This window comes from Phascolarctos cinereus, unplaced genomic scaffold (genome assembly GCF_003287225.1).
Source record: "Phascolarctos cinereus isolate Bilbo 61053 unplaced genomic scaffold, phaCin_HiC Scaffold_8;HRSCAF=390, whole genome shotgun sequence".
Taxonomy (NCBI): domain Eukaryota; kingdom Metazoa; phylum Chordata; class Mammalia; order Diprotodontia; family Phascolarctidae; genus Phascolarctos; species Phascolarctos cinereus.
The window spans coordinates 2,738,774-2,809,555 of NW_027556291.1; the positions used below are offsets into that span (position 1 = coordinate 2,738,774).

At 46.0% G+C, this 70,782-nt stretch overlaps 2 protein-coding genes across 2 annotated transcripts in view; one reads left to right on the plus strand and one right to left on the minus strand.

Annotated features, from left to right (window-relative positions):
- Nucleotides 1–34,389: 34,389 nt before the first annotated feature.
- Nucleotides 34,390–41,616, minus strand: SNX12 (sorting nexin 12). Its single transcript, XM_020976495.2, has 5 exons — nt 41,396–41,616; nt 37,062–37,157; nt 36,494–36,618; nt 35,972–36,062; nt 34,390–35,875 (listed from the first exon to the last, which is right to left on the minus strand). The coding sequence occupies exons 1-5, from the start codon at nt 41,558–41,560 to the stop codon at nt 35,741–35,743; spliced, it is 612 nt and encodes a 203-aa protein (XP_020832154.1). The 5' UTR covers nt 41,561–41,616; the 3' UTR covers nt 34,390–35,740.
- A 20,890-nt stretch (nt 41,617–62,506) lies between these two features.
- FOXO4 (forkhead box O4) overlaps nt 62,507–70,782 on the plus strand; it is a 9,047-nt gene continuing 771 nt past the window's right edge. Inside the window, exons 1-3 of the mRNA XM_020976471.2 lie at nt 62,507–63,442; nt 68,661–69,804; nt 69,997–70,782. The exon at nt 69,997–70,782 is cut by the window's right edge and continues 771 nt beyond it. Coding sequence (XP_020832130.1) covers nt 62,942–63,442; nt 68,661–69,794 — 1,635 coding nt within the window. The 5' untranslated portion in view covers nt 62,507–62,941 and the 3' untranslated portion in view covers nt 69,795–69,804; nt 69,997–70,782. The remainder of the gene's footprint in view (nt 63,443–68,660; nt 69,805–69,996) is intronic.

Sequence of the window (70,782 nt, forward strand, 5' to 3'; positions counted from 1 at the left end):
TTGCTATAGGGTACTCCCAGTGAGGAAATTTCCTTAGCCAGTGCAACTTACAGTCTTAGAGAGATTAAGTAACTGACCCAGGGTCGTGTGGACAGTATATGTCAGAGACAGGACTTTAAACTCGGTTTTCCTGACCCCAAGGCCACTGAGAGAACTCCACTAGAGCATGCTACCCCTATCATTTCTTACAGAACAATCCTAGTGCTCTATGTTCACATACCATAATTTATTTCACTATTTCCTAATCAAAATGGCACCTTTTTTGCTTCCAATTCCTTGTTATCACACGAGTGCGGGTACACACACACACACACACACACACACACACACACACACACACACAAACACAAGTGTGCTGCCACAATATTTTTGTCTATATGGGACCTTTCTTTGTGCCTTGAGAGACCTCCTCACTACTAGATATGTGCTTCATTGTGGTATGTCTTCATCAAAGCGTACAGTTTTGTGATTTTTCTAATATGATTCCAAATTCTTTTCCTGAATGCTTGTACTAATTTACAGCTCTACCAATTATTAGCACACCTGTCTTGCTACAGCCCCTCCAACATTTACCATTTTGGTGTTTTTGTCATATTTGTCAACCTGGTGGATGTGAGATGAAACCTCAGAGTTGTTTTAGTTTGCATTTCTCTTACTTATTATTCATGATTTGGAGCTGTTTTTCCTATGCTCATTGATAATTTACATTTCTTCTTTTGAGAACTGCTTCTTTATTAAAGCCTTTGACCATTAATGGATTGGGGCAGTCTCTTACCCCCTGTACACTGATGTCTCTTCTTTTTTTAAAAAAAAAAATTTATTAATTTATTTTGATTTATCAACAATCACTTCCATATGCTTTTGAGTTGAAAATTTTTCTCCCTTTTCCTCCCCAAGACAAGCACACAATTTGATATAGGCTTTACATTTACATACCCATTAAACATATTTTCACACTAGTGAAGTTGTAAGTAAAAATTAAAACCAACAGGAGGAACCATCAGAAAGAGGAAACAAAACTCAACAGAAGGTAAAAATAAGTGATAGCGATTCGACTTCCATAGTTCTTTCTTTGGATGTGGACAGCATTTTCCATCCCAAGGCCTCTGGAGATGTCTTAGATCCTCGTAATGCTGAGAAGGGTTCAGTTTAACAATATTAGTCATTGCATAACGTGGCTGTTATTGTGTACAAAGTCCTCTTGGTTCTGCTCACTTCACTCAGCATCAGACCATATAAGTCTTTCCAGGTTTTTTGAAGTCAGCCTGTTCATCATTTCTTATAGCACAATAGTATTCCATTACATTCATATACCACAACTTGTTCAGCCATTCCCCAATGGATGGGCATCCTCTCAATTTCCAATTCTTTGCCACCACAAAAAGAGCTGCTATGAATATTTTTGTACATGTGGGTCCTTTTCCCATTTGTTTGATCTCTTTGGGATATAGCCCTAGGAGTGCTATTGCTGGATCAAAGGGTATGCACATTTTTGTAGCCCTTTGGGCATAGTTCCAAATTGTTCTCCAAAATGGTTGGATCATTTCACAACTCCACCAACAATGTATTAGTGTTCCAATTTTCCCACATCTTCTCCAACATTTATCATTTTCCTGTTTTGTCATGTTGGCCAATCTGATAGGTGTGATGTGGTACCTCAGAGTTGTTTTGATTTGCATTTCTCTAATCAATGATTTAGAGCATTTTTTCATATGACTATAGATGGCTTTAATTTCTTCATCTGAGAACTGTCTGTTCATATCCTTTGACCATTTATCAATTGGGGAATGGCTTGTGTTCTTATAAATTTGTCTTAATTCTCTATATATTTTAGAAATGAGGCCTTTATCAGAGAGACTGGTTGTAAAAATTCTTTCCCAATTTTCTACCTTCCTTCTAATCTTAGTTGCATTGGCTTTGTTTGTGCAAAAACTTTTCAATTTAATGTAATCAAAATTATCCATTTTGCTTTTCATAATGTTCTCTATCTCCTGTTTGGTCATGAATTCTTCTGTTCTCCATAGATCTGATAGGTAAACTATTCCTTGTTCTCCCAGTTTACTTATGGTATCAGCCTTTATATCTAAGTCATGAACCCATTTTGACTTTATTTTGGTATATGGTGTGAGATTTGGGTCTATGCCTAGTTTCTGCCATACTCTTTTCCAGTTTTCCCAGCAGTTTTTTTCAAAGAGTGGGTTCTTATCCCAGAAGCTGGGGTCTTTGGGTTTATCAAATAATAGATTACTATAGTCATTGACTACTGTGTCTTGCATATTTAACCTATTCCACTGATCCACCTCCCTATTTCTTAGCCAGTACCAAGCAGTTTTGATGATTGCTGCTTTATAATACAATTTAAGATCTGGAATTGCTAGGCCACCTTCCCCTGCATTTCTTTTCATTAGTTCCTTTGATATTCTGGACCTTTTGTTTTTCCAAATGAATCTTGTTATTATTTTTTCTAACTCTATAAAATAATTTTTGGTAGTTTGATTGGTATGGCACTGAATAAGTAAATTAGCTTAGGTAGGATTGTCATTTTTATTATATTAGCTCGGCCTACCCATGAGCAACTGATGTTTTTCCAATTATTTAGATCTGATTTTATTTGTGTGAAAAGTGTTTTGTAATTGTGTTCATAGAGTTCCTGGGTTTGTTTCGGGAGGTAGACTCCTAAATATTTTATAATGTCTACAGTAAGTTTAAATGGGATTTCTCTTTCTATCTCTTGCTGTTGGGCTTTGTTGGTAATATATAGAAATGCTGATGATTTATGTGGGTTTATTTTATAGCCTGCAACTTTGCTAAAGTTGTTTATTATTTCAAGTAGTTTTTTACTTGATTCTCTAGGATTCTCTAAGTATATCATCATGTCATCTGCAAAGAGTGATAGCTTTGTTTCTTCTTTGCCTATTCTAATGCCTTCAATTTCTTTTTCTTCTCTTATTGCTAAAGCTAAGTTTCCAGTACAATATTGAATAACAGTGGTGATAATGGACATCCTTGTTTCACCCCGATCTTATTGGAAATGCTTCTAGCCTGTCCCCATTACATATAATGCTTGCTGAAGGTTTTAGATAATGCTATTTATTATTTTAAGGAAGACTCCATTTATACCTATGCTTTCTAGTGTTTTTAATAGGAATGGGTGTTGTATTTTATCAAAAGCTTTTTCTGCATCTATTGAGATGATCATGTGGTTTCTGTTGGTTTTGTGTTGATATGCTCAATGATGCTGATAGTTTTCCTAATATTGAACCAACCCTGCATTCCTGGTATAAATCCTACCTGGTCATAGTGTATTATTCTTGTGATAAGTTGCTGCAATCTATTGCTAGTATTTTGTTTAAAATTTTTGCATCTATATTCATTAGAGAAATTGGTCTATAATTTTCTTTCTCTATTTTGACTCTTCCTGATTTAGGTATCAACACCATATTTGTATCATAAAAAGAATTTGGTAAGACTCCTTCTTCACCTATTTTCCCAAATAGTCTATATAGTATTGGAATTAATTGTTCTTTAAATGTTTGATAGAATTCACATGTAAATCCATCTGGCCCTGGAGATTTTTTCCTAGGGAGTTCATCAATGGCTTGTTCAATTTCTTTTTCTGAGATGGGGTTATTTAAGTATTTTACTTCCTCTTCGTTAATCTGGGCAATTTATATTTTTGTAAATATGTATCCATTTCACTAAGATTGTCAAATTTGTTGGCATATAGTTGGGCAAAATAATTCCTAATTATTGTTTTAATTTCCTCTTCCTTGGTGGTAGCTTCGCCCTTTTCATTCTTGATACTAGTAATTTGGTTTTCTTCTTTCTTTTTTTAATTAAATTAACCAAAGGTTTATCTATTTTATTGGTTTTTTCATAAAACCAGCTCTTAGTTTTATTTATTAGTTCAATAGTTTTCTTAATTTCAATTTTATTAATTTTTCCTTTGGTTTTCAATATTTCTAATTTGGTGTTTAGTTGAGGATTTTTAATTTGTTCTTTTTCTAGTTTTTTTAGTTGTATGCCCAATTCATTAATCTCCTCTTTTTCTATTTTATTTATGTAAGCATTTAGAGATATAAAACTTCCCCTAAGAACTGCTTTCGCTGCATCCCATAGGTTTTGGTATGTTGTCTCATTATTGTCATTCTCTTGAATGAAATTATTGATTGTTTCTATGATTTGTTGTTTGACCCAATCATTTTTTAGGATTAGATTATTTAGTTTCCAATTATTTTTTAGTCTATCTTTCCATGGCCCTTTATTACATATAATTTTTATTGTCATGATCTGAAAAGGATGCATTTAATATTTCTGCCTTTCTGCATTGGATTGTGAGGTTTTTATGCCCTAGTACATGGTCAATTTTTGTGTATGTGCCATGTACTGCAGAAAAAAGTATATTCCTTTCTATCCCCATTCAGTTTTCTCCAGAGGTCTATCATACCTAACTTTTCTAATGTTCTATTCACCTCCTTAACTTCTTTCTTGTTTATTTTGTGGTTAGACTTATCTAGTGCGAGAGGGGGAGGTTCAGGTCCCCCACTAGTATAGTTTTGCTGTCTATTTCTTCCTGTAACTCCCTGAACTTCTCCTGTAAGAATTTGGATGCTATACCATTTGGTGCATATATGTTTAGTAATGATATTACTTCATTGTCTATGGTGCCTTTTAGCAGGATGTAGTTTCCTTCCTTATCTCTTTTGATTAGATCTATTTTTGCTTTTGCTTTGTCTGAGATCAGGATTGCTACCCCTGCTTTTTTTACTTCAGCTGAAGCATAATATATTCTGCTCCAGCCTTTTACCTTTACCCTGTATGTGTCACTCTTTTTCAAATGTGTTTCCTGTAAACAACATATTGTAGGATTATGGTTTTTAATCCATTCTGCAATCCATTTCTGTTTTATGGGAGAGTTCATCCCATTCACATTCACAGTTATGATTACTATCTGTGTCTTTTTCTCCATCCTTTTCCCCCATTTATGCTTTTCTTTCTCCTTTTTCCTTTCCCCCTTCACTAGTGTTTTGCTTTTGACCACCCTCCTTCAGTCCCTCCCCCTTTTATTATCCCTTTCCCTTTTCTTCCCCTTTACTTACTGCTTCTTCCCTCCCTTCTTCCCCCTCCCTTTTCTTTCCCACCTCCCTTTTCTTTCCCCTTTTCCCTCCTACTGCCTATAGGGCAAGTTAGATTTCTATACCTAACTGATTATATTATGCCCTTCTTGAGCCAAATCTGATGAGAGTAAGGTTCAAACAATGCTCCCCCCCTTTCTTTCCCTCTGCTGTAATAGGATTTTGTGTCTTTTCCTGTAATGTAATTTACCCTTGTCTGCCTCCTCCTTTCTCAGTACATTTTCTAAGATCAGATTGATCCACTTATTTGGATCCATTTAACCCACTTGATAAGATTTTTTTTTATCATTACATCAAAGTCAACTAATATCCACCCTCTTTATGTATATTCTTTTAACAAGGTGTAATAATAATACAGTTCTCCAGGGTTGCAAGTCTCACATTCCCTTGTAGGGGTTTAAAAGCCCCCCCTTATTAACAACATATTGTATCTTCTGTCCCATTTACCTTTTTAAGTCCTTCTTGAGTCCTGTACTTGAAGATCAAATTTTTTGTTGAGCTCTGGTCTTTTTATCAGGAAAGTTTGGAAGTCTCCTATTTTTGAATATCCACCTCCTCCCTTGAAAAATGATGCTCATTTTTGCTGGGTAATTGATCCTTGGCTGCATTCCAAGCTCCTTTGCCTTAGGAATATCATGTTCCATGCCCTGCTCTTTTAATGTAGAAGCTGCAAGGTCCTGTGTAATCCTGACTGTGGTTCCATGATATTTAAATTGTTTCTTTCTGGCTGCTTGCAGCACCTTCTCTTTCATCTGGTAATTTTGGAATTTTGCTATTATATTCCTTGGTGTTGTCAATTTGGGATCTCTTTCAGGTGGTGACTGGTGGATTCTTTCTATGGTTATTTTCCCTTCTGGTTCTAGGACTTCCAGGCAGTTTTCCTTTATGATTTCCTGAAAGATACTGTCCAGGCTCTTTTTTCATCATGATTTTCAGGTAGTCCAATAATTTTTAAATTGTCTCTCCTGAGTCGATTTTCCAGGTGGTTGTTTTACTGATGAGGTATTTTACATTTTCATCTATTTTTTCATTTTTTTGTTTCTGTTTGACTGATTCTTGCTCTCTCATAGAGACATTAGTTTCCATTTGTCCAATTCTAGTTTTTAACAGATTGTTTTCTTCTGTTAGTTTTTGTACTTCCTTCTTCAATTGGCCAATTGTGTTTTTTAGGGACTTGTTTTCTTCAGTGTATTTTTTTTCCAATTGGCCAATTGTATTTTTGAAGGACTCTTCTACCTCTCTCATTTGACTATTAAAATCCTTCTTGAGCTCTTCTAAGAAGGCTTTTTGGGCTTCAGACCAGTTCATATTCCCTTTTGTTGTTGCAGATGTGGGTTTGTTGACAATGTTGTCCTCTTCAGAATTTCTGTCTTGATCTTCACTCTTCTCATAATATGAATCTATGGTACGTTTCTTTTTACTCATGGTGTTTCTTTATTCCCTGGCCTTTAAAGAGATTGAGCTCTCCTGCTGGGGAACAGAGGGTACTGACCCAAGCTTCTTGTGTTGGGAGCCTAGGTCTTGGTCACTGGCTTTGTGTGCTGGGGCCTCTTATGCTGGCAATTGGAGGCTGTAGGTTTCTGGCAACTTACCTCGTGTTGGGCTGGAATCAGCAAGGCTGGAACTTTCAGGCAATTCTAGGTTGCCTGCTTTTCCTTTCCTTTAGCTTTCTTCAGCTCCTTTTAGATGGGTGCTGCAGGGTGTTTATCTGCCTGGGGCCCCTGCAGTGTTGTCTCCCTCTTTCTGCTAATGCACTGGGAGATTCCTTTGGGTAGAGTGCCGAGGCACCTGGTGCGTTTTCTGAGCTGGTTTCCACCGGTTCCCCCCCTCACTGAGGCACTCGGAGGTCCAGGTGTTGGTGTTTGCCTGCTGTACCACCTGGGCTTCAGGATTTCTTCACAATTGGAGGCTTCAGGGCTCCTTCAGCTCACCTGGCATTGGGTTGGAATCAGCAAGGCCGGGTCTTTAGGAAGCCTTTAGGTTGTTTTCTTCACCTCCTTTCAGATGAATCAGGGTACTTATCTGCCTGGGGCCCTTGTAGTTCTGCCTCCCTTATTTTTGCTGAGGCACTGGAGACCCATTTGCTGGGCTGCTGCACTGCTGCTCCTGTCTTTCTTCTAGTTCAGTGTTCCAGGGTTTTTTTTTCTGGGTGATATTTTCTGGGTTTTCAGAGGTTGATAGGGGAGAGTGAGAGCGACTACCTTTTCACTCCGCCATCTTGGCTCCCAGAAGTGGAAGTCTGATGTCTCTTCTAAAACACTTTTCATTGTGCCATTTTCTGTACTCAAATCTCCTCAATGGCTTTCTATCGCCTACAGAACAAAATCCAAATTCTCCTCTCTGATCTGACTCCAGCTTCCCTCCCTCCAACTTTGTCTCCTAATATTTCTTTACTGAAACCCTCTATTCTGGTCAAACTGGTCAACTTACTTAATATGTTCTGGAACTGACTTTTCCATGTCACTCATTAAGCAACTTTCATAACTGGCACTTAGTCAAAGAGGCAGAGTGTGGCATGGGGGGCAAAGGCCCTGGATTTGGGATCAGAAAACCTGGGCTTCAATCCTGGTTCTGGCCCTTCTCCAATTTGGACCTGAGTTTCCTCCTAAGTCAAAATGCCTGAAAGCTTGAAAGAAGAATTAATGATTGAGCACAGGCCCAAACCAACATGATGATATTTAACAGGCTTTTTATTTCACATTATTATTTTTAATATGAAATCCTGTATCTAGAGTGAAAAGAAGCCAATTGTACAAATCTCAGCCTAGGAGAGACTTGAGCTGGACTTGGGCTGGGGAGAGGGTGCCAATGGTGGAATCTAGCAGCTTCAAAAGCAAAGAATATGAATGTCAATTTTTAAAATCACTCAAAGGAAGTAGAATTTTAAAGTCGTTTTAAACCAAAAATTGTCCTAGAGAATAGATAATGAAATATCTCTTCTTCTAGAGAGGGGGTGTGTGGGTGTGGGTGTGGTGGTGGGGGGGTGTACCTGCAACTCTCATGCCAGAAAAAATTGTTAGACAAGGTCACTCTATCCGGTGGTTTTGCTTCCCAACTGTTTCTCTTTGTTACAGGCAAAGGTTCACTTGGGAGTAGGAGGGGAAGAAAGGGAAGTATCTCCAGGAATGATTATGACAGAAATCCAAAGGGCACCAATTGGAAGGAAGGGCCAAGCCAGTAACAGCCAAGCAATCTCATTGGTCCCCATGTTTTCTCACGATTCTCTCCCCTGGCTCCATCCCCTCTAGGAGTCCTTCCACAGTGTGTTCACAATAATCCTGCTCTGATACCTCATCATTCCATTCAACAAAGAGTGATGAAGCATCTACCACACAAGGCCAAGGCAGCCTGGTGTAGTAGAAGAGTCCAGAAGACCTGGGTTCAAATCCCTCTGGCCTCACTTACCACCTTTTGGTGCCTCAGGTTACCTTAGCTCCTAAGCCATATGTGGGTTGTAGAAGGTAGGATTTCCCACACCCAATATTTCCTAAATCCCAAATATCAGAGAAATTCTGGGGATGCAAAGGGAAGAGGGTAGGACTGGAGAAATGCATGTCAGCCACCAAGACCTTTACCTTCTGGGCTGTGGGTAGGGTGCAGGCTGAAAGGATCCAACCCACAAATAAGTAAGTACCAGATCATCTACAGGAGAGAGTGCTAACAACTAGAGAGATCGGGAAAGGCTTGAAGTAGGAAAGAACACCTGGGCTTACGAATTCTATGAGAAATAAGTGAGGAGGCACAGGGAAAGGCCAAGGTGGGGGATGGACTACTGCTGCTGCTGCTGCTGCTGCTGCTGCTGGTTCAGCTTGACTGCAATGGAGAATGCAGGAAGGGCAGCAGCTAGGTGGGAAAACATTTAGTAGGCATTTTCTGTGTGCCAGGTACTGGGCACACTACGTAATAGAAGTAATAGGAAAGAAGGCTGGAAAGGCAGGTGGAAGCCAGATCACAGAATAATGGAATCGGAGAATTGGAGGGGACCTCAGTTTCCATCTACTCCAACACCTACCCAGAAGGAATCTTCCCCTCAAATATACATGACAAATGACCATCCAGACCTCCAGCAATGGGGAGCCCACCACTTCCAGAGGCAGCCAACCTGCTCCACTCTTGGCCAGCTCTTCTTGCTGAAGTTAAGCCGAAATCTGCCTCCATGCCAGCCAGAACGAGGTCAGTCCCTCTTCCACTGTGACAACCCTTCCTGTACTTGAAGGCGGCTCTCATGTCCCCCCTCCAGGTTTTCTCTTTTCCAGGTTAAGCCCCTTCCCCCATTTCCTTCAAAGGATCTTTCTGTGACCTAGACACAAGGCCTTCAGCAGTCTGGCTGCCCTCCTCTGGACCTTCTCCAACTTCTCACGGCCTTTCTTAAATAACAGTGCCCACAACTGAACAGATCCTCCACATGAAGCAGAAAAGGACAATCCCCGCCTTATTCCTGGGTGTGAAGCTTCTCTTAATGCAGCCCCACATGACAGGAGGATCGGGGTATTGCCCCTGCACAGGATGGCTTAGAGGGAAGAGAGACCAGAAGCAGGAGGACCAGTTAGGAGCTTCCTGCAATAGTAGCCAGCATTGCAGCGAGCCTAGGTTCTGGGACACTGTGCTAGAGGGGAGGCCACTCACCTGGAAAGGCTTTTCTGATAGGCCAATGGAGAAGCAGGAACATATTTTGAGAAACTTTTATTCCCAGAGAGGTGGCCACTGGGTAAGAATTAGATTTCGCCACAACAACTAGAAAATTATCTATTAAGTCATGGAAGAAGTAGCCAGCCCAGGTTCTCAGTATTATGCATTTTCAAGATGGAAGGGGCCTTAAAGACTATCAAGTCCAACCCTTATTTTACAGATGAGGAAACTGAGGCACAGAGAGGAGTGGTGACTTGACCACACACAGTGTCTGAAACAGGATTTGAATCCATATCTTTTTGATGCCGTTTTAAGAACTGAATCCTCTTGAATGAGGGAATCTTATTCTCATAGGATTTGGCTTAAGGAGAGAATAATGTACACATTCAATTGGGTATGGAAATCTGTCTTACCCTACAGGAAAACAGGGGTAGAAGGGGACAAGAGAGCAGGAGGGTGATAGAGAGGAGGGCAGATTGGGAAAGAGGGTAATCAGAAGCAAATACTTCTGAGGAGGGACAGGGTCAAAAGAAAGAATAGAATAAATGGGGGGGCAGGATAGGATTAAGGGAAACAGAGTTAGTTTTTCACAACATGTCTACTATGGAAGTGTTTTGCATAACTGCACATGTACAACCTATATGAGTTGCTTGCCTTTTCAATGAGGGTGGGGGGGGAGGGAGGAAGGGAGAAAATTTGGAACTCAAAGTTTTAAAAACACATGTTTAAAAAAAAAGTTTTCACATGCAACTGGGAAATAAGAAATACAGGAAATGGGGTACAGAAGTCTATCCTGCTCTACAGGAAAATAGAAGGGGAAGGGGATAAGAGAAGGGAGGGGGGAGAGATAGAAGAGAAGGCAGACCAGGGGAAGGGGTATTCAGAATGCATGCCATCTTGGGGTGGGGGAGAGGTGAGAAATTTGGAACTCAAAAACTTGTGGAAGTGAATATTGAAAACTAAAAATAAATAAATTTATATTAAAAAAAAAAGAACTGAATCCTCTCTATTTTCTACTCTGCCACCCCAGTGAGCACATGTGGGCAAGAGCTGGGCAGGGCAACAATGAGTCTATCTTATATTACATGCCAACCTTCATTGTGTTATTTTGCACTATATTAATAACTTACATTTGCTTTCGAGTTTACAAAATGCTTTCTTCGCAGAAATCCTGGTAGGTAATACAAATGTAATTGTTCCCATTTTACAGAAAAGGAAACTGAGGCTCAGAGAAGTGAAGGGACTTGCCCAGGGCCACATGACTGGTCAGTGTCACAGGCAGAATGTGACCCCCAAGGCCAGCATGGCTTCCACTACTCCACATTGTGCTGCCAAATAGTGTGGATGTTTCTGTTCTCTTTATGGACTCTTGCTGTTGGTTCTTAATAATTAAGCAAAGTCTTATTGGCCACTTACTTACTGATGCTATCTCATCTTCCCCAGTGGCCAGTTTCTGCCTGGTTGACCAGCCATCATTCTCACTACACCCTACCAAATCTAGTCAAGTCAGGAAGTGTTGAGTAAGCACCTTCAGTGTGCTAAGTGCTGGGGATGCCAAGAAAGGAATTCCTAGTCTGATGCGGGAGCCAACAAACAAGTTAGCAACAGGGAACATGGAAGGCAATCTCAGAGGGAAAGCCATTAAGACTAAGCAGGACTGGAAAACTGGCAGAAAGTGGGGTTCTAGCTGAGACTTGAAGGAAGCCAGGTGAGCCAAGAGATGGAGACAAGCGGGGAGGGCATTCTGGTCCTGGGGAACAGCCAGGGAAAATGCCTAGAGTCAAGAGCGGGAACAGCAAGGCCAGTGTCACTGGACTGCAGAGTATATGGTGTGTGTGGGGGGGGAACATGCACTTTATTTTTTTTAAGTGTTCTTAAGAAATAAAACAAGCATTTCCATAACAAAGTGGGATAGAAAAACAGAGACTTGCCGCTGAAATTGCAGACCCATTATATACATACTACTTGCTAAAATATACAACTAAGTTATCGTGTAACTGTCTTTTTTTCCCCTTTACCCCTTGCCCCAGACTTTGAGATGGCTACCATTAGACACAAATCTGTATGTGTGTATGTGATATACATTTATATACACATACATATACATATACATGCATACATATGCACACACGTACACACATATATACATATCAATTCTTTTTCTGGATTCAAATAGCATCTTCCTTCATAGGATCTTTGCAGTTAATTTGGGTATTTATAATAGAATGACTTGGTTGCTGTTACTCTATACAATGTTCTCTTGGTTCTGCTCATTTCACTTCATTATTTTTGGAGGTCTCTCCATGCTTTTCTGAAATCATTGAGCTCATCATTTGTTATAGCAGAGTAATATTCCGTCGTGAACATAGACTACAACTTGCTCAGCCATTCCCCAATGGATGGGCATCCCCTCAATTTCCAGTTCTTTGCCACCACAAAGAGAGCTGCCATAAATACATTAGAACATGTAAGTTCTTTTCCATTTTCCCTAATTATCTTGGGAAACAGACCTAATAGTGGTATGCTTGGGTCAAAGGGTATAGGAAGTTTAATAACCCTTTGGGCACAATTCCAAATCTCTCTCTAAAATGGTTAGATCAGCTCACAGATCCACCAACAATGAATTAAGGTCCCAAGTTTTCCACATCCCTTCCAACATTTGCCACTTTTCCCTTCTATTATTTTAGCCAACCTGATAGGTGTGAGATGATATCTCAAAGTTGTTTTAATTTGCATTTCTCTAATCAATAATGATTTAGAGCATTTTTTCATATGACTGTAAATTGTTTTGATTTCATCATTGGAAAGCCGTCTGTTCATATCCTTTGACTATCAATTGGGGAATGACTCACATTCTAAATTTGCCAAAGTTCTTTATATATTTGAGATATGAGAACTTTATTTTCTCACCAAATAAAAAAATTTTTTTCTCTCATTTTCTGCTTTCCTTCTGATCTTGTCTACATTTCCTTTATTTGTACAAAAACTTTATCACTTAATGTAATCAAAATTATTCAATTTACATCTCACAAATACTATCTCTTGTTTGTTCATAAATTGTTCACCTATCCATAAGTCTGATAGGTAATATGTTCCATGTTCTTCAAATTTTCTTGTAATATCTCCCTTTATATTTAGGTCATGTATCCATTTTGACTTTATCTTGGTAAATGGTGTAAGGTATTGGTCTACGCCCAATTTCTGCCAGATTGCTTTCCAGTTTTCCCAACAATTTTTACCAAATAATGAATTCTTATCCCAAAAACTTTAGTTTTTACATTTGTCAAACACTGGGTTACTATATTCGTTTTCTACTGTAGATTGTATGTCTACTCTGTTCCACTGATCTACCTTTCTATTTCTTAGCCAGTACCAAATAGTTTTGATAATTACTGCCTTATAATATAGTTTAACATCTGGTACTGCTAAACGTCCTTCCTTTACATTTTTTTTCCATTAGTTCCTTTGATATTCTTGACCTTCTGTTCTTTCAAATGAATTTTGTTATTATTTTCCCTAGCTTTGTAAAATAATTTTTTGGTAATTTAATTGGGATGGCATTAAATACGTAGATTAATTTTGGTAAAATTGTCATTTTTATTATATTGACCCTGCCTACCCATGAATAATTAATATTTCTCCATTTATTTAAATCTGATTTTATTTGTGAACAAAGTTTTTTATGGTTTTGTTCATATAGATCCTGGGTTTGTTTTTGTAGGTGTATTATCATGTATTTCATACTGTCTAGAGTTATTTTAAATGGTGTCTCTAGCTATCTCTTTCTGCAGGATCCTGTTGGTGATAGATAGGAATGCTGATGCTTCATGTGGGTTTACTTTATATCCTACTACTTTGCTGAAATTATTAATTATTTCAATTACCTTTTTAGTTGAGTCTTTAGGATTTTCCAAGTATATCATCATATCTGCAAAAATTAAAAAAAAGATAGTTTTATTATCTCATTCCCTCATTCCTTCTTCTGATTCCTTCCATTTCTTTTTCTTCTCTTCTTGCTATTGCTAGGATTTCCAATACAATATTGAATAATATTGGTGACAACGGGCATCCTTGTTTCACACTTGATCTTATTGGGAAGGCTTCTAGCTTATCCCCATTACAAATAATACTTGCTAATGGTTTTAGGTAAATGCTTCTTATCAATTTAAGGAAAAGTCCATTTATGCCTATACTTTCAAGTGTTTTTTTTAAAAGAAATGAGTGTTTTACTTTATCAAATGCTTTTTCTGCATCTATTGATATTATCATATGACTTTTGTTACTTTTATTATTGATATAATAAATTATGTTAATAGTTTTCATTATGTTAAACCATCCATGCATTTCTGGTATGAATCCTGCTTAGTAATAATGTATGATCTTTGTAATATATTGTTATAATCTTTTAGCTAATATTTTATTTAGTATTCTTGCATCCATATTCATTAATGAAATTGTTCTATAATTTTCTTTCTCTGTTTTTACTTTTCCTGGTTTAGGTATTAGTATCATATTTGTTTCATAAGAAGAGTTTGGTAGGACCCCCTCGTTGCCTATTATTCCAAATAATTTATTTAATATTGGAATTAGTTGGTTTTTAAATGCTTGATAAAATTCACTTGTAAATCCTTCTGGTCCTGGTGCTTTTTTCTTTTTCTTTTAATTTTTAGGCAATTGGGGTTAAGTGACTTGCCTAGAGTCACACAGCTAGTAAGTGTTAAGTGTTTGATCTGAGGCTGAATTTGAACTCAGGTACTCCTGACTTCAGGGCAGGTGCTCTATCCACTGCACCACCCAGCTGCCCCCTGGTGCTTTTTTCTTAGGAAACTCATTTATGGCCTTTCAATTTCTTTTTCTGAAATAGGTCTATTTTAGATATTCTATTTCCTTTTCTGCTAATCTAGGCAGTTTGTATTTTTATAAATATTCTTCCATTTCACTTAAGTTGGGCAAAATAACTCCTTACAATTGCTTTGATTTCATCTTCTTTAGTGGTATGATTCACCTTCTTCATTTTTTGATACTAGTAATTTGGTTTTCTTCTCTCTTTTTTAAAAAATAATATTAACAAATGATTTATCTATTTCATTGATTTGTTCATTCTTTTTATTTTATTATTTCTTGGTATCTTATAACATCATTCACTTCCCTTTGCCCAGTTCTAGTTTTCAAGGAGTTGTTTTCTTCCTTGAGATTCTGGATCTCTTTTTCCAGTTGGTTGACTTTCTTGGTTTTCTTGGACTGTTCTTATTTTTTTTTCTAATTTTCGCTCAATCTCTCTCATTTGACTTTTGAAGTCCTTTTTAAATTCTTCCAAGAATTCCTTTTTGGGAATGTGACCATTTGATATTAATCTTTGGGGGTAGGAGGGGTTTTTTTTTGCTTCAGTATCCTCCTCTGAAAACCAACCTAGGTCTTCTCTATAACCACAGTAGCTGCCTAATGTTGGGTTCTTTCTACTTTGCTTATTCATTTTTATTTTTTTTAAGCAGCTTATCATTATAATCACCTCTAGTCCCATGGTGTGGTGGATGGTGTCTGTGGACTCAGGTCCTTCTTACTGTTATTTTCCAAGCTTTGTCCAGGGCACAACCTCAGCACTCTCCTCTAAGCGACAACTGGGGCCCCTAGCCACACTATGCTGAAAATGCTCTTGCTCCTTGAGGACCCTCCAATGGCTATAACCTTCAGTCCTCCCCTCTGGCCTAGAACTGAAATCAAGAACTCAGCTTTCCTGTAAGTGTCTACAGCCAGCAGTGTCCCTGCTATTTTACAGTTGAGGAAACTGAGGCAGGTAGAGGTTCAGTGACTTGCCCAGGGTCACCCATATCTGAGGCTAGATTTGAGCTCAGGTGTTCCTGACTCCAGGCCCAGTGCTCTGGGCACTGTAACACCACTTCCAGGTACCTCATGGGAACATAGATTCACAAAGTCTCCAATGGATCTGCGGCCTTAGAGATTTGGGAAGTTCTCTTCAATGGCACAGACTGACCCATCCATGTGCACTCATCCTATTAAGCTCTTTTCCATGCTTCTAAAAGTTCATCAGAGAAGGTCACCAAAATATGCTGAGGTTTCCTTGGCAGAGATACTGGAGTGGTTTGCCATTGCCTTCTCCAGCTTATTTTACAGAAGATGAAACTGAGACAAACAGGGTGAAGTGACTTGTCCAGGGTCACACAGCTAGGAAGCGTCTGGGACTAGATTTGAACATAGGAAGATGAGTCTTCCTGACTTTAGGCCCGGCACTCTACCCACTGCAGCGTCACCTATCTGCTCTCCCTTCTCCTAACTCCCCTCTCCCCCCCACCCATACATTCAGTTACCAAGTGTTGTCAATGCCACCTCTTCATTTTTCTTATATCTGTCCCTTCTTTCCACTCAAGTGGATGCCACCCTTATTCAGAATTTCATGTGGATTCTTGGAATAACCTTGAGTTTTCTGACTCCAGCTTCTCCTCTCTTCAATTCGTCCCCCACAGAGCTGCCAAAATGATCCTGCTTAAAGCACAAGTCTGGCCAAGTGACTCCCCTGCTCCAGAAAGTTCAGTGACTCCCTAATGCCTCTAGGACCACTTCTCTTTTGCACATGTAAAGCTACTGACTCTTCCCGGAACCCTCTGTCTTTCACTAAACTGATCTCATTCAAGCTCTCCAAACCCAATATTCTAGCTCCTGTCTTCAGGCCATCCCTCAGGCCAGGAATGTTTTCCCTCCTTCCCCTCAGCCTCTTAGAACCCCAAGGCCATTTTCAGTCTCAGCTCAAACGTCACCACCTTCCTAGGTTTTTCCCAGATTCTGGCTCTCCTACAGCCTTTGTGTTGATTTTGCATGTATTTACTTGGCTGTGACCACCTAATATCTCACCCCCTACATGGGCACACTCCACTAGAATGTAAGCTCTCTGAGGGCAGGAACTGACTCCTTCTGTATTTGTATTCCCCACCCCCTAGCACAGTGCTAGACCCCTTAGTAGGTGCTTAATATATGCCTCTTAAGTTTGCCTAGAATGGTTAGTGTGGGAAGGCAGATATGAAATTGGCCTGGAGAGGTAGGTGGCAGACAAACCATTGTCACTGTCATCGTTCGGTCACTTCCTACTCTTGGTGACCCCTGGACCCCAGCATGCCAGGCCCTTCGGTCCTCCACTGGCTCCTGAAGTCTGTCCACACTCATGCTCATTGCTTCCATGACACTCTCTGTCCATCTCTGCCATCCCCTTCTCCTTTTGACTTTATTCTTTCCCAACATCGGGATCTTTCCCAGTGAGTCCTGTCTTCTTATTATGTGGCCAAAGGAGTTAAGCTTCAGCTTCAGCTTCAGTATTTGCCCTTAGCCTGAATTGATTTCTTGAAGCACTGACTGATTTGGCCTCCTTGCTGTCCCAGGGACTCTCAGAAGTCTCCAGCCCCACATTCCACAATTCAAAAGCGTCGATTCCGTGGCACTCGGCTTTCCTTAGAGTCCAGCTCTCCCAGCCTACATTGCCACTGGGAAGGCCACAGCTTTGACTCTACAGACCTTTGTCAGCAAGGTGATGTCTCTGCTTTTTGGTCTGCTGTACAGATTCGTCATAGCGAATAGGAGTAAGTGTCTTTTAATTCATGGCTGCAGTCACCATCTGCCATGATCTTTGAGCCCAAGAATATGAAATCAGGGAGGGGGGAGGGAGGGGGAGCAGCTAGGTGGTGCAGTGGATAGAGCACTAGTCCTGGATTCAGGAGGACCTGAGTTTAAATCCAGCCTCAGACACATAATACTTACTAGCTGTGTGACCCAGGGCAAGTCACTTAACCCCATTGCCTAAGCAAAAAAAACAAAAAAAACCCATGAAATCGTACACTGCCAAGCTGAGGAGTTTGTACAAAATTTTAAAGTAATAAGAAGCCATTTTGGTGGAGATTTGGGGGGAGGGAATGCTCCCCACCACTGCCCATTGGTCTCTCTTGCTGGTCTCTAGTTCTTTTCTCTCTGTCTTTGAACTCCATTTGAAAGGCCAAGGGGCCAATCAATCTACATGTGGTTAACTTGGTGTCAAAGGGCCAAGCAAGTTCACATGAGATCACAGAAAGTACTTGGTGAGAAGGATTATTCATACCTCCTTAAGAAGGCCCAAGAAAGTGGATAGAGCTCTAGCCTTGGAGTCAGGAGGACCTGAGTTCAAATTCCTCAGACACTTGACATTTACTAGCTATGTGACCCTGGGCAAGTCACTTAACCCTGACTGACTCACCAAAAACAACAAAAAACAAAAAAGCCCAAGAAAGATTGCAGAAGACCCCCTCACCAAACACTCTCTAGAGCATTTCCCCTTCACGTGGCTCTCAGCTTTGACCCTGAGTGGCTGGAAGGATGATGGCATGCAAGACAAAAAGAGAGAAGTTTGGGAGTGAGACATTTGGAGAAAGGGACAAGTTTAGGAGGAAAGCTAATTTTGTTGGACCTGCTGAGACCGGACAGAGCCACCCAGAAGGGAGATGGCCAACATGGAGAATGAGCCTAGATTTGGAAATTATCTGTGGAGAAAGAGATGATAACTGAACCTCTGGGAACTGACGAGTCCACAGAAAGAGACAGAGAGAAACAGAGACAGAGAGTACGCTGGCAGGGCTTCTTCACCTGGGGTACACGAACTTAAAAAATATATATATTCGGATAACCTTGATAATTTTTGTATTTCAATAGAACTGAATTCCTTTGCAATCTTCCCGATTTTATTTTATGCTTCATTTAAACACCTGATTCTGAGAAGGAGTCCACAGGTTTCTTTACAAGACTGCAGAGAAAGAAAAGAAACGCCAGGCCAGAGCCTGGGAGGTGGGCTAGGAAGAAGGGCAGTTCCAGGTTGGATCCCCCACTGGGAGGACAGACATTCACTGCTTCCTGGGGCACTGGGAGAAACTCTTGAGCACTAATGGCCCATCCACCCCTTAGGGGGTTGGCAAGAGCCTCTCACAGCTGCCAAACCACTCTCTACAACCAGCTGGGGCTTGGGGGTGGATCAAAGTTCCCTCCCACACACTGCCCCAGGACAATTCTTACCCCCTTCAACTACAAAGTCCCTAAGAATTAAGAGAGAATTTAGAGGGAAAGAGAAGACTGGAGGAGGTGGGGGGGGAGAGCGAGGTAACAGAATGTCCTATTTGTCCTGGACACCTTGGCTCCTAGTAAGGGCTATTTCTCCTTTTCTGGCCCCCAGCTCTGCTCCTCTCATCTGACGGCTGCAGAGTTCCTCTTGGGACCATTAAATTTCTACTCATCAGATCATAGATCTAGAGATAGAAAGTACCTCAGAGGTCATATAGCCCAAATCCTTCATTTTACAAATAAGGAAACTGAGGCCCAGAGAGGGAGGTCACTCATGTGGTAAGTGTCAGCTGTAGCATTTGAATTCAGGGCATCAGACTTCAGAAACACAGCTCTCTGCACTGCACCAAGCTGTCTCCCTCCTGGCAGAGATGATCTGGACCTTCCTGTGGGGGAATGTGAGGGCAGAGCCCAAGTCAGACACAGAAAGGTCCCAGAGGAAACTTGTCTATGGTATGATCTCCACTGTTTGTGAGTGACTGGTATATACAAAGCAGTGCAACAAGCCCTGGGGCAGATGCAAAATCATCATCCTCATCCATGCTGCCATCTCTAGAGGAAAGCTCTGCACAGCAGTGTCAAACTGAGAAAACCACATAGTGACATTAACTGTGTCTGAATTTGTATTTCTTTGGTTCAGTCTTTCCCAGATCCCTTCCTCCACTCTCTCTCTCGTTCTTCACCTCTGTCTCCCACGAAGGGCTGGCCCTTCTCCTGGCCAAGGTCAACCCTTCTGTCATCCCCACCCTCTCATTTATCTTCAATCTCCTCTTCTCTACTGGCTCCTTCCCTACTGCCTACAAACATGTCCACTTCTCCTCCATCCAGATCTCTCCTCCCTTCTGTGGCTAACCTCCTTGAGAAGGCAGTCTTCACTGCCTAGAGGCAGCTAAGTGGCGCTGCAGTGGATAGAGCGCTGAACCTGGAGTCAGGAAGCCTTATCTTCAGAAGTTCAAATCCAGCCTCAGACACTTAGTAACTGTGTGCCCCTGGACAAGTCACTTCATGCTGTTTGCCTCAGTTCCTCATCTGTAAAATGAGCCGGAGAAGAAAACAGCAAACCACTCCTGTATCTCTGCCAAGGAAACCCCACTGAACAACAACAGGTACTGATGATCCAAAGACAGTCCCTGCCCTCCAGGAGTTTGGAAACAGAGAGACTGCCCAGAGCCCAGAGGCGGAAGAGCCAGGAAGTCCAGGAGCACATGCTGGGCAGGAAGGGGCAAGAAGACTGGAAAGGGAGGAAAAGGGGCAGGGCAGGGCATGACGGGCTTTGAATGCCAAATGGAGGAGAATGTTGTACTCAATCCTAGAGGCAGTAGGGAGTTTATTGAGTTAGGGGGTAGGGGTAGACACAAAGATCACTTTGGTGGCTGAATGGAAGATATACTGGAGTGAGGATAGAAGCAGGCAAACTTCCCAGCACGCTATTGCAATATCCAGGAGTGAGGAGATAAGGACCTGTACCAAGGGAGGGCCAGTGTCAGAGGAGAAAAAAAGGGGGCATATTTGACAGATATTTCTAAAGTAAAATTGACAGGCCTTGGCAATGTATTGGATATGGGACGGGGGGATGAGAGATAAAAAGGAATCCAGGATGACTCCTAGGTTGGGAGCCTGAAAGACGAAGAGGATGGTGGTGCCAAGCACAGTAATAGGGAAGGTAGGAGGTGGAGAAGGTTGGGGGAAAGACAATGAGCTCCATTTTGGACACATTAAGTTTCAGGTGTCTACTGGACGTCGGGTTCAAGGTGTCTGAGAGGCAGAGATTGGAGGTCAGCAGAGAGGCTGGGACAGGAAAGGGAGATCTGAGAATCCTCAGCATAAAGACAGATGGTCATTCCAGGCTGTCCTTCACCCAACTCTCAAACTGATCTTCCTAAAGCACAGGCCTGACCACATAACTCACTCCCCTCCTCAATAAAGGGAAGTGGCTCCCTATCACCTCCAGGATCAAAACCAAAATGCTCTGCTTGGTATTCAAAGCAGCTCATTAGGTGGCCCCTTCCTACCGACCCAGTCTGCTTACACTGCACTCCCTCCCATGCGCACTCTGATTCGGTGCCATTGGCCTCCTTGGTTCTCCAACCAGCCCCTCTTGGCTCTGGGCATTTGCACTGGCTGTCTCCCATGCTTGGAATGCTCCCCCTCCTCCTCACTTCCTGGCTTTCCCAGCTTCCCTGGCTTCCTTCAGATCCCAGATAAAATCTCTCCTTCAGAAAGAAGCCTTTCCCATCCCCCTAAAGTCGTGCACAGTAACTCTAAGTGTCCTTTAGTTCTGCTAATCTGGAGGATTTGTTGATTCTCTCCAATTTACCCTCCTATGGCTTGTTTGCACCTGCTTGTTTGCAAGCTGTCTCCCCCATGCACTGTGAACTCCTTAAGGCCAGGGACAGGCTTTTGCCTTTCTTTGTATCCCTAAGGCACGACACACAGTAAGAGCTTAGGAAATGCTCATCGACCCCATTGATTATCTCAGTGGCTCCTCACAACCCTGATAGGTTGGGTGCTAGTATAACAACTTGGAGAGGCTGGCTGCCATTTTACAAAAGAAGAAACTGAGGCTCATTTATACCAGCTCTTTTTGCGGTGGCAAAGAATTGGAAATTGAGAGGATGCCCATCCATTGGGGAATGGCTGAGCAACTTGTGGCATATGTATGTAACGGAATACTATTGTGCTATAAGAAATGATGAACAGGCTGACTTCAGAAAAACCTGGAAGGACTTACATGAACTGATGCTGAGTGAAGTGAGCAGAACCAGAATATTGTACACAGTAACAGCCACATTGTACAATGACTAATATTGATAGACTTAGACCTCAGCAATACAAGGATCTAAGACATCTCTAAAGGCCTCGTGATGGAAAATGCTATCCACATCCAAAGAAAGAACTATAGAGTTTGAATGCAGATCAAAGTATACTATTTGCTAGTTTTTTTCTTCTGTTGTGTTCTCTTTCCTCTTTCTGGTGGTTCCTCCTATTGATTCCAATTCTTCCTTAAAACATGACTAATATGAAAATATGTTTAATAGGAATGTATATGTATAGCCTATATCAGATTGCTCGCCATCTTGGGGAGGGAGGTAGGGAGGGAGAGGGAGAAAAATTTAAAACTCAAAAGCTTAAGAAAGTGATTGTTGATAATTCTAAATAAATTAATTTTAAAAATTAAAAAAAAAACTGAGGCTCAGAAAGGTGCCCCTTAATCTTAGTGCTTCCCTGTCAGAGACCAGGTCAATTTATCCTGTCTCTATCTGGTTAGTAGTTAGTTGTTGGCATTCGACTGTGAGTTCCCTGAGGGCAAGGCTCTTCTTGTGCCTTTCTTTCTATCCTCAGTACTCTACAATGAGCCAGGTAAAGACATAGGATTTGACTTCTAGAGTCCCTAAAGCCTCAAACCCTGAGTCTTCCCCTTCCTCTCAGACCAAAAACTCTTTCAGGACAGGGGCCATGTGGTGTTCATCTTTGTAGCCCTGGTATTTTGCCCATAGCAAATAATCCACAAATATTTGTTGGATGAATGGATGGTGATAAATGTCAGGGAGGGAGTAGGAAGAAAGTGCTAACTGAAGTTCAGATATTAACTTGGAAAAGAAGCACGTCCTGAGGATTGTGTCTGAGAGGTCATTTACTTCCATTTCCTCATTTGGAGGGGGAGGAAACTAAGGTTACTGGGAAGTGATTTATTCCAACCTGGTGGGAGGGAGAGGAGGGAGGAATCAGGAAAGACTTCACAGATCCAGCCTTTAAATTTCAATCTCTCTGAGGAGAGAGAAATAAGATAATCAATTTTTTTTTCCTGAATAATACTAACAAAACTTGGTAGGAAGAGATAGGAAAAAAATTCCATTCAGAATAATTTGCAAAATGTGTAAAGATATTTGGGAATCAACCTACCAAACCACATTCAGGTTCTATAAGACAAAATACTCTTTACAGAAATAAATGAATATTTAAATAATTGGAGAGAAATGCATTGTTCATGGTTGAGATGTACCAATAAAATAAAAATGACAATTTAACTAAGTTAACTTACAGATTTAATGCTAAACTACCAAGCTGTTGCTTTATAAAAATTATATAAAATAATAATTCATCTGGAGGAAGAAAAGATTGAGAACCTCAAGGGAACTGGGGGGGAAGGGGTAAGGAGGAAGAAAGGGAGCCAAGCAACACCAGATCTCAAGCCAGATTCTAAAGCAGTAATCAGCAAAATAATTTGGTGCTGGTTAAAAAGGAGAAAAGCTGATCATTGGAAGAAATTACGTTAAGAAGCCCCCAAAGTAGTCCAATTCGATAGTCTAGTGTTCAAGAAACCTGAGGACAACGACTGCTGGGGTAAGGACTTCCTACTAAACAAAAACTGCTGAGAAAACGGGCATAAATTAGGGGTAGAGTTCATCACTATTATTTCAGTTTAGTTTAGTTTTTTGTTTGTTTTTGGTTTTTGGTTTCTTCTTTGTTTCATTTTGTTTTTGTCATGGAACCCTTTGGGAATCTGGCAAAACCTACAGACTTTTCCTCAGAATCATGTCTTTAAATTGTTTAAATTGTTAAATCTGTGATCTCTGACACTGTCCATCCTTCTCTTCCACTGGATAATTTCAGGCCACTCCTCTCTCCTGGTTCTCCTATCTAGCAGACCACTCCTCAGTCTCTTTTACTGGAGTTTCATCCCGTTAACCATGGGCATCCCCCTCAATGCTCTGTCCTGACCCTCATCACTTCTCCCTCTATACTATTGCACTTGAGGATCTCCTCAGCTCCCATAGATTCACCTATATCTTTATCCAGATAATTCTCAGACTTATTTGTCCACCTCTAAACTCTCTCCTGACCTTCTCTACTCTCCCTATTACTGTCCAAGGCACCACCATCCTCCCAGTCCCTCAGGTTTAAAACCTAGGTGTGGTCCTCCATTCCTCACTCTCTCTCAAGGCCTGCTGCATTCTATCTTTGTAGAATCTCTTGGATATGCCCCCTTCTCTCCTATGACATTGCCACCCCCCTGCTGCAGGGCCTCATCACCTTACACCTGGGCTATTGCAATAGCTGCTGGGGGGGGGGGGGCTGCCTGCCTCAAGTCTCTCCTACTCCAGGCCATACTCTACTTAGTTGCCAAGTTGATAATAATAACAATAGCTTTGAGTGCTTTATAAATATCTCATTTGATCTTCACAACCACACTGGGACAGAGATGCTATTATGACACTCACTTTACAAGTGAGGAAACTGAGGCAGATAGCGGTGACATGACTTGCCCAGGGTCATGCAGCTAGGAAATAACTGAGGTTGGTTTTGGACTCAGGTCTTCCTGACTCCAGGGCAAATGCTCTATCCACTGTGCCACTTAGCAGCCTCAAAATTGATTTTCCTAAATCTCGGTTCTGACTATGTCATACTGTCTCCTCCCCCATTCAATCAACTCCAGTACCTCGCTATCACCTCCAGGATCAAACAGAAAATCCTCTAGCATATTTAAGAAAACAAAAAATAAAAAAAGCAACCCTTTATAATCTGGTCCCTTCATACCTCTACAGGCATTCTGTGATCCATTGACATCAGCCTCCTTGCTGTTCCAATCATTCCATCTCCCTAATCCAGGTATTTTCACTGAGTCTCCCTCTCCCCACTCCTCCATGCTCTCCCTCCTCATTTTTCCCTCCCCCCTTCTACAGGAAGCCTTTCTGCATTACCCTCAACACTGATGCCTACCCTCTGGTGATGATCCCCTATTTACCCTGTTCTCTAGCTGGTTTGTACCTTGTAATTTGTATGTCTTCTCCCCCATTAGACTGGGAGCTCCTCCAGGGCAGGGACTGGCTTGCGCCTCTTTGTATCCCTAGCGCTTGGCACAGGGCCTGGCACAAAGGCAGCATTTAATAAATGCTAGTGGAATATTTTTTAAAAACAAGTTCATAAGCCCTATGTTAAGAGCTCTTTAAACCACATCTTACCTCATATATCACAATACGGTCATATCATAAACAAATTAGTGAAGAAACAGAGACCTCTTTCGCAACCATGGCAAAGGGGAGAATTCTCAGTTAAACAAGAGACAGAAATAGACATCAAAGAGAAAATGGACAATTTCAAGTACAGTGAAATAAAAGTTTCAGTAGCAAAATCAAGGCAATCAGAAGAGGAACGGTTAACTGGGGGGGGGGGGGAAGTTGTAGCAAATATCTCTGAGAGAGGTCTGATGTCCAAGCTAGCCAGACAACTGCTACAAGCATCCGTGAGCCAGAAGTATTCTCCCCAGGATCTGGGATCCGTAGGCGGACAGAAGAAGTGCAAAGGCAGCTCCAAATGAAGAAACAGAACTTACCAAGTACATGGAAGGGTGCCCCAAATCCCTCAGAGTAAGAGAAATGTAGCTGAAAACATTCGGGTAAAGACGGCAAAAGATGAAAATGGCAAGTGTTGAAGGGGGAGTGGGAGGACAGGCACACTTGCACTCCACTGGCGTTTTTAAATTTCCTTTAAAAAAAAAAAGGAGCTTAATCATCAACAAACATGAAGATTTCAAAACACAAAGAAGGGAAAAGAGGATGGTATGTGAGCTGTGAGTTTATGTTCATCGTATGTTAAATGTGTAACACAATAGTAACAAAATTCCTCCTTTAATGCATCATCATGGCAAGGAGATAACCCTGGGTTCTTAGAGGTTATGCCAACAAATCACAAGAATTCTGCCAGGCCCTACCGTTTATTGGCAACTGGCCAAGTCTATTCTCTGAGGCCCAAGCTAGCTAAGTATGGAGATGTTCCTCTCCAGTAACCTGGCCACATGGTGATGAATTCTGCGACCCTGGCAACACATGGAACCAGGAAAATGCCCTGTTGGTGGAGTCATTTTGGAAAGAAATGTGGAACTATACTCAAAAAGTCACAAACTCTCAGACCCAGTGATACTACTACCAGACATAGACCCCAAAAAATCAAAGGCAAAGGGAAAGGACTCACATGTGCAAAAAGAGCAGCACTTTTTGGGGTCTAAAAGGCCTGGAAACCAAGTAGGTGTACCCATCAATTGGAGCATGGCCAAACAATCTGTGGTATATGAATGTAACGGAATAGCATTGTGCTCTGAGAAACAACGGACATGACTGATTCAGAGAAGCCTGGGAAGAGCTGGATGAACTGATGAAGATTGAAGTGAGCAGAACCAGGAGAAGTAGTTACACAATGACCACAATAAAGTAAAGGGTAATAATTCTAAAAGAATTCATAACTCTGATCAGTGAATGCCACGATCAATCAGGCCTTCAGAAGCCTAAGGTTGAAGTCTCAGGCAGAGTGGTGATGTTCTAGACTGGAGATGCCCCATGAGACCACTTGCATTTGCAGCCATGGCTACTGTGTTGATCTGTTTGGTTTGTGTGCTTACTTGTTCTAAAGAAGGTCACCTGCTTGGGTCAGGGGGGGGCGAGTTAGTGGAGAAGAAGAGAAAGGAGAACAAAAGGGGCAAAGCATCAGTAAAACAGGGGGAAAAGCACACAAAAGCAAAGCTGTTCTGGAGTAGACAGAGCAACACTGTCCTTACCTTGTTCAATTTAATATAAACTTAGGAATGGCAAATTTTCACATAGAATCCTCTTTTTTAAGTTCACGATAAAAAAAAAACATTTTTAAAAGTAGAAATCCATGGTATTGTCCTTTGCCCTCCCTGTCACTTCTCCTCAGCCTATCTCCAGTCATTCTGTTCCTGTTGACCCTGAGCTCTTCTTCCTCCCTCTTCTCCCCATGGAAGGCCTTCTAATCAGTCTTCCTTCTTCCACCCTTGGCACATGAGCCATTTCCTAGATAAGCTACAAATGACTGAGAGGTGGGTGCTGTGAAGGAGGGGAATTGATGGCCTAGTTCTACTAGTAAGTGCTTACTATGGGCCAGGCACCATGCCAAGTGCTGAGGAGCACAGAGAAAGGCAAAACTTGTCCCCATCCTCAAAGAGTGCACATTCTGATGGGGGGAGGGGGTGCCAGGGAACATAACATATAAATAAATCACTGTTGTTGTTCAGTCGGTTTCCAGTTTGTCCAACTCTTTGTGATCCCGTCTGGGGTTTTCTTGGCAAAGACACCAGAGTGATGACTGACTTAGCTCTTCCCATCAGTACAATGATCTAAGACAATTCCAAAAGACTCACGAGGAAAACGCTATCTACAGCCAGAGAAAGAACTACGGAGTCTGAGTGCAGATGGAAGCAGACTATTTTCACTTTTTTTTTGTTTTTCATTTTTTCGTGGCTTTTCCCTTTTGTTCTGTTTCTTCTTTCACAACATGACTAATGTGGAAATGTTTAACATGATTGCACATGTATAACTTATATTAGAATGCTTGCCATCTTGGGAAGGGGGGTTGGGAGGGAGAAAAATTTGGAACTTAAAATCTTATAAAAAATGAATGTTGAAAATTATCATTACATGTAATTGGAAAAATAAAATAATAGTGAAAAAAATTAAAAATTAAAAAATTAAAATAAAAAAACCAAAGATGCTGGAATGGTTTGTCATTTTCTTCTCCAGCTCATTTTACAGATAAGGAAACTTCGGGAAACAGGGTTAAGTGACTTGCCCAGGGTCACACAGCTAGTAAATGTCTGAGGCCAGATTTGAACTCATGAGGATGTCTTCCTGATTCCAAATCCATCTCTCTATCCACTGCATCATCACCTAACTGCCCCATATAAAGAACTAGGTATATACAAGATGTAGACAGAGTGGATAAAGATAATCCCAGAGGAAAAGCCTCCTGTAGAAAGTAGGACTTGAGCTGGGGTAAAGGTCTAGAGATGGACATGGAAGAGGCTCCTAAAGTGGAATTCCAGTGCATGTGGGGGAGGGGAAGGTTATAAAGGGCTCCAAATGTCAAACAGGAATTCCTCTTTGATCCTGGAAGTGGTTGAGAGCCACGGGAGCTCAGCGAACAGGAGAGGCAATGATGAATAGGTATGGGGAGTGACTCAATCAAGAGGCTACTGCGACAGTTTGGTGGAGAAGTTCAATCCTGAACCTGGGTGGTGGCTTGCAGAAATATGAGAGAGATATTGCAGTAATCACACAGATAGGATTTGGACATGTAAGGTGGCTGAAGAGCTGTGGGTGACACAGAGGTTGTGAAGAAAAGAAATAAGCCCTGATGAAGCACTTACTGTGTGCCAGGTACTGTGTGGCTTCGTATTTAATCTTCACAGCAGCCTTGCGAAGGAGGTGCTATTATGATCCCTATTTGGCAAGTAAGGAAACTGAGGCAGAGAAGTGAATGACTTGCCCAGGATCATATTGCCTGAGGCCAGATTTGAAACTGGGTCTTACTGATTCCAACAGATAAAACATTCCTTTGCACTGCTATGGATTTCTTCTAGAAATGTCTGTTACCACAAAGGTGTAGAGGAAGCAGGAGGGAGCTAACCTTGTTGTGGTTGTTCAGCCATTTCTGACTTCGTGACCCTGTGGACCGTCCATGGGGCTTTCTTGGCAAAGATGCTGGGGTAATTTGCCATTTCTTTCTGGCCCAAGGTCACACAGCTAGGAAGCTTCTAAAGCCGGATTTGAAATCAGGTCTTCCTGACTCCAAGCCCAGGACTCTATTCACTGAGCCACCTAGCTGCCTCAGTGAGCTAACTAGAAGCTGCTAGAAGCCCTCAGACACTTGATAGTTGTGTGACCCTGGGCAGGTCACTTAATTCCTCTCAGCCTCAGTTTCCACAACAGTAAAAATGGGGATAATAATAGCCCCTATCTCTCAGTGTTGTTAAGAGGATCAAGTGAAATAGCATGTGTGAGCCTACCCCATCACCAGAAGTCCTTCTGTTTGGGCTCTGCCCAACACTGGCCAAGGCCTTGCTTTGGAGTGAGCATCAGGGCACTGTTCCTTTGAAATCATCTCCACCAAGTCAAGCCGGGGCTCCTCCGAAGGCCTTTCCCCATCTACCTGCATGCTAGTGCCTTCTGGCCGGCTCTGCTTTGCTGGTGGCCAGTCGTCTCCCCCAGGACACTGAGAGCTCCGTGAGGGCAGGCACTGGTTTTGCCTTACTCTATTTTTCTAATGCTTAGGGATACGGTGCTTGGCACATAATAGACGCATAATCAATGCTCACTGACTTGCTAACTTGTCTAAGAAGAACCTTTCAAGCCTCCTTTGGTTCCACTGGGGCCCATTTGGTAGGTTGGTTTTCTGTTCTTTTTTTTTTTATTATTCATTTTGAACTTAAAAACAAAAAGACAAAAAAACCCCATTTCCATGTACACAGCATGACATAAAAACTAGATTCAATATAAAACCATGAATTTTTATTTCACACTGCTTAATTAAAAAAAAACATGTAATAAATACTACACATCATTTTCCAAGATACGTTGCTGTTCTGTCTCCAACTTTTCTTTTGTTCTCTGTTGCGTACTTTTTATTTTTTTTCTCCCTCCCCACCCTGCCCTAGAGAAGAGATACACACATACACACACACATATATGTAAAATCATACTATGTATACTTTCATCAGTTCTTTCTCTGGAGGTGGACAGCATCTTCCTTCACAGGTCCTTTGTAGTTGATTTGAGATTTATAATACTCAAAATGACTTAGTTGTTCTTAGAACAATATTGTTCTCTTGGTTCTGCTCATTTCACTCTTCATTATTTCATGTAACTCTTTCCAGGTTTTTCTAAAATCAACCTGCTCATCATTTTTTACAGCATAGTAGTATTCCCTCACAATCATATGCTAGTTGTTTAACCATTCCTCAATAATGGGCATCCCCTCAATTTCTAGTTCTTTGCCACCACAAAGAGAGCTGCTATAAAGGTTTTAGAACATACAGGTTCTTTTCTTTTTTCCCTGATCACCTTGGAAAACAGGCCTAATAGTGGTATTGCTGGGTCAGAGGGTATACATGGTTTTATAACTCTTTGGGCATAATTCCAGATTGCTCTCCAAAATGGTCAGATCAGTTCACAGTTCCACCAACAGTGTACAGTGTCCCAATTTTTCCACATCACCTTCAGCATTTGTCATTTTCTCCTTCTATCATCTTAGCCAATCTGACAGGTATAAGATATCTCAAAGTTGTTTTAATTTGCACTTCTATAATCAATAGTGATTTAGAGCATTTTTAATATGACTATATATAGTTTTGATTTCTTCATTGAAAAACTGCCTGTTTATATCCTTTTACCATTTATCAATTGGGGAATGGCTCACATTCTTATAAATTTGACAAAGTTCTTTAGATATTCAAAATAGTTGTTTGTTTGTTTGTTTTTAATACAAACCACAAGGGGCAATGGGCACGGGTCTCTCTTCACAGCTGCTCCCAAGGAGGCATTCCCCTGTCTGCGCGCACACGTGCGCACACACACACGCCTTCCTGACCCTCACCTAATTGGAGAATGGGCAGCCCATGGAGGTTCCAAGCCAGCCCCCTCTGCCTCCGGCCACCCTGGCTCACACCCCCACTTACCTGAGTATAGATGACCACAAGGGCCCTTCCAGGCCTACTTTTCCGTCAGGAGGCTCATAAACCAGGCTCCAGATCAGAGTCTGAGGGACAACCTGAGGGTGGCACAATCAGCCCCTGTCCAATCCCTTGGGTTTCCCTCCAGGCCAATCCAGCCCTCCTGCCTTCCAGGGCATGGTTGTCTCTGGGTGGAAGGAAAGGTGTGGCAGAAGGTATCTTACCCTTCTTAGGTTCCCTGACCCCTGGCCTCCTCTTGCTCCATTTTACAACTCAAATCTCAGACAGGAAAGGGGCAACAGGGAGACCCAAGACCTAAGTGGCCTAGGTCCCAGCTCAGTGCTTTCCCAAGCTTCCCACAGCCTCTTTCATTCCCTTCCCAGCCTCCACTGTTCTTTCTCTCTCACAGTTTCTCCCTCCAGCACTGAGTTCTGGTCACTACCAGCACATTCCTTCTGTGGCCCCAGAGGATGAATCAAAGTTGCAGGTCCAAGTGTGGGCCAGAAAGCAGAGCCCCAGTGCCCTGATCTTTAGAGCCAAGCTTGGCTATCCGTCTGTCCACTTCTGCTCTAAGGGCTCAGCATGAGTAACAGCCTTGGGAAAGGCTTTGGCCATGGAGATTTCCTTCCAGCTTTACCCCTGGCTTGGATGGATACCAGGCTGGCTCCCAAGTCACTGGCCCTAGATTGATGCTGGGGAAAGCTGAGATGAAGGGATGCAAGCAGGGTACTTCAAATGTTTCTTGGGTAGTACCAGAGTCCAGTGGGAGAGATGCTCAAGGGGAGTGTGAGGCCTTACACAGTTGGGTAAGGAGACCAGAGACATACCCAAAACTGATTAGGTTTCAAAGTGACCCTGACCATTTGGGAGATGGGGAAGACAAGTGCAACCAGTAAAGGAGCATCCGTTTGGAGGGGAGAAACCAAATCAACCAGCTACACAGTCAGCTCTTGGTTACCTTTCACTTTTCTGGTGCCCTTCTCACCCTCAAGACCTCTCTGAGCTCTCCACAATGTAGATGTCAATAACATGATCTTCTTTGAAGCATTACAAAATCCCAGAACATTAGACACCTCCCAACCCCCCCACTACAAAACCAAATAATTCTTTTTACAGTAGCCATTAGCACCTTTCCATTAGCAAGGAGCATTAAGAACTGACTGCATTTATAGGTACTAATTAACTCCCTTTACGATGTTTTCCAGAAAAATGAAAAATGATTTGTGAATCAAATCATTCTGCAATATATAATGTATGGGTTTTATGTAAAATACAAACTTCACTTTTAATTCGATACATTCTCTGATTGCTCATCAATTTACAGGTCACCAGAAGTTTCTCTACTGCTGCCTTCCCCACCCCACAAGTACTTAGTGATCAAATATGCCTTTAGAAACAGGAGAAACTCCTAAGAAAGGAAGTCTGCGCAGGCCCTTTTGGAAAAAGCAGACTCCTTTTCCAATGCGGACAAACAGTCCTTACTGTCTCTCTTTTGGAAGGAGGGAGGAGCACGTGCACAATACAAAGGGAAGCATGACTGGCTTTCTTCAGGTAAAGCATTAAAAATGAAAGAGGCATGGAATGTAGGAGCAAGATGTCTCACTAGTTGGTGAAATGGACAGTGTTGGTCTTGGTAATCGGGAAGATGTGAATTCAAATCCTGCCTCAGACCTTTATTAGCAGTGTGACTCTTGGTAAGTCACTACCCCTCTGCTTCAGTTTCCTCAAATCTAAAATGGCATCATAACAGCACCAACCTCCCTGGGCTGTAAAGATCATGTAAAACAGAACATGAAAGGTGCTTTGTAAACCTTACTAGTGATAAATAAATGCTCCCTTTAATCCTGTACTGGAACCACAAACTTTGGTGATGGGGGCAGGGAGGGGGAAGGGTGTATGAACATTGTAAGTGAGTGTGGCTACTGTGAGACTGAAATACGATAGCAAGCTCATCGATTTGCTATGCCCAATTATTAAAGAGGGATTTAGGTTTGGGCTCAGCCACGATAATCTCTAAGGCTTGAAGGCCCCCTCCAGCCTAAGTCAATGACCTAGGAGACAATCCCAGAAGAATGGTAATAGAATTGAAAGGGTTAACATTTCATTAACATGAAAGGGCCCCCCATTTGGAAAGACTAGAAGTAGGAAGAAAGAAAACTATCAAGAAAAGAAAGTTCAGGGTGCCAGGGTCTTCAGTCACTTGACCAAATGTCAGTTAGCTCTGGGGTTCCACTGGTCCCCATTCAATCATGCATAATCCAATGAACACCTGTCAACACCTTTGCTGTTAATCAGCTTCTCCTTACTCCCTTCCCCCCAGGCCCTGGGTGAGATCACCTAGTCCTAGACCTAGGAAGGGCAAGGCTAGCCATCTTCTCTGGGTCTCTGGCATACAATAGACACTTCATAAATGCCTATTTTCTTCCAATGATAACTGTTTTGGTTGCTGGGACTGAACCTCTTCTTCACTCTGGGTTGACAGACAGCTGGCATTTATAGGACAAAGGACCAAGTACTAGACATTAATTCAATCCTAACAACCTTCTGAACTATTGTGAGGAAGGTAACATGTTCTCCACTCACTCGCTGTACCAAGGCCTGTTTTTTCACCTGTAAAATGAGGAAATTAGGATGACACTGACTCTTCTCTAGGGACTTGACCAAAAGTGTTGTGTTTGAATGTGGATGCTACAGTCAAAGCCTAGTCCTTTATCTATCAGGTCCTCTTCCCTCGATGATGCTACTAATTGACATCTACATAGCATTGGAAGGTATCTCACTGAAGTGACAAAGCAACCCTTCATGGGTCTTACAGCTGAGAAAAGAAACTGCACCTCAGAAAGGGGCAGTGACTAGTCCACGGTGGCGGGCACTTGTGACAAAGGCAGGATCTGAACACAGCTCTCTCTGCTCCCTCCTTTATATTGCTGTGCCTTTCAGTCTCCTTCCAAACCTCAACCTTTTCACCTCAAAGTCCTTTCAAATGTCTGATTCCTGCTCTAGGAAAACAGATTCAATTTGGAGTCAGGAAGAGCCAGGTTCAGAGTCTCCCTCAGACACTTACTAACTGGGGGACCCTTGGCAGTCACTTCACTTCAGTTTTCTCAGCTGTAAAATGGACTCAGTGAGATCTAAGGTCCTGTCCAGCTCAGCAGTCAGGATCCTATGAAACTTCCACATTTCAATCTTATTGGCTTCTAGGACCTAAGTTCCCACTCCTAAGAAGATGATTCTCCACTCAACTTAGAGGCTGTCTAGGTGGAATGGAACTCAGGGAGTGCCTAGTGCATCATATACACAAAGAATGTCCCGTAAGTGGTTGCCCAGCCTCCACTCAGACCCCCTAGCCCTAACCCTAACCCTCATGCTAGCCTGAGACAGCCCACTCCACATTTGGGCAGCTCTAACTGGTAGAAGTTTTTCCTCACATTGGGACTGCAACTCCTACCCCACTACCTCCAGATAAGACCTCTGGCACCAAGCATAAATCTAATCCCTGTTCCACGTGACAGGCCTTCATATATCCCCATACCAAGTCTTCTTTTCATCCCTAATCCCTTCCAAGGATGTGCATGCATTAACAAGTTAGTTACAGGCCTCTGTCACCATGCCAACGCCCCAGGCCACACTGGCAAGGAGAGAACAGCAGTTGTGTCTTCTTCCAAGCCTTGCCCACCCCACAGCGAATGTCCCATCCTCGCCGTCAGTCTGGAATGGGGCCTCACCTTGCTCACTAGCTGTTCCTTGTCACGTTGGGCCTTCCTTCCATACTATCATCTCTCTTTCAAGATGCCAAGCTCCCTTCATCCATAACCCTCCCCCCAACAAAAAATAACTCCCTCAATTTCAGTTTAAAAGCCTATTAAGCAAAGAGCATAGGACTGTCTAAATGAGCACAAGTCTCCTTACCTGCCCCCCCCACCAAAAAAAAGCCCAGTTTGCTAAGGACTGTCCACACCAAGGCAGGAGACACTACTGAGCTAGCAGCAGGCATGAAAAGAGCATGGGAATGTGTTTATGGCACGTACAAATCCTTCCTGTAGGAGCCCCAAAACAAAACAGGAGGGGGAAACAGGCTTGCTTCACAGTGGTTTAATATGAACAGCAGTTGGATATGACATTGCCTGACAGAAGACTGAACGGTTTTGCTGAATGGAACCCCCAAGTTAGGATATATACACAGCAGAAAAGGGGCATCAGACTCTCAGCACTTGTGCGTGCTGAAGGAATAGCTTAAAAATACAGCTCAAAAACTGAAGCAGGTATTTCAACAACAACACCATTAGCAAGGCAGGCAAGGGAGCAGGGCCTCTCTTTGGGAGCCGCCTCAACAGCTAGAGCTGACCTCTGTCCTGGGGGCACCTTCGACTCGGCGTGAGCTTCCAATCCTCCCTCCCCCAACATCCTGCTATGATGAAGGGCTCGGGGAAGGCCTTCCTCTGCATGCTTGCTACTCTCTCACCCTGGCCAGACAACAGGCCGCCTCCCAGCCCAAAGCCCAGGAGAGCTTCTAGCCCTAAGAATCTGCTTTGTACTAAAAGCGAGGGTGACTCCCAGCCAGCTGCTGTCCCCAGCCCAGCTTCTAGAGAAGCCACCGACAGTCCCCGAAGAGACAGGTACAGAAAGCTTGACGACCCTGTGACCAAAGTGGGGGAGGGGATGACCCCACTCACCCAGCTCAAAGTGCTTGCCAGAAGTCAGACTACATTATTGGTTCATGTAGTCCTGCCCTTTGGGAACAAAACATGTCGTGAGACTCCGAGGAGGAAGGAGAATGGGATGGAGTGCTTTCTGGCCCCTGGGAGCTTCCGAGACAAGAAACCATTCTCACTCTGTACCATCAGCCAACAGTGAGGTTCCCCCAAGGCAGCCCACCTGGCAGTTAAGATTTCAGGAAGAGCTGCTGACCCACACTGGTCAATCAAGGATGGACAGTGAAAAGCCAGCCACACACAGGAAGCAGCTAGGGGCCTGGAGAGTGGGAGAAAGCCAATGGGAGCCCCTCTACCTCCCCAGAAGTCCCTTGTGACTCTGAGGCACCTAAGTACGATGGGCCCAGGAAATCCACAAACTGGGACGCTTAGCTTCTGGGTTGATGACTACCCCAGACAGCAACATAAGAGGGAGGAAGCGAATCATGGAAATATAGAGAGAACTAGGGGAGGAACAGAGAAAACTGGGAGAGCCCATGGGAATCTACCATCCCAGAACAGGGCAAAAGGAAGGTTCCATGCAGGTAGAAGGGGCAGGGTTGCTCCCTGCTCAGAGTTCCAGGTTCAACTTTGGAGTGGGGAACCTCCCTTAGATTCACAGCACCGCTGACCTGTTTGGCCAAGTGCCACTGAAGCACCAGACCCCCAGGCTAGCCTTGTTGCCTGAGAGGAAGCCCAAGCAAGTGCCTTTTAGTCCAATTCCTGACCCCCTCCCCCTAAAAGCCCAGGACCTCTGCCCACAGCTTCCCCCCTCTCCTTAGAAAGGAGGATCTTAGAAGAGTGCCCACAGTGTGGCCGAATGCCAGGGAGAACGATGGCAGACAGATAGTCAGGCCGGGGGACGACAGCCACTGCAGATCAAGAGAGAGAGGCTTAGTGTAAAAATCAGTGTCATTTTGCCAGGAAGGCGGAAGGCAGGCAGCCAGAGGGCTTTCCTATTGGCGCACCTTCCCAGGGACGTAGTTCCTGTCAATTGTCTCCTCCTGCAGGAACATGTGTAGGCAGCGCTCATTCTGAGCCAACGGGTGCCCGGCGATTCTGTAAGGGAACCAAGATGGCCGATGTCAGTATTGAAGGCCAGAGAGAAGCAGAAACAGCACCAAAGGCAAAGAGCAGGGCCTAGGCAGCTGGGCACAGCACTAGGCTGGCCTTGGACTGCTTCACACAGACCCCCAACAGCTCTGCAGCCTCTGCTTTACCAGACCCAGCTACCGCTTAGCCTTAGTGCTTCCAGGGGAAGTTGAGGTGAAATGGTTTCACAGACATGGCTAACATGTACCACCTGCAGGGGACTGAGGGATGACAAGTCCTGGAGGTACGGGGTCAATCTTCCCGATGGAGGAAATGGCCCACACTGCCAGTTCAACCTACCCCAAAACTAACACCACAACGTAGCACTCATTCTAGAAGATGGGGCAAAGAAAGGGGGTGGGAGAGTAGCAGCCAGAGCCCTCAGGACATCAGCTCACTTGTTAATAAACTGTTCGAGGCCCTGCCTCCTCTCCTCGATGAAGGACTCCTCAAAGATGCCTTCGTCTCCTCGGAAGGGGAGCTGCCGCTTCAAGGCTTTCCCAGGCAGTGGTGGCACTACAATCTGTGGGTAGACCCCAAGCATCAACCGCTGATCATGCACAGGGCCCACCATGTCCCACAACCAGTACCTCGGGAGAACTAACAACACAAGCACCCCCAAAGTGACTAGGAACAATGATCCAGACAGGCCCGTAGTCTGTTTCTGACACTAGCACTAAGGGACTTCTGTGGGAGGGCAGAGATGCCCTTCACGATATCACATGAAAACATTAGCAACTGGACCCCTATACCCTTACCCCTCTTTAACAATCTGTTTTAGACTGAACATTCATGTCATTTCGCTAACCCTGTCTTAAGTCTATTTGTACCTGGCCTCACATATCCCTTTTCAAAGTTGTGTGTCTAAAATTAGCCCACTGAAGCGTCCAGTGGTGCCCACCCTTCCCACTCCTTCCACGGGCTTGGTGTCCACAGGGGCAGGGTGGGGTGGAAGGTGGGCCACACCTTACTGTCCCGCTCCAGTTCATTCTTTAACCACTCAAAGTCACTGTAGCGCCGCCGCACACATGACTCCTTCAGCTTGAAGATAGGGAGGTTTGTCTGCAGGAAAAGGAGGAATGAAAGAGGGGAGGAGGAAGGAACTGTCAGCCCATCCCCGCACATACAGGCAGGTTCTAGCAGAGATGTGGTTTGGTCAGTCCATGTTCCTGGCTCCCTTCTCAGAGCACCAAAGCAGAAATGCTAACCCTTGTCCATGCCCAACCCGCGCTGTACTCGTGCCTTAGAAATTGCCTGAATGGAAGAGGAATTGAAACTCAACAAAGTTATGCCCTCCCCACCCTATCCCAAGCCTGCCACACAACCCCACCTCTTCCAGGTAACCTCTTCAGACTACTGCAGCAGCTCTCACCGACCTCCTTAGAACTCTGACACTATTCAGGCTGTACCAACCAATTCAGCCCTTCTCCAATACAGTACTGCTGTGACATTTCAGAGCCTTCTCCTCAATTACACTGTAAGCCTCTAGATGGCGGGGAACATGGCTTCACAGCTTCGACTGCAGGGAGATCTGATGGTGCCGACAGTAGTGCTGAAGATGTAGTGGGCGTTCCCAAACCAGACTGACTGACTGCTGATGCCATGACCTAGCTAACAACTCAGCCAAGATCCTCCCCTGCTCTGAAAACGCCATGGGAAAGAGCTGGCGGGCAGACTCGTTTTCTATAGATTGTTCCACAACAGCAACCAGCTCAGTCCTAGCTCCTAATCATTCGAAAGGTCCTTGGGATCTTGAGGTAATTGGGCAGCTATGGCTGAAGAAAAGAAGGAAATAGGCATTTATTAAGCACCTACTGTGTGCTAGACATTATGCTAAACATTTTACCAAGATGATTTCATTTGATCTTCACGACCCTGGGAGGTAGGTGCTGTTATTATCCTCATGTAACAGTTGAGGAAACTGAGGCAGTCAGAGATGAAGTGACTTGCCTAAGGTCACACAGCTAGTCAGTGTCTGAGGCTGGATCTGAATTCAGGCCTTCCTGATTCCAAGCCTGGCTCTCTGTGCACTGTGGTGCTCCCAGGTTGGATGACTATCATAGGCAAAGAGTTTGGCCAACAGGTCCTAGGTAGGAATAGCTACATGAGATGTCTGTGTTTCCCATTAACCAATTTAGGGCAAAGTGTGGAACTAAGAAAAGTCACTTTCTATCCCTTTTTCCTAGCCCCCAATAGCTGGAACAGGGTATCTAGGAATCTTATTTCAGGGTTCCCCTTCCTCTTAGCCTGACAAGTTTCTTAAAAAGTACTTTGGGGGAAAAAAAAGATCTTTTTTTTTTTTTAAAAAAAAGTACTTTGGAATCTGTGAGGCTGGAGGCTGCCTTCTCCTGAGTCAGCTTCAGGGCTGGGTTATCCAAAATGGAACCTTGGGTCAGCTTGCAGTCACTACGATGCCATTTCAGGGCATAAGGAGGCATGTATAAAGAGCTATTTTAAACTCTTCTACAAAAAGGTGCTGTTATCTTTAACTCACTACCTAGTAACCCTTTAAGGACAAATGACTGAGCACCTAGGCCACCATCTAATCCTTCTCCTGAACCTTCTCACTTGGGAAGCTTCCTGAATATTATGCTGCCATAAGAGGTGCCAGCAGGAGAACCAAGAAAAGGAAAACCAGTGCAAGGAGCCACCAATCACCAGCTAGCCTTCTGCAGACTTCCTCTGACTCAGGGATGACATCTCCCTGCCTAATGGAGGGACTGCGGCACAGGAGGGTCATTTCCTCTCAGGGTCTACTCACAAATCACATGTCAAAAACAAATTCCCATTTTCTGTTTCAGCAGAGATGCTCCTTAAGCGTAACCGCCAGCTGCTCCCAGCTCAGGGATGCTCTCCAAAAAAGCCAAGGGCGAGGAGAGATGGAAAGCCCAAATCCACAGGAGAAGGGACATTTGGCAATTTCCATTCCCTGAAAGTTTGAGCCAAAGCAACTGTGGTGTTCTGCATCCCCAAGGCATGAAGCCTCTGTAGGGCTACCCCAGGAAATTTCTTGTGAGAGTATTCAGAATGGACTAGAAAGAAAACTGAGGGCAGCTAGGTGGCACAGTGCATGGAGCACTGGCTCTGGAGTCAGGAGGACCCAAGCTCGAATCCAACCTCAGACAAATGATACTCAGTAGCTGTGTGACCCTGGGCATGTTACTTAACCCCAACTGCCTCACCAAAAGGAAAAAAAAAGAAAAGAAAAAGAAAGAAAGAAAATTGGATTTGGTCTGAGTCGACCTGGCTCACCATCTCTTTGGCCTTCCTTTCCTGATCCATAAAATAAAAAGAGTGGACCCAATGGTCTCTAATGTCCTTTCCAGGACTAAAATCTGTGAATTTAGGATTCCCTCCTGCATAAGGAGGGATGGTGGCAGAAACATCCAGCTGTTTACAAAAAGGAAGGAAAAAGAAAAAAACCAGTGTCCAAATTTTGAGTCAACTTTCCCAAAGCACCCACCAGTGGCCAGTTAAGCAATCTTGTTGCTGCAAAAAAGTCCTCCAAAAAAGGTGAGAGTTCAATGATATGAAGAAGGCTCTGCAGAACCTGGAGAATAAGCTATACAGTAAAGAACCTTGAACGGCTTAGGTACCTGGATGGACACAATGGAGCAAGCACAGTCAGAGGGTCTGATGAAACAGCCTGCCCCCTCCAGACTGAGGGACTCAGAGGGCAGAATTCTGTTTTGCTTGACTACACATTTTTATGGGGTTTATGTTTCTTGTTTTCTCAATGGGCGGAGGGAGAGAATTTGGAACTGAAAACAACTAAAAATAAAGTAACTGTCAATATAGCCACTATGATTATAAATATCCATAACTATAAAATAACTAAAAATAAACACTGAATTTACAAAATTAAGAGGGTTTTGGCAGCCGTGAGCATAAAAAACTAGGAATCCCATTCTACAAACCAAGAATTTCAATAAGAGTTTACAGTGTAAGCCCCTCACACTACAGCGTGGGAAGGATGGATGAAAATGTAGTGAGCAGGAAGTGTTTACATACTGGTTAGCTGTTAGTGTTGGTTTTTCCCAAGTCTAGTCAAGGAGACTCCATAAAGGAGAGTTTCCTCCTCCCTACCAGGGCTAGAGTTATTTACAACATATCCCCAAAATTCTCTTCTCTTCTGAGAATCAAAGCACTCACTAAATCACAGGATGAAAACAAAAAGTCCTAGTAAAAAATTCCCAAGGCCATGTCCCAGACTCACTCAAAGCTGTTTCTTATCCCTAGAAAAATGCATCCAATCAGTCTGTTTAGGAACTTAATTTTCACACTTCCCCTGGCGTGGATGATTCTAAATTGCTATCTCACCAATCGGTCTAACTTTGCTCATTTGCTACCGTCCCCTTCCCTCTGCTTGGTTCTGGAGGGGTTTGGAAAAGCTAGAATTTGGGAACCCTAGGCTCTGCAGCCAATTCATGAGCTCCTCCTGGGCCGTGCGGCCTGAACATGGCATCACTCCCTTCCAACTCGAAGGGAATGCTCAAAAGGCGAAAGTGCTCCCTGAAGCGGGTTCACATTTGGGGGGGGCTGCCTCAGTTTCCTGACCTCTGAAAGGAGGGGGCCCTGGACTCCTCGATGACGTCTAATAGCCCTCCCGGCTTGAAATGGATGATCGGCCAGTCCCACAAGGTCCTGACCGCTTCAGGACTCCGCTCCCTCTCACAACTGTTGGGGCCAGGAGAGGAGATGGGGTGTGCAAAGGCCCGCAGGTCCAAGAAAGGCCTTGGGGAACGCTGTGCACAAAGATGGCGCGGCCCCCAAACTTTGTGGGCTGCGCCCGGGTACCTGGCACCCATCGCCGCGCCGTAGAGCCCTCCCAAACTTTGGCTGCTTCCAGGGGCCCCGTTTTCTCACACCTTCCCCTCGGGGGCCCCAACCTCAGCCCGAAGCTACAGGCCCAGGGGGTCCATCACGGGGGCGGGGGCAGGAAGGGGGCCCCGGGGGTTAGAAAGGTGCGGCTCCAAGGCCCGACCTGCCGTGGCCGACCCCTGGCGCCGGGCCACCTCCCCCGCTCCCCGTCCCCCAGCCCAGGCTCCCTCGCGTGCACGCAGCGGGCGGCGCCCCGGGGCCATGCTCGTGCCCGCACGCCGTGCTCCGGCCCGCTCCCCACGCTCGCGCCCGGAGAGGGGAGAGGAGGGCAGGATAAGGAAGAGTAGAGGAAACAGTCCCGAGGCTCCTCCTTGCCCCGCCCCTGCAGGTGCGCGCGCGCGAGGTGCCGGGGGCGCGCGAGCCCGGTCCCCCTCCCCCTCCCCTCCCCGGGCCCGCACCCCCGGGCCCCGCTCACTCACCCGCATCCGGACCTCGTAGGTGGTGAAGCGCGCTCGGCCCACGCCCACCGTCTGTGGGTTGAAGATGTCGATCTCCAGGAAGTTGCTTGGCGGCCCGTAGGCGTCCGTCAGGTCCTGAGGCTTCGAGTTTAGGCGCCGAGTGTCCGCCACCGCCGCGTCCGACATCTTTCCGCACCCGCTCCCAGCGCGCGAGCCCGAGCGGCCCAGCGGGGTGGGGGGGAGGGGGGGAGAAGGGCGGGGGGAGGACAAGAGGAGGCGGGGGGCGGAACATGGGAGAGTGGGAGGAGATCTGAGGAGGGAGGAGGACGAAGCGAGCCCCGCCCACCAGGCTACGCGACTGACTGACTGACTGGCCGATCGACCAACCAATCTGCCCTCTAGGCTCCGGGCGACGACGACGGTGCGCAAGCTCCGCCCAAGCGCCTGGCCCGGCGCCCTGAATGCCGCTCAGCCGCCGCCCTACGACCGCTAATTAAATAGGCCTTATCCAGAGCGCGGGGCCCCTCTGGGCACATTGCCACGCTCCGCCCCCCACTCATATCTCCCTTTTTCCCACCCCACCCCCCCCACTCGGCCAGCGCTACAAACTCCTTGGAAGAGTCTAGCTCCACCCTATTTCCCGCCCATCTCCCACCCCAGACCGCTCTGCTGGTCTCCCCAGGCACGCTTGGGTCCCGGAAGCTGTGTTAGGCCTGTTGGGTCACTGAATGTTGGAGCTGAGCGCTGAGGCCCCAGGAGAGCCAGGGACTTGGCCAAGGTCACGTAGGTGACCGGCTCGCTCCGACCCCGCCTCCCGCACTGGTACACCAGAGCCAGCCGGTCCACGTGGCGGCACCCCCACCCCACCCCCCATCCAGACCGCTGACCGACGCGTGTTGTCTGCCTGCTAGGTTAAGTGCACTGCCCGAAGGCTGCCGGGGACCTAGGAAGGAGCGGTCTGCCCTGCCACTGGGCTGCCTGCAGGGGGCAAGGACCAGGTTTTTGCCCCTCCGTGGATCCCCATCGCTTAGTTCAGTGCGTGGCACACAGTAGGAGCCTCAGCAGTGCTGATGGATTGACTGCTTCCCGAAGTGTGAGAGCTACTCGGGGAAGTCTAGGTTCCTCCATTTCTTTTGAACACAGAAGACGCACCACCTGCCGAGAGGCTGGGGGCAGCACCAGAAGGGCGAATTCACCGCAGTGTTCAGAATTCACTTGTGGAACACCCAACTGGTTCATACTAGTCTTGGGGCTTACTTGCCACTTGCTGTGTGACGTTCGCTGAGTTACTTTCTGCCTCTGATCTTCTGTTTTCAGGAAACTTGTATGCTGCCTCGTTGGGTTGTAGTGAGTCTCAAAAAAGATAATGTATTATAATGCAATTTGCCAACTTTACATCGCTCTAGAAAGGTCGGTTTGCAGTTCTGGAGAATTAGATTAGGTTAAAAAGAAAAAAAAAACCCTTTGTAAGGTCTCTTCCAGCCCTGGGGACAAGCCTGGAAGGGGTGCTCCCTCTACAAGAGGGCTAAGGACCCATCCCTTCTCCCAATATTTGCCCCATTGTGGCTAGTGGTGAGGGAAAGTGTTTTCACTTGATAAGCCCTGGAAGATACGCAACTGCAAACGAGGCTTAAAATGCCAATACAATGCCCCAGGGAAGTTAGTGATAAAAAGACAGACCCACGATAAACATCAAAATATTGGTTAGCAGAGTTCACTAGAAACCTGCTAGATCCAACCTAGGTGGTTTAGGATTGGACTTGGAGTCAGGAAGACATGGTTCAAATCTTGCCTCTGGCAAGTAATACTGGTGTGACCTTGGGCAAGTCACTTCGCCTGTTGCCTCAGTGTCCTCATCTGTAAAATGGGGGTCATAATAGCACCTACCTACCTCCCAAGGTTGTTGTGAGAATCCAGTGAAATAATATTTGCAAAGACCTTAGCATAGTGCCTGGCAAATAGTACGTACTATCTAAACGCTAGCTTGCTACTGTTATGGGTGAGAATTCTCCACATCATTAATGATCAGAGAAATGCAAATTAAAATAACTTCAAGGTTCCCGTCCTACCGGTTAGATTGGCACAGATGACCAAAAAGGGAAAATGATAAATGTTGGAGCAGCTGTAGGAAACCAGGCACATGAATGGACTGTGGTCAGGGCACTAGATCCCCAAACACTACTAAACTGTGCCTGAAACCACTACTAAGGCTCTATCCTTTAATGAGCAACAGAAAAGGAGGAGGGGCTAAAAGCTAACGGGGCTGCCCATCAATTAGGGAATAGCTAAAGAGATTATGGTATATGATTGAAATAAAATATAATTATGCCCTTAGAAATGGCAAAAGGTACAGTTTTAGAGAAACCTGGGGAGATTTGTCTGCTAGGTACTGATGCAGAATGAAGAGGAGGAGAATGCAGGAGAACAATTTATATACTAAGTTGCCAAGATTTAATGACCAGCCATACTCCATTCCCAGGAAGGCTAAAGAAGCATGCTACTCACCTCCTTATGGAGAGATGATAGACTTGAGGTGCAGAATGAGATATAAAATACATTTTTTGGTATGGCCAATATTTGGATTTCTTTTATTTGACTATGAATATCTGTTACAAGGATTTGGGTTTGTTTCAGGGGAGGTGTTCTCCCAATGGGGGATGGGGTGAGAAAAGTGCTTGTAAATTGGAAAAAAAAAAGTTGTTTTTGAAGAAAAAATGTAACTGATACAATGCAAGGATCTAAGACATCTCCAAAAGTCTCATGATGGAACATGCTGTCCATATCCAGAGAAAAAACTATGGAGTTTGAATGCAGATCGAAGCATACTATTTGTTCTTTTTTTTTCTTCTGTTTTGTTTTGTTTCTTCTTTCTTGTGGTTCCTCCTATTGGTTCTAATTCTTCTTTACAACATGACTAATGTGAAAATATGTTTAACAGGAATGTATATGTAGAGCCTCTATCAGATTGCATGCCATTTTGGGGAGGGAGAGAAAATTTAAAACTCAAAAGCATATGGAAGTGATTGTTGAAAATTAAAAATAAATTAATAAAAAAGTGTGGAAAAAAACCAAAATGTAGCTGATAAAGAAGCAGAAAGCATCAAAATTATTTTTAAATAGATAAAATGTAAGTACAATCTTCTCCTTCACTAATGTGCATAGTGAACAAAGAATGAACACATATTAAGTGCCTCCAGCATGCCAAGAGCTGTGCTAGGCTCTAGGGATACAAAGACAAAAGCGAGGTAGTCACTGCCCTCAGGGAGCTTACATTCTTTGTTTTTTTAAACTTTTTTGATTTTTAACTTTTTTTTTTTCATTTTGAGTTTCAGATTCTCCCCTCTCCCTCCCTTCTGCCCCTCCACACATCAAAAAGGCAAGCAGTATATCAATTATACATGTGAAGTAACGTAATTTCCGTATTAGCCATGCTGGAAAAAAAAAAAGCAAGAAAAACCAAGAAAGTGATAAAAAATGTGTTTCAGTCTGCACTCGGAGTTCATTAGTTCTCTCTCTGGAGGTGGATAGCATTTTTCACCATGGGTCCTTTGGAATTGTCTTGGATCATTGTATTAAATCAGAGTAGCTGATTTTTAGTTCATATAAGTGTTCCCAGGTTTTTCTAAAACCATCCTACTCATCATTTCTCACAGTATTTCTTCACAATCATATACCACAACTTGTTCAGCCATTCCCCAATTGATAGGCATCCTCTCAATTTCCAATTTTTTTTGCCACCACAGAAAGAGCTGCTATAAATATTTTTGTACATAAAGGTCCTTTTCCCTTTTCTTTGATCTCCTTGGGATACAGACCTAGAAGTGGTATTGCTAGGTCCAAGGTTATGCACAGTTTTATGGCCCTTTGAGGGAACCTAGGTGTCAAAGTGGAATAGAAAACTGGGCTTCGAATCAGGAACACTCATCTTCCTGAGTTCAAATCTGGCCTCAGACACTTACTAGCTGTGTGATCCTGGGCAAGTCACTTAACCCTGTCTGCCTCAGTTTCCTCATCTGCAAAATAAGCTAGAGAAGGAAATGGCAAATCACTCCACTATCTTTGCCAAGAAAACCCCAAATGGGATCACTAAGGGTCAGACATGACTGAAAATGACGCAACAACAAAAACACCAATAGCCCTTTGGCTGTAATTCCAAATCGCTCTCCAGAATGGTTGGACCAGTTCACAGTTCTGCCAGCAGTGCATTAGTGTCCCAATTTTTTCACATCCCCTCCAGCATTTGTCATCTTCCTTTTCTGTCATGTTAACCAATCTGTTGGGTGTGAGGCGCTACCTCAGAGCTATTTTAATTCACATTTCTCTCATCAATAGTGATTTAGAGCATTTTTTTTCACAGATTGATAGCTTTGATTTCTTCTTCTGAAAACTGCCTGCTCATATCCTTTGACCCTTTGTCCATTGGGAAATGGCTCTTAATTTTATAAATTTGATTCGGTTTCCTATGTTTGAGAAGTGAGGCTTTTATCAGAGAAACTTGATGTGAAATTTTCCCCCCAGTTTCCTGCTTTCCTCCTAATTTTGGCTGCATTGGTTTTGTTTGTGCAAAACCTTTTAAATTTCATGTAATCAAAATTATCCATTTTACTTCCCACGATTCTATTTCCCATTTGGTCATAAAATCTTCCTAATCCATAGAACTGACAGGTAAATGTTTCCATGAGGGAGCTTACATTCTAATAAAGAATGGAGGGCCAGGGAAGAGAGTTTGGTTCTGCCCATCCCCAGGGATATAAAGGAGCCCCAAAGAGGCGGCTGTCAGGCTCAGTCCAGAAGCAATGGTGACATCAATTGGATTGTTGTTCCCATAGCTAGAGCAAGAAGTGGGAGGCTGGAATTGGGGGATGGTGTTCGGATGGTAAGCCTGGGTAAGCCCTGGTTTTCTGGTTGATGGGATACAATGCATGGTCTGGCATGATAAAAAGTCAGGGAAGTTTTGCCTCATTCATTCACCCACTAATTAGGTCCACTCAGCCCCAGGATGGCATTTCCAGATTAAGGACTCCCTGAAGTAGTAGGATACTGCTATCTGAAGTGCAGAGAAGGTGCTCAAGTGAGGGGACTGGATTGTGGGGGGACTTCATGGGGGCATCAGTGACACTTGTGTGCCAGGAGCACCGAGTCATCATCATACAGATCTGAGGTCATGTGACCTTCCTGTTCACACTTGCCCATTCGGTGTCATCCGAATCTTACTAGCAGAGATCTCATTGCTCTGTCCCTGCTCAGGCATCCTCAGGATGCAGCAAATGGGAATCCTCTCCTTCGAGGCAGCTGGGTGATGCCACAGTGCACAGAGCTCTGGACCTGGAGTCAGAAGACCTGAGTTGAGTTCAAATACAGTCTGACACTTCCTAATTTATTAGCTGTGTGACCCTGGATTGGTCACTATACCTGTTTGCCTCAGTTTCCTCAACTGTAAAATGGGGATAATAATAGCATCTACACCTCAGGGTTGTTGTGATGATCAAATGAAATAGTATTTGTAAAGCGTCAGGCACAAAGTAGGCGTTTCAAAAGTGTTTGTTAGGAGAAACTAGGTGGTGTGGTGGATAGAGCACCAGCCCTGGATTCAGGAGGTCCTGAGTTCAAATCCAGCCTCAGACACATAACACTTACTAGCTGGGTGACCCTGGGCAAGTCACTTAACCCCATTGCCTAGCCAAAAAAAAAAAGTTTGTTTCCTTTCTTCATTCATTCATTGCAACAGGAACCATGCCGTGCTGAAAGAAGACAGTCACTGAGTATTAAAAATTACACACACACACAATCATGTAAAGAGGCATTGAGTGCTGGCCTTAGAGACAGGAAAACCTGGGTTCGAGTCTTACTTCATCTAAGAGAAGCTGTGGGTGGACCCTAAGCAAGTCCCCAGCTCTCAGTGCCTCACTAGAGCAGCTCAATGACAGATGATATGATTGGCCCAGGAACAGTCATACTGGGTGTTGTCCTTCGGTGTTGTCTTCGATCTTGAACTAGATTAGAGCAGGGCCTCATAACTGAGGTGCCAGGCATTTAAAGAAAATAAAAGCCTATTTTGATAACTTTTCCAATATAGTTGGTTTCCTTTGTAAGCCTATGTATTTTGTTTTATGTTTTTAAGAACTTGAGAAGAAGGTCTGTGACATAGCAAAGGTTAACTCCTTATAGCCCCTTTATTTTACAGATGTCGAAACTGAGGCACAGAAAGGCAGTTGCTTACCCATGTGACTTGTAAGTGGCATAGCCCACACTTATTCCTAGGCCTTCCGACTCCAGAAGCCAATGGGTTTTACATGACTCCACTTGGCCCTCCAGGAACCTGTCTGATGTCCCATATCATTCACCAGTTTCTCACCAGTTTCCTACAGGCCACACAGATTTCTCTCTCCCTTTGCTGAACTCCTGTTGCATTACTGGGCAGTCCTACCTACTTTGGCCTTTGATGATTCTCTAGTTGTCTGGCGTATATGAGGTGCCCTTCCCCCCCACCCCCTTGCTCCTCAAGGTCAAGAACATTATCTTATACATCTCCGTGTTACATATTGCAAGGCTGGCTTCCTGGTAGAATCCTAGCAAGTTCTCTGGTACTTTGGTGACATAATCATTCAGCCTCTGCTTCAGTAGCTTCTAGGTCAGCAGACACTGCAGACACATATGGACCCTTGGGCCTGGCCTTGCTTCCCATATCAGGCTTCACACCAGTGGAGTTCCAACTTGGCTTTCTTGCAAGCTCTACTCGTTCAGTTGTTTCAGTCATGTCGGACTCTTTATGACTCCAATTGCGGGTTTTCTTGGTAAAGATACTGGAGTGTTGGCTATCTCCTTCTCCAGCTCATTTTACAGAAAAGGAAATTGAGGCAAACAGGGTTAAGTGACTTACTTGGGGTCACACAGTCTGACAACAGATTTGTACTCAGGAAGATGAGTCTTCCTGAATCCAGGAGCAGTGCGGTGGCCATGGAACTGCCCAGTACCCCACTCCTTAGCCTGCCTTTCGATTTGTGTGCCAGGAATTTGTCCCCTAGGATTGAACCCACCAGAGTCCTGGCCTCAGTGTTCAGATTCTGCCCTGGCTCCAATTCAATTCAACAAATATTGATTAAAATGATCAAAATAATATGACCTATAGGAAGAAGGGAGGGGAGAGAGGGAGAGAGGAAAATTTAGAACTCAAAATCTTGTAAAGATGAATGCTAAAAATTGTTTTTACATATAATTGGTAAAAATAAAATAAAATAGTGTTTAAAATAAAAGAAAATTAGCAAAGAAGGGATGGGGGGGGAAGGACCCGGTGTAACAACTCTGCCCTCAGGGAGTTTATGTTCTTATTAATCTATGTGTTGCTACCTCCTAGCCTAACCAGGACCATAGGTCCTCCCCATCTAAATGTCACTCTAGCTTGCCTGGTACAAGCCACCCAGCTGTTCCAGATGACTAGGGAATCTCCGAGACTTCCTCCAACCCTATGGTGAAATAAATATCCCTAGTTCATTGAACCATCTCCTATGACTGGGTTTCCCAGAAGACCTTCTCTTTCACGATCACCTCCTGTACACACTTTAGTTTCTCAGACTATTTCTTAAAGTGTGGTACCCAGAACTAAAAAACAATATTCCAAATGTCATCTGACCAGAAGAGAGAACAATCACACCATGATTTCAAATAACCTAGGCACTAGATAGGTGCAGGAGTGTGCTGGTAGATGTTTAACAACCAATCTCCAGGGGAAGAATGTATGCACAACACACTTTTAAGATTAATCCACATCATCACCATTTTCTCCATGACTTTGTTAAGTCCAGGCGATCAACACATCTAGGAAAGCCAGCCCTGAACTGTCATGTTGGACGTTTCTGAGGGTCAAATGCTTACAGTGACCAGTTCATAATTGGCTCTGGAGTCTGGTACACTCCTGCACTAGGTGCCTCTGGGAAAGGAATCGGAGAATGCAGAGTTGCAAGGAAGGCTCTGTCATCCAATCACTACCTGAATTTGTATTAATGACAAATGGTACTGTTAAAAATATTTTCCTTAGAAGGGAAAGTGGATAAGAGAAGGGGGGGGTGACAGAAGGGAGGACAGATCAGGGTAAGGGGTATTCAGAAGGCACACTGTCTTGGGGTGGGGGGAGGGGAGAGATGGGGAGGAAATTTGGAACACAGTCTTGTGGAAGTGAGTGTTGAAAACTAAAAATAAATTAATTAATTAAAAAATGTTTTCCTAAGGTAGATCTGTTTTTGTTGTGGGTTATAGATACAAGATGATTGTGTGAAAGAATATAAATAATTTCAAAACTTTTCTTAAATATTTCCAATCATCTTTCAAAATGATTAGACCAATTCACAGCTCTATCAATAATGAATTTAGCATTCCTCTTTCCTGCATCCCCCCCAACAAAGACTTTTTCCATCTTTTACCATCAACTCCAATTTGATGAGCATGAGGTTTTATTTTATATAGTTTTATCAAAGCTTTTTACATCACATTCACATTTTTATATCGAATTCATTTCCAAATATTTGCCTTCCCCTCCTCACCTGTCAAATCTTTTCTTACGCCACTGATACACACACACACACACACACACACACACACACACACACACACACACACACACACCAGTTCAGTGAAATCGACCAGTTCATTGACTATGTTTAAGAGCAGCATTCCACATCCATAGTCCCTTTCTTCTCTGCTGCATTTTCTCATCTCTTCTCCAGGGCCAAGTTTAGTCATTAGAATTATACAGCCTTTAGTTTCATTTTATTGGTCTTTCTGTTTGCCTTGTAGTCACTGTATATTTCATTCTTCTGGTCTTACTTACCTCAGTCTTTAGCAGTTCATAGAAGTCTGCCCAGGTTTTTTTCTGAATGTCTTATATTTATCATTTCTTATGGTGCAATACTATTCCACCGAATTCATGTATTACCATTTATTTCACCATTCCCCAGCGGCTGTGTGATTTAAAACTCGGCTCTTGTTATTTGCGCTTCTCTGATTATAGTCATTTGGGGCACTTTTAAAGATGGTTATTGATAGTTTATGTTTCTTACTTTCTTTCTGAGAACTATCTGCTTAAGTCCCTTGATCGCTTCCCTATCTATTGAGTAATATCTCTCAGTCTTAAAGATTTGAGTCAATTCCTTAGAGATTTTGGAGGTCTGACTTTTATCCAAAATGCTTTGTACAAAGATTCCCCCAACCCCAGCTCCTTATCTTTTCTTCAATTTTAGGTGGATTGTGCCAAAGCTTCCCATTTTTATATGCTCAAAGTAGTTGATTTAGCCTTTCGTTGAATTCTCAGTGCTGTGACTGGTTATGGACTTCTTTGACAGGTCAGTCAATAAACATTGATTAAGTACCTACTATGTGCCAGGCACTGTGCTTAGCTTAGCACTGAATCCACAGCTCTACAAAATAGAACGTTCAGTTCTCTAACTCATTAATAACATGCCTTTTTATATGTGCCTCATTTATCCTTTTGGAATTTGTCATGGCATAGGGTGTCAGTGCTCACTGAAACCAATTTTTCTTTCAATGACCTTCTAATTTCCCCAAAGGTCATTTTCAGTAAAGATAATGATCTTTTTCAATAACTTCCCTCAATCTTTTCTAATCTTGGGCTGATCAAAGACTAGACCCTGCTGTGTTTGCTTTCCTCTGCGTTGTGCTTATCTAATCTATTTGACTGATTGACTTTTCTATTTTTCATCCAGTACCAGATAGTTGAAAAAATATTTTATTGATGCTCTTGTTAAAACCATTGATGTTGCTTCCCGATGCTGCTTCCTTACAACGAAGAAAATTCAGTTAAACAAAACAAAGCAACATTTCAGCCATGTCTAATGATGGCTACTTGGCAGTCATTTGATTATTACTGAGATTGGGCATTTTTTTCAAATGATTATTAGCAACTGATACTTCCTCTTTTGAAAATTGTTTGTCCATAACCTTTGACCAGGTATTCATTGTGGACTGAGAGTTATCACTATGGCTTTTTAGCACTTTCTTATATCTATTAGATGTCAAGTTATCTGTTATATTTACCACAAATATTTTCCCAATCTCTTATTTTTCTTTATCAAAAACAAAAAGCTATGTGCTTGACAATTTTCCTTGTAACACATGGTGCTATTTAAAAAAAGGGGGGGGGACTGAAATGTCTAATAACAGGGGAATGGTTAAATAAATTGTGGTATATTACTACAATGAAATTTTATAATTTAACTGAGACCAACAAGAACACGGAATCTGGAAAGACCAGAGACTGAATGATGTGGGCTCAAGGTTATGCTTTGCTGATCTCAAGGAAACACTAGATCCACAGAATTCTCCACTCCTTTTTAAACTCAAGTTTCCATTTCAAATGACCTTGATAAACCTAGCCAAAAATAACAAGAGGTTAGCTTGGCAAGACTCAGTCTAACTAAAATTTCTGTTAGCTCCAAGTGATCCCTACATTCTTTTCTAAATGCTCATGAAGCATCTATTTAATCATCTGTGCTGGGACTTTGCTAGGCACCAAGGTCAAGGTGACTAATCTGTAGTTGCCAGGATCTGCTTTGTTCCCCATCTTTGAAAATCAAGATAATATTTGCCCATCTTGAGTCTTTAAGAACCAATCCTCAAAGATTGCTCAGTATTCACTCACATTTTGGGGTTATCATTCCTGCTGTCCTCAAGAGCTGAATTCACTTGGAGCATCTACTCTTCCTGGCTTCCTCTACCTAATTGGGTTTCTGATTGCTGCTTTGCAGTGTCGGGGCTTCCCTTTCAAGCTGAGAAACCAATCCCCTTACTGAAAGTAACTGAAGTTACACCAAAAGGGTTACAAAAACATTCATACCTTTCCAGCCAGGCATTTGTTCCACTTTGAGGCTTACCCCCTATGGAAGTCAAAGACCAGCTGTACAAAACTGGCCATGGTGACATTATTTGTACTAGCAAAAGGAAAAAAAATGGAAACAAACTATATGCCCAGCTCCTGGGGAATGGGTAGGGCAATTGTAATATTCTTATGATGCAAGTCAGGAGAAATCTGAAAAATACAAAATAACATGAGAAGCCAAATTGGAGTTCATGCTCAGTTTTCCTTTCTTTTTTACCAGTCTAGTGAGAAGAGACTAGAATTGTGTGAATAGTCATTCACAGCCATTCTTTTGGGTTTTTTACTAAATTGGGGTTTTTAAAAACTGGTTTTATTTTTAAAAAATTTTGTGTTCTTTTTTTTTACTTGTGTATAGATTTTCACTTGTCTTTGCTCATATGATACTCATTTCTTCTTTTTTTGTTTTTTTTTCTTCACATATCTGGACATCAGTTATGGCTGGATGAAGCTTAAGATAAAAGTTATCAATTAAAAATTCACTTTTGCAAAAGGCTGGACATGTTAAGCATATCTGTTTTCCCTGCCACTTGGTAATACTACACCTTTTTATCTCCCTGGAGATGGCCTCTCCCTCCATTCTTCTTCTTCTTCCAGGAGTTAAAAAGCCCTTTTTGTTTTCTTTAATCCTTGTGCTGGAGCTGCGGGTACTTCTAGACTCTGACATTCTTGACATTCTACCAACATGTTCTGCTCACTCTTCCAAATTCATCCTTGGTTATGTGTCCTTCCTCCTCCTCCTCCTCCTCCTCCTCCTTCTTCTTTTCAATAAAATCTTCTAAGTCTAATCTCATCAGAGAGCATCCTGTGCAGCAACATTGACTTCTTTTTCCTTGTTGGGATTTTTGGTGAGTGTCCAGCCAGAACTTTGGCTTTTCATACTCTCCCATCTCTTGTAAACTATAGTCTCTTTTAGAATCTCTAGCTATGGAACCTGCCAATCCTCTAGGATTTTAGAGCTAGAAGGGGATTTATAGATTATCTAATCCAACCCCCTCATTTTGGTTTGAGGAAACTGAAGCCCAGGAGTAGGGAGGGGAAGCTTTACTTTTTGAAATTGGCTGTCACGAAGTTCAGGGTACAGGTCAGACTCTGGAGAATGTTCCCAATCCTTGCTATTTATAAACACCAAACAGATCTGCTTCAGCTTCAGCAAGCCACTCCCCACTCCCCACAGACCCTAGCCCTAGCCTTCTAATCAGATCACACCCTCTGACAGTTACCCAGCCAGCTCTACAACTTTACTGGGAGTGGTTGTTCCAGCTCTGGGACAGAAAGGCTCTTTCCTAATTTCATTGGAGTGGCCTTGGAGACCTGTGTGGTGGAAAAGCAAGACATATTGCACTAGAGAGGGCCCCAGAATCACCCGTCCTGGACACTATACTGTAGTGTCCTGTTTCTACGTATCAGAGGTAAAACTAACCCCTGTGTAGCACTCCCAAGCAGCAACTGACTCTATGTCAATCTTTCACTTAGATGATTCCTCTTCTCTTCCAAGCAGCTCTAAATTAGGCACCTGCCACCACCTGCCACCCTACCCCTGGAATCCTGAATGCATTTGGGTACCTGGTATTTCATGGCTTTGGGTTTCCCCATCTACCTCTGCCCCACCAGCTGTACAAGGTCCAGTTGACCAGGTTCTATTGGGGTTTGGAGAAAAGGAAGGATTTGGTCTACTCCCCACAAGGCTTGAACTGTTTTAGGGTAATAGGAGAAAGGAACCTTAAGTATTCCCGGCCCCATCAGCCAGGTAAGTCGTTCATAGGCTCTAAGAATTCCTAAGTCTGGGGTAAGTAGATGACTTGTCCAACCAGGAAGACTCCACCCTAGCTGGGACAAAAGTCAAACCTGAATGTCCCAATTTCTCCTTTGTTGCCTACCTCGATCCATGTCTCAGTAGAGGAAGAAGTGTCCATGAGGATAGTACCAACTATTCCCTGTCACCTGGAAACTGCAGTGAGGATTGGCCATAAGTTGTGCGCCCACCCCAACTCCATCTTGGGCTGCTCATACACTGTGCTCATACCATATCAGGCAATGACCAGCACCGAGGCACATATAGAAACCAAGAACATAATATGTGTTGGGACAAGCTTCATGGTAGGATTCGGGGGTGAGGGCGGGGGGGGGGGATGATCCCTGCCTCGATGCTGCTGCAGAGAAATAAATTTGGCACGTAGCCATCGTCCCCCACTAAGATCCACTGAGCCCATCTTCCCTGACTGGCCCTGGCCCATGGACATGCCTTTGCTTTCTGGAGACAGTCTTTGAGGTTTAAGCCATACAGTCCAGATCACCGCAATATCTCTCCCAGCTTATAGAAAATATGCATAGTGGTGGAGAGAGTCCTTGGACTCAAAGGCTGGCAAGACCTGGATTCAAGTCCTACCTGGGACATTTCCTAACTGTGTGACCCTCTCTGAACCTTGTTTCCTCCACCATCAAATGGGGAGAATAATGTCCATTATACCTCCCATCCAAGGGTGTTGTGAGAACCAAATACAATTAGCTACTTAGAGCTACTTGTGAACTCACTTTTGAAACATCAGCTATTTTGAGGATTCTTCTTCCTCCTTCTTATCAGCTGTCCTTGACCAAGAGGCTCTGCTCCATCAACCCTGCCAGGCTTGAATGTCGGTAGCCAGCCCCAGCCACTAGGCCAGTTTCCACTTTGATGTCCATTCTGTGCTGGGGCCTTCTTGCTACTGATGTCAGTGGGTCCAGGCTTTCAGCCCCAAACAGTGAAAACCTAGCAAGACTTCTCTCACGGACATGTGCTTGCCTCTTTGACGTATATTCCCAGAAGCCTTGGAACTTGGGCTCTTTTTACTTTGGCTATAGGGCACATTGCCTGCACTGGGCCCAACAATTTATAATTTCACAAGACTTCTTTTGAAAGTAGGTTTGTACTTAGGGGAGATGTTGTGGCCTAGTGGAAGGGACACTGACTACAATCAGAGGACCTGAGTGCAAATCTTCCCTCTGACACTTTCTATCATTGTGACCTTAGACAAGTCCCTTAACCTTCTTGGGTCTCAGTTTAATCATCTGTAAAATGAGGGGGGGTCCCTCTGGAGTCCCTTCCATCTCAAGACTTAGGATCCTATTCTTCCTTTTAGGAGAGATCTAGGGAACTACAGGGAATGAATAGATGAATGAAGAGATTCATGAGAGGAAAATGTTGGTGAGGGGGAAATGATACATACCCACAGAGAGATCGACTCCACAGACCAGAAGGGGAGGGTGTAGCATGCAGGGGGGGTACCTCTGGAAACATAGGTGAGGCTAGGACCAGAAAGATACCTTTCCCAAGTGACTTCCTGGGGGGCAAGTCCTACTGGGCTTCCGCATGAGCCACTTCTGCTGGGATGCCTTAGAACTCCTGTTTCTTTAGAAAGAGCAAGAACATGTGTGAGTCTCAGTCCTCAGAAAGCAAAAGCAGGAGCCAACATTCTCTGAAAATGAGAGAGTGGAAAGAAAGAACCCCAACTTCCCCCTCCCATAAAAATCACCTTTTTGAAAGTGAACAAGTGGCAGAGAGGAAAGAAGCAGCCCCCTTCCTGCACTCAGCAGTTTATATATATGTTTCAAACTTCAGAATATCATTGCCCCTCCTTTTTCTTTCCCATGGCTGGGATGGCTAGAAAATGTCTTTGTTCTAGCTTATCTTAATTTCTCTAGCCTTGCAAATGCTTGTTTCTTCCCTACATAGACACATTAGATAGCAAGACAAAAGAACATTATGGAACCCACATGAGTCTTTTTCAAGGACCAGTTTAATCTAATGTGGGAGGGGGAGCGAAGAACATCCTTGGGGACCTGTTGTAGATTGCATTCTGCCGAGTTTTGCTTGGGAGGTACAGAGTGACCTTGCATAGTGTTGCTGGGCCTAGTTTCACTTGCTGTTGTTTTAATCCTGGGTGAAATGTCACTTCATGAAATTAGGCTTCAGCATAACCAAGGGATACACACACGAGCCAGGCCTGAGGAGTCAGGGGCCGGATGGGAAAATCCAACCCTGCCTTTGTGGGGGTCCCTTTGCTGACCCTAAATACACTCCCTGGGCCAGATTTCCTCTTCAGAGGTGGCTCTCAGAAGCCTTTACATGGTTGCCAGGTTGCCCCTGACAGATTTGAGAACTAGAGCCTTCTAACCACTCCCAGAATATTGGGCCAAGCTCCCCTCAAAAAATGTCCTTGTGAACTTGAAGAAGCAGTCCCAAAGGGATGAGATGAACAAAGTGAACCCCCCCTTCCCCCAACACAATTTGTCAATGTATTGCCAGTGTGAGTGGGTATCTCTCCAGGCTTGCTCTCCCCCATAGCCTACAGAGGATCCCAACCTTCACCATCCTAAATGGAATTGGACAGCGACAAGCAGTAAGCCTGGACATTTGTAACGTGTCAATGACACATTCGGACAGCAAGGTGGTCTCTCAGCTAGATGGACTCTAGCAAAAGGGGAGAGCCAAGCAGGAAGCTTGGGTGGCTGTTCCTCTGAGCGGGCTAGTTGCAGCAGTCCTGGGAGCCCCTCCAGAGCAGGTGGCCCTTGTGGCCTGGTGGCGGTGGCGGTGCCAGTGCCGGCACCCACTGCAGGTGGATCAGGTTTGATGTGATTATCCTTTAAGGTCATCGTGTTCTTTTTGCTCTGATTCAGTGCTCCCCAGGCTCCTTTTAGATTCTGATTTCCTTTCAGAAACAGACGGTTTGATTGGGAAGGGAAAGTGCTGACCAACTAACTGCCACACTGCACACTTGGATTCCAGGCTACCTGGCCATCAGCTTTCTCAAGGTGAGGTAAGAAATCAACATTCTGAATTTTCAAAGAATCAGTCTCTTTGTAAGTTTGGTTAGGGTGAAGCATTGCCCTAGGAACCGATTACCTCTAGGTGAACTACTAAAGATGATGGTGGTAATGATGATGCCTGGTGTTTATACAAGGTATCTGCCCCATTTTTCCAAATAATTCTTGATTTTTTAACCTTTATTAGTTTCAAACTGCCCTAAGAATTTTGGTGTGCCTCAGATAGTGCTTGAAGGGTTAGAAAGTGCTCAGCTGAACAAACCAAGTTTTGAAAACCAGTCAAACAACTGAGAAGGAACGGCAGAGCGATTAGCAGGCTGGACTGGGCGTCAGGAGACCTGGTTTCAAATCTCCCTTAGTCAAGTAAGTGGTTTGGATCAAGTGACCTCCCATGCTTCTTGCAGCTTTCAATCTATGGTCCAGCCTCTGACGCTCAGGAACATCGATTTAGAGCTGGGATAGATCTTAGAACTCGGGAGCTGCAGCCCCCTCATTTGACAGGGAGGGCCTAGAGAGCAGAAGGGTCACACAAGTAGATGGTAAGTGGCTAAATTAGCATTTGCAGCCTCATTCTCTGGTTCCAAATCCAGATCTCCTTCCCCTGGAGTACGCTTAAGAATGGCGTGCTCCTGGACAGGTCACTTGACCTTCTGAGCCTTTTCTTCATCTGTAACAACCCTCATGTTCTGTCCCTCATGGGATTGTGATAAGGGAAGCTCTTTGCAAAGTTTAGACCACTAGAGGAATGTCAGCTCTAATTCTGAATGGCCAGCCCCCAGCCTGAATGGGCCAGACAGCATCTTCACCAGCCCACTTGTTAGCTCTGTGTCTCCACCAATGTCTCCCCTTTGATTTGTAACAAGATTGCAGCTCAGATTTGTCGATTAATGCGCTTTGAAGTATTGCCCAGTTTAACTAGCTCATGCCTCCAGTCTCAGGACTTTGCAGTTATCCTATCTTTTGAGACTTCATATTAGACAGCATCAACAGAAGAGGATACTCTTCTAGCTACGCCCACAGCCCCTACCTAAGTCTGGGACTTTTTCACCAGGACTATGACAATAGCTTCCTGTTAGGCAAGAAATTCACCAACCAACTTAGCTTTTAAGAGCCATGTGCAGAATCTGGAAGCCAGGAAAGGTCATAGAGGAAGAATACAAAAGCAAGACTCGGTAGAAATCATTCCAGCAGGATTAAAGCTCAGAGTATGGGAAGCTAAGGACAATACTCAAAAGTGGGCCAGTGGTCCTTTTCAAAATCTATACTGGAGGGGGAGGCAGCTAGGTGGCACAGTGGATAGAGCACCAGCCCTGGAGTCAGGAGGACCTGAGTTCAAATCGGGCCTCAGACACTTGACACTTACTAGCTGTGTGACCCTGGACAAGTCACTTAACCCCACTGCCTAGCCCAAAAAACAAAAACAAAAAAACCCAAAATCTATACAGCGGGGGGGGGGGGAAGTGAAGAGAACAATCAAAAGGGGGTGGGGGAGAAGGACTACTACTCATAGTGGATAAAATTATGATAACTGATGAAAAAGAGAAGGCTTAAATAAAAATGTTCAAAATTGGGAGAGAGAGAGAGAGAGAGAGAGAGAGAGAGAGAGAGAGAGAGAGAGAGAGAGAGAGAGAGAGAAAAGGCTTAACTCTTATTGGGCTTGTGCTTTCTTTGCCAAGGAGGATGATCTTTGGACTGGAAAGGACAGAATGAAAATGGCTAAGAGGGAGTTGATATTCAAGATAAGTAAGGCAATAGATAGCAAGAGAACATCTAGCTGCCCAGAGTGCTAAAAGACTTGGCAAATGTGATTGCTAAGCTAGCTACTGGTCAGTGAGCTTGGAGAAATTGTAGAGATTGACAGCGGGGTGGGAAGATTGTAGAAGGGTAAGTTGCAACAGAAGGAAAGCGAATGAGTCACAATACTACATGCCAGTGGGCATTCCCAAACACAGTCATCATTTAAAAGGAGGGTTAGTGACCATCTACAAAAAGAAACAGTGATCACAAAAAGTCCCCAAGAATAAGTCATACCAGATTAACCTTATAACCATTTCTCACTGGTTATGAAATTGGTAGATCAGAGGAATGGTGTCAGTATGATTCCCCAGATTTTAGCAGAGCATTTGATCAAGCTTTTCATGCTATTCGGGGGGAAAGGAGAGAGAGATGGGCTACATAAGACTTCGATTTGGGAACTGGTTGAGTAGCCAGCGGCAAAGTCCAGTTATTATTAATGGTTACATATTATGGAAAGAGGTCTACAGTAGAATGTCCCACGGAGGGCTCCGGGTGTTCTTTGCTCTTTTTGATGAAGGCGCGGATGTCACAAAGCTAATATGCTGGCTGACAGAGTGCTCTGCTCAGGACCCAAATGAAGGAAGTATCTGAGGTCTTCAGTTCTGGGTACCACATTTATAGTAAGGATTCAGTAAATTGGCAAATGTGCAGAGGAGAATCACCAGGATGGGGAAGGACCATGAGTCCATGACATATAAGGATTGGTAGAAGGAACTAGGGCAACTAGGTGGTGCTGCAGTGGATAGAGCACTGGTTTTGGAATCAGGAAGATTCGTCTTCGTTAGTTCAAATCCGGTTGGTCTCAGACACTTATGTGACCCTGGGCAAGTCACTCACTTAATCCTGTTTACCTCAGAATCCTCATCTATAAGATGAACTGAAGAAAGAAATGGCAAACCACTTCAGAAACTTTGCCCAGAAAACCCCAAAGGGGGTCATGGCTGGAAACAACTGAACAACGAAGAAGGAACTAGGGACTTTTGTTCTAGAGAAGAGCAAACTCAGAGGCAGCATGGGAGCTATTTTCAAGCATTTGAAGGGCTCTCATGTGGAAGAGAACTAACTTCGTTCTCCTTGGCCCCAGTGGACAGAACCAGCAGCAATGGAGAGAAGTTTAGAAGAAGCCAATTTAGGCTGGAGGCAGGAGAAACTCCCTCACAATCAACGCTCTCCCCAAGTGGGTGGCAGCCTCAGGAGTCAATGGGTCTCCCCCTCCTTGGAACTCTTCAAGCAGAGGCTGAAAGACCACTGGAAAGTCATGTTGTAGGTAGGATTCTCATTCAGGCACAGGCAGGACTCGGTGGCCTCTGAGTTCTCTTCCAACACTGAGATTTTGTGTGAATCAAACAATCTTGGGAACTGGTTGGCAATGACTGATGAAGGGTGCCAACCGGTTTTAAATACAGCTAATAGCATGAATGTGGATGGCTCATATCAAAATACTGAGGAGGAGCAGGTGTCAGGGGAAACCTATTCAGCTTGGTCTTAGGCATGCTAAATTTGAGGTCTAGGCAGGACATCCAGATAGACTTGTCCTTTGGGCAGTTGGAGATGAAGTTCTGGATGTGAGGTGAGGTCAGGGCATTGACACAGGATGGTGACAGAGAATGAGGTCACCAAGGGAGAAAGCGTAAAGAGAGAAGAGGACTCTTGGGAAACAGCTAAATTGAGAGCTCAGAAAGAGGATTGGCAACCCACAAAGGAGACATTGAGGAGGAATGGTTAGAGAGGTAGAAGGCGAACCAGGAGCCTGTGGGGTCTCTGAGGCTAAAGTAAAAGAGGGGATCTGGTAGAAGTGACATTTGACACTGCAAAGTGCTGCAGGGAAGTCAGGAAAGATGATGACTGGAAAAAGGACTATGGGATTTGTCCAATGAGGAGGCGCTGGGGACTTTAGAGAGAGCAGTCTAGTTTTAGGACCATGGTAAGGTCGGAAGCCCAAGTGGGTAGTAAAGAAGTAAAGGTACCAGTGGAGGTAAACTACTTCCTGAAGTTTAGCCATGTGGAGAAGCTGGAAACTGGATCATTGTTTCTGGAAAACCATTTGGAACCCTGCAAGAAAAGCTACTGGGTTGTCCAAAAGTTTGCAGTGGCATTATTTGTGATAACAAAAACCTAGAAAGGAAATATGTGCCCAGGGATTGAGGAATGGCTGAAACAATTCTGATATGCAAATATCATGGAATATGCCTAAACCATAAAGAAGACAAATGACAAGAATTTGAATGAACATGGGAAGCCTTGTATGAAGAGATTCGAGGGAAGAAGTTAATCCCACTGGCTGGAGAGGCAACACAACTCTGGTCAATTACACTAGTCCTCGCTAGGGAGGCCCAAGCCCCCAAGGTAAGGAGCATAGCCCCCTTTCTGTCTAAAATAGAGAAACAGCAAAGGTACTTTGTGATGGGATTTGTTTGCCTATTTGTGAGGAGTTGTCTTGTTTGCCCTAACAAAATGTATTTAGTAGGGGCAGCTAGGTGGCTCAGTGGATAGAGCACCGGCCCTTAAGTCAGGAGGACCTGAGTTCAAATTCGGTCTCAGACCAAACACTTGACACTTACTAGCTGTGTGACCCTAGGCAAGTCACTTAACCCCAATTGCCTAAAAAAAGAAAGAAAGAAAATAACAAAATGTATTTAGTAATGCACTTAGCACTGGATAGGCCCTTGGAAATCAGCTAGTCCGAGGTAAGTATTTGAGGTCCAGGAATTTGGAGACTTGCCCAAGGTCTCAGAGATTGTATGTAAGTGGCAAAGCTTGAAGTCAATCCTGGCTCCTCTGACTGTGCAGCCCACAAGCTCTAGATTTGTAGGTCAAGGCCAGAGGTTGATACCTGCCATGTCCGAGCTGTGTGACCCTAGGCCTGTTTCATCCTCCATGGCACTGAAAGAGCGGGCTAGATGACGTCCAAGGGGCTTTTTTAAGTTCTTTTACGACAGTGCCAGCTGGGCAAGGTGGCTGCATGGGCATGTCTGTCCTTGGGAGGCAAAGTGGCTTGTTGGGCAGCTAGGGTGAACAGCTAACAGTTATGGTTAGGGACTCGGGGTTGGAGGCCAGGGCCCTGGGCTCAAAGCTCATCTCTGCCGGCACATCCTCTAGCCTCTGCTTGACCCTGGGAGAGTCGCTTCGACTCTCAGAGCCTCGGTTTCCCCGCCTGCAAAATGAAGGGATTGGACTCGCGATCCCATCCCACCCCCAGCAGCTCTCGCGCCTCTGAACCGAGGCTGAAGGGACACGGAAGGAGGAGAGGCCGCCGAGGCACGCAAGCGGCTTCCTGCCGCGCTCCGGCCTCCGCTGCCCGCCCGGCCAAGCTAGGCTAGGACGGGCGGGGAGGGGCGGGGCGCGGAGGGGCGGGCCGGGACCGGCCGGGACGGACGGCCGTCCAGGAGCACGCTGGGAATTGTAGTACACCGCCCCCAGCGCCCGGGAGGAGTCCCGGAGAGAGCATGCGCGAAGGGTCCCTTGGGCGAGTGGTAAACAGAGACGTCAAGCTGGGGGTGCTGCTTGTGGGATCAAAACAAAAGGGGAAGGCGGGCTGGGGGGCGCGGGGTGCTCAGGGCGCGGGTCCGGGGCGGAGGGGCCGAGGCCCCGAGGGCCCGGCCGGGCGGGGGCCGGCGCGGGCGGGCGGGGGGAGGGGCGAGTGGGGGCCGGCCGGGGGAGGGGGTAAGAAGAGCCATGCCATGCGTGACTCGGTGCCCCGGGGAGGAGGAGGCGGCGGCGGCGGCGGCAGCAGTGGGAAGGGAGGCTGGCTGAGAGTGGCCCGGGCCCGGGCAGACTCCAGGGACTAGCCGCCTTGCAGGCACGTCTGGGGAGGAGCCCCCGGGGCGCCGCCGCCGCCGCTGCAGCAGCGGCAGTAGGGGCAGCAGAGGCAGCAGAGGCAGGCGCCCCCCTCGTGGCCGGCCAGCCGGCCGGGGGCCACCGATCAGTCCGGGGGAGGAAGAGGAGGAGCAGGAGCAGGAGGAGGAGGAGGAGGAAGAGGAGGGATGGGCCGGGAGCCCCGGGCCCCCCTCGCCCCTGCCGCCGCCCCCCGGGCCGGCCCCCCGGAGTGCTGAGCCCCCCGAGCGAGGCCAGCCCTACCACGCATGGAGCCCGGCGGCCAGCGGGATGGGGAGCCCGGGCCGGGGGCGGCGCGCGCGCTGGACGTCGACCCCGATTTTGAGCCCCAGAGCCGGCCCCGCTCGTGCACATGGCCCCTTCCCCGGCCTGAGCCCGCGACTCTGGGGCCCGAGGGGCGGCCTGAACCGGGGCCGCCGCTGCCGCCACTTCTGCTGCTGCCGCCGCCGCCGCCGCGGCCGCCGCTGCCCGAGCCCGGGGGGGGGCCCGGTGCCACCGGCCGCCTAGGGGCCCCCGTCGGGGCCGCCGCCGCAGCCACTGCCGCCGCCGCCGCCGCCGCCACGGGGCCCCGCAAGGGTGGCTCCCGCCGGAACGCCTGGGGGAACCAGTCGTACGCCGAGCTTATTAGCCAGGCCATTGAGAGCGCCCCAGAGAAGCGGCTGACACTGGCCCAGATATACGAGTGGATGGTCCGCTCCGTGCCTTACTTCAAGGACAAGGGCGACAGCAACAGCTCCGCCGGATGGAAGGTACTGCGTCCCCCCTCCCCTCCCCTCTCCTCCTCTCTTCTCCTCCCCTCCCCTTCTCTCTTCCCCCCGCCCCCTCCCCCGCCAGCTGTGTGCCGCAGCCCAGTCCTGGCCCCCGTGCCGCACCGCACCGACGGGGAGGGCGCCCTTACATCCCCTCCCCAGCCTCTCAGCCCCGGGCAGGCGGGCAGACACGGGCGGACGGGGGCGACGGCTGCCCTGCGCTGCCCTCCCCTCTCCTCCCCTGTCGTCCCCTCCCCTGCCGTCCCCTCCCCTGCCCTGCCCTGCCCTCCTTCTGCCGCCGCCGCCGCTGCCACCGCTGCCGCTGCCTCGGTGGGGACGTGCTTGCTGCAGAGCTCTTTTGGCCCTGGTGAGGAGGGGGTCGGGGTGGGGGGGAGGTGGGCTGGATGGGGAAGGTGGCAGAGGGGGTTATCCGTCCGGGGGCTCCGCAGAGGCAGGGCTGGAGGGGAAAGGCTGAGCAGGCAATGATTGCAGCCCCTCCGGGACTGAGAGGAGCCCCCGGGGAGTCGGCACTGCGGGCACCACCTGTTGTGCCCAGGGCTGCCGACCGGCAGGGCCTTTGCCCGAACTGTCCTCGGCACAGCAATGGAGGGGTTCGGCATCCATTCATCTATTCAGTGATGGGGAAAGGCCCTTCTAGCTCTCAAATTCTAGGATGTTATCTTGAGGCAGAGATCACGGGAGCTATCCTAGCATCATTACAGAATGATTGGGGGGGAAGCTGAGCGTCAAGGTGCCCCCCAAAAGGGGTGTACCTCCTTAGAGATGGCTTGCAAACTGAGACTCATGAGGCTTACAGATCTATAGCCCTGAAAGGGGGGTGGTGGTGGTGGATTTCTCCAAGGTTCGGGCTGCTGCTGCTGCCACCGCCACCGCCACTACCACCACCACCACCACCACCACAGCCGTTTGCCCCCTCCCTTCCCAACCAGCTGTGGCAGCCTGCACCTGCAGCTGGCCCAAAGGGCAGGGAAATCACCACCACCGGGCAAAGAAGGTAGAGCCTCAGGTCCAGACTGTCCCTAGGGGTTGAAGGCCTACTCTGTGCAAGGCTCTGATCAGTGCTGCAGGCACTGATAGACTGAAAGGCTGAGCTTGCCAAACCAAGGTGCAGTCCCCCAGGTAGCCTGCTCTGCCCCCCCTCCCCCCAAAACAGATCACTGCTCTTCTCCCACGACCTCGCTTGGAATCTAAGGAAGGGCCACTGGTTGCTGACTGCTCAGGGTTAGAGGGGCTTCTCTTCTTTCTCCAGTTGGGCTAAGGGGCTCCAAGTGCAAGATGGCCCTGTCATCCCACCTGCAATAGGAAGGCTAAGCCTGAAGCCACTGATGGGGGGGGGGGTCGGGAATGTCTGGTCCAGTCATGCTTGAACTGGCTTCTTTGGCTCAAGTCCCAATTCTCACTGTAATTAGGATAACTGACATTTCCTGAGCTCCTTACCAACATGATGTCATTTGAACATCACAGCAGCTCTGTGCTCTGTGACGTGGAGACAGGCACTAGGGGTGTTGCCCCTCTTTTGACAGTGAGAAAGCTAAGGTCTAGAGGAGGGAAATGATTTGCTCATAATCACACAGCTAAGTGTCAGAGGCAGGATTTGAACCCAAGTCTTCCTGACTCCAGGCGGGGCAGTCCCATCACTAGGTCCCCCTGTTTGGACCCCAGGAGGGTCCAATAGAATCCTGTAGGATTAGGGGCCCAATGATTAGGCTGCCTGCTCCCACATTGGAGGAGAAGTGAATTTCTAGGGGCTGTTCATCTGATCTCTACACCTGAAAGGTCAGGCCACAGCTTCCTAAAGCAGCTGGGTCTTGTGAGAGCTAGAGGGGAGAGAAAGGATGTGCCTGAGGAGCTGGAGGGAGCAAGGGGCCAGCCATTGGACCTGGGTTCATTTTGTTCCCATCCAGAATCTTCAGCTTTGTGGCGTGTGTTGCTAAGAGCCCAGCCGGGCTGAGGAGGTGGGGGGGGGGCTCTCTCAGATGACGTCAGTCAGTATCAGTGTGGCCATGGCAGCAGTGGTGCCCTCACCCTAGTGTCCCCAAAAGGAACATGGGGAAAAAAAACCCTCTCGTCAGTGAAGCAGTCATGAGGCAGGCTGAAGGCTAGAGGGATCGGGCTCTACTGCGGAGCCCATCCCCCACAATCTGAGTCTCTACGTCCTGGGGGAGCTGGAGGGAATTTCCAGAGTGTTAATCCCAAATGCAGAATGTCTGACACTTTCTATATAAATGAGCTGGGAAGGGGGCCGTCCTTGAGCCTCAGTTTACTTCTCTGTAAAATAGAGCCACCTGTCCCTGGAAGGGTTGTTATGAGGAAAAGGCTGAAGAAATGGGACCTATCAGCTTCTCCAGCACCTCCTTTGATTTTACAAATGAGGAATGTTTGGGACTTGTGGCCAGCTTGGGGGGATGGTTTGAGCCTCAGTGGGAGGAGTCCAGGATACTGAGGGCAAGGGCAAGGTTAGGAAGGGCTTGCAAGCTGGCCACTTGTTCACGGTGTGGGCCATGTGGCTTCTCTCAGCTCAAGCTAGCTGGGAACTAAGCAGGTCCTTTCCCTTCTCTGGCTTACCTCACTTTCCCTCTCTGCCACATGAGAGTATTGGACTAAATGACTGGGAGAGGGGTCATAGAAAGGCTTCGCTGATCCTTGACTCCCAGCCTTGATGCCAGCACGGGCAGAGCTGGGACGGGGCACTTAGGAACTGATGGGACCCCGAGGGCAGCTCCATGACCATTGCCACCCAAGAGAGGAAAACACTTAATCAGCTAGTCAGCCGAGATATATCAAGTGCCTACTGTGTGTCCTTTGATGCACAGCTAGACAGACACCCCAAGGGGAGGAAGAATTGAGAGAAGGGCTCTGCCTCAGGAAGCTTCCGATGTAGTTGGGGTCGGGGAGGCTGAAACTCATGAAGTCGTCAGTCATCAATCAGCAAGCATTTATGGGGGGTGGACGCATACTGTGTGCCAGGCGCTGGGCTAAGAACTGGGGCTGCCCAAAGGCCAAATCCAACTCTGCCTTAAATTCGAATGGAAGAGATCAGCGTAATGAAAACAGCCAAGTCCATTCCTGCCAGATCCACATGGGGAGGTGGAGGGTGACCTTAGAGGGGAGAGAGCTCTAGCAGGCAGTAATGAAGTGCCCAGTTGTGTGGGCCAGACAGGCTAGAGGGCCGGCTTGGAACTCAGAGCAGAGCCTTCCCTAGAGGACACACAGGGAAGGTATACAAGGAGGAAGTGAGCCTTGGGATGGGAGATGGAGAGAAGGCAAAGCTTTCCAGACAGGAGAATGAAAGTGGGAAAAGGCTGGCCCAGCCAGCCTGAGGGCCATGTGGAAGGGGAGGAAATGAGCCAGGGCTTTGGCCGTTCCAATATGCAGTCATAGACTAGCTAGGTGGCACCACAACAGATGGGCCTAGAGTCAGGAAGACCTGAGTTCAAAATGGCACCTCAGACACTTCCAAGCTGTGTGACCCTGGGTAAGTCACTTCACCTCTGCTTGCCTGTGTCTTCATCTGTAAAATGGGGGTACTAGTAGCACCTACCTCCCAGGATTATTGTGAGGATAGTTTGAGATCAAATTTGTAAAATGCTTGGCACAGTGCCTGGCACATAGTAGGCATTCTGTAAATCTTACTGATGATGATGTGAGATGAGGCCTTGGCCAATGGTGGTAACTCAATCCTCAGGTGAGGAGGCTCAGGACTGAACTCAGGGTTTACCGAATGCATGGCATGTTTAGAAAGATACAGCGTTTCAGGATTGTGGCTGTACCCTCTGATAGTGGCTGCTGCCTCTCCTCCTCCTCCTTCTCTTCCTTTTCTTCCTCTTCTTCTTCCTCCTCTTCTTCCTCCTCCTCCCCCTTATTCTCCTCCTTCTCCTCCTCTTCCTTTTCTTCCTCTTCTTCTTCCTCCTCTTTCTCCTATTCCTCCTCCTCCCCCTTTTTCTCCTCCTTCTCCTCCTCCTCCTCTCCTAGTACAGAAATTCACACCACTAACTCGAGTCAGCCACTCATTTGTAAATTTGTCTCCTAGAGTTGCCTGGGACAATGACAGATTAAGTGACTTACCTGCAGTCACATAGCTGGTATGTGCAGGGCTTGAACCCAGGTCTCCAGGGCAAATTTTGTATTCCCTCCTCTTCTTTTCAGAGTTCATTCATTTATTCTTTCATTTCTCTAATGAAAGTGATGACAATCACTAGCACTTGAATACCATCTCCTAGTTGACAGGGACACATACATTCACCTTAACAACAACCCTCCCAACCTGGGGGCCACGTGACTTAGCTAAGGTCACCCAGCTAATAGCCCAGGTCTCCTGACTCCCCAGCCAGGGTCACTGCGTGGACCCTGCCCACATCGCCTGGCGATGGGGTCAGTGTTCCTTTGGGTGGGCACCCACCATCTGCTTTTCTGTCACCCTGAGCTGGATGAGACCTCGGAGGGCAGCTAGGCCACCCCCCCCATTCTATTGATGAGGAAACTGAGGTCCAAAAAGAAGAGACTTGCTCAAAGCTGCTTAGCTAGTAAATAACAGCTGTTTGGTTTCGTTTGGGATGCTAATTCTTCTCCAGAAGCAACAAAGCATGGTTTGCCGCCATATGCTATAGCATCCCTGGAATAATGTCTGTGATAAGAATGATGATAGTGGATACGAGCCCCCTTATGTTGATACACTGCTGGTATGATTCCTTGACTTGGCAGATGAGGAAACAGGCTCTGGGGGAGGAGTGCTGGATGTGGCCAGGGTCACTAGCCAGTGGGCCACGTAGGACTTATGTCGGCCCCCTCCTTCCCAGGCAGGCTCTTTCCACTTTGCCCCACTGCTGGCCCCTCAGTATGCTTCTGCTCCAGAAACCCCCCTCAACCCTGCACTGGGGGAATGGGGCAGTGGAACAGTCCAGTGGTCCAGCAACCACATGTACCTCTTTAATGTGCTGCATCAGTCCCCCTCACTCTGCTCAGAAGTGGATTTAGGGTTAGAGAGGATAGCACTCTGGGCTTCCAGGGGCCAGGTATGAGAACATTCTGTGCTGGGCCGGGCAGCCCTCGGAGGTGGGGATCTTAGGACTAGCACCCTGCCTTCCCAGATCCCATCACATTTCAGCCAGCCTAGCCAGGAGAGATGGGACTGGGCCAGTTCCCTCCAGGGCCACCTCAGGCCTGACAGCCCCCCCCCCACCTTTTTGTGCCCCTACAGAATTCCATCCGACACAACCTCTCCCTGCATAGCAAGTTCATCAAGGTCCACAACGAGGCCACAGGCAAAAGCTCTTGGTGGATGCTAAACCCCGAGGGCGGCAGGAGTGGGAAGGCCCCGCGCAGGAGGGCAGCCTCCATGGACAACAGCAGCAAGCTGACCCGCGGCCGGGCCAAGGCCTCCAAGAAGAAGACAGCAGCACTACCTGAGGGGGCTGAGGGCCCTGCTCCCGCTAGCCCAGGGAGCTACTACCCCAGATGGCCAGGTAGCCCTAGTCCACGGAGCCCTGATGACTCTGAGGTGTGGACGGCCTTCCGCCCACGCAGCAGCTCCAATGCCAGCATGGCCAGTGCCCGACTGTCCCCCATGGGGACAGGGCTGGGACCAGAGCCTGAAGGGGGGGTGGCTGAGGAGGAGGTGCTGGCCTCCCTCACTTACCCAGGCAGTGTTCCCCCAACAGTCAGTGAGGAGCTTGAGCTGCTGGATGGCCTCAATCTCGCGACCCCAAGGCCCCTTTTGCCGCAGGGGGCTGCCTCGGGCTTCTCCCTGCAGCCTGCTGGGGGCTCTGGCCCTGCAGCTGCCTTTACTGGCCCCCTGTTTGGCCCTTCTGAGGGGGCTCTGCCACCTGGGGAAGGGCGCTTCTCCAGCTCCCAGACTCTGGAGGCCCTGCTCACCTCTGATTCCCCTCCCTCCACTGATGTCCTTATGACCCAAGTAGATCCCATCCTCCCCCAACCCTCCACCCTTCTTCTGCCCAGCGGGCTGCCTGCTTCCAGCCCACTGCCCCCAGGGGTCAGCCTGGGCCCTAAGCCCTTGGAAAGCCAAGGCCCTGGCCCTCTGCCTCCTGCCCTTGCCCTGATGGCGCCACCTGTGGGCATGGAAAGCACCCCTGCCCCTAAGGCCCCAGAGCCTGCTGTGCCCCCTCTCTCCGATGAAGCTACAGACCAAGACCAAATGCCCCAGGACCTGGACCTAGACGTGTACATAGAGAACCTGGAGTGTGACATGGATCACATCATCAGCGACCTAGTGGATGGGGGTGAAGGGTTGGATTTCAACTTCGAGCCTGGGTCTGGAGCTCCTAGTTACCCTAACAACTCCCAACCCTCTGCCCACTCCTGGGTCCCCAGCTAAGTCTGACCAGGTAAGAGAACAGAGCAGCCCGCTGGCCAGGGGTGGGCTGTAGAGGGGAAGGAGGGCCTGGGAGCCAGAGAGGGATTTCCCGTCTTCCCCCTTCCCAAAGGGCCGTGGTACTCCTCCACGTTGTCCATAGGGCCCCAGTGGGCCCTCCCTCTTACTCCTCTTTCTGTCTCTGTCTCTGTCTCTCCTCCAACAGGTCCCTGGACCGTAGCTGGGAGCTCCTTCCCCTGCCCCCACCCCCAAGAAGGAGCCGAGAATGTCCCTTTTCCTTCCTACCCTTGGTCCCTCCCCCGGGACCAGAGTCCCTCAGGTCCGGGCATGGGGGACTTATAAATGTCCAACTGCTTTCAAGGGGGTATCTGAGGGGTGGGAGGGAGGGGGTTATTCTCACTGTGCCAACAGGGGCTAAGGCCCCCCCTCCCCCCTCCCAGGAGCCACCCTCTGCCTCTGTTCCCTTCCCCCTGCCCCCCATCAGAGCGTCCCTGGGCGCTGCCACATACACTCACCACGCATATACACACACACACTCCCCCAAAGGCTTTGGGGCCTCTGCCAGGGCAGGCAGTGCTCCTGGGAATGTGAAGCCGCTAGTGGCCTTACCCCTGCCTTTGGGAGCAGGACCTTTTGTAGAGAGCTTTATCCAGGCAGGCCAGGCCAGGCCAGGCGGGCTGGGCTGGGCCAGGCTGGGTGGGCTGAGCTGAGCTGAGCTGAGCTGAGCTAAGCTAAGCTGGGCTAAGCTCATTCTCTCCCTCCCCGTTGGGTTTGTTCGCTCTGCCCACTCTGCTCAGCTGAGCCTGATTGGCCACAGCCAGCCAAGGCCTGGGTTTTTTTTATGCAGTGACCCCCAAACTGGGGGTGGGTGGGGGCAGGGACAGAGGAGGGCCAAGCCTGAGCCCTGGAGCAGCCAGCCAGGCCAAGGCAACCCTTTGGAAAGCTGCAGATAACCTAAAAGCTTTTTATAAACTTTTTACGATATATAAAC

What these genes read in the sequence shown, in the direction of transcription:
- SNX12 (XM_020976495.2), bottom strand. Translation starts at nt 41,560, where the DNA reads ATGTCGGACGCGGCGGTGGCGGACACTCGGCGCCTAAACTCGAAGCCT. An exon ending in AACTGGAGCGGGACAGTAAG is followed by an intron (nt 36,619 to 37,061) that starts GTGTGGCCCACC and finishes GTCTACCCACAG; the next exon opens with ATTGTAGTGCCACCACTGCC. An exon ending in GGAACTACGTCCCTGGGAAG is followed by an intron (nt 35,876 to 35,971) that starts GTGCGCCAATAG and finishes CTTGATCTGCAG; the next exon opens with TGGCTGTCGTCCCCCGGCCT.